This window comes from Ammospiza caudacuta, chromosome 2 (assembly GCF_027887145.1).
Source record: "Ammospiza caudacuta isolate bAmmCau1 chromosome 2, bAmmCau1.pri, whole genome shotgun sequence".
In the NCBI taxonomy this organism is placed as follows: domain Eukaryota; kingdom Metazoa; phylum Chordata; class Aves; order Passeriformes; family Passerellidae; genus Ammospiza; species Ammospiza caudacuta.
In genome coordinates this window covers 29,772,460-29,842,755 of record NC_080594.1, presented here as the reverse complement: position 1 = coordinate 29,842,755, position 70,296 = coordinate 29,772,460, and the positions used below count along the sequence as shown (strand labels likewise).

At 46.8% G+C, this 70,296-nt stretch overlaps 1 protein-coding gene across 1 annotated transcript; it reads right to left on the bottom strand.

Annotated features, from left to right (window-relative positions):
- Positions 1-35,857: 35,857 nt before the first annotated feature.
- ATP1A1 (ATPase Na+/K+ transporting subunit alpha 1) lies at positions 35,858-62,893 on the bottom strand. The gene is made up of 23 exons (XM_058799961.1): positions 62,638-62,893; positions 55,048-55,152; positions 53,794-53,853; positions 52,597-52,800; positions 52,130-52,243; positions 51,487-51,621; positions 51,214-51,331; positions 50,513-50,781; positions 49,315-49,513; positions 47,823-47,932; positions 46,307-46,441; positions 45,586-45,778; positions 44,930-45,105; positions 44,262-44,398; positions 42,808-42,958; positions 42,099-42,267; positions 41,361-41,515; positions 40,895-41,018; positions 39,981-40,126; positions 39,724-39,854; positions 39,053-39,154; positions 37,778-37,869; positions 35,858-37,333 (listed from the first exon to the last, which is right to left on the bottom strand). Exons 1-23 carry the CDS (start codon positions 62,647-62,649, stop codon positions 37,305-37,307), a joined length of 3,066 nt encoding a protein of 1,021 aa, XP_058655944.1. The 5' UTR covers positions 62,650-62,893; the 3' UTR covers positions 35,858-37,304.
- Between the last annotated feature and the right edge of the window lie 7,403 nt (positions 62,894-70,296).

The following is a 70,296-nucleotide window of genomic DNA, read 5'->3' as shown; positions in this document are numbered from 1 at the left end:
AGGGTCCTGGTAAAAGCTGCACTGGTTTCCAGAGGTGTGGACCTGGTTGGTTCCTGTGGCCAACCTAGCAGGCAAGAAGGTCATGGGAAACAATACTTAATTTGGGACACTATTAGATGATCTCCAAGTAAATAACTCCATGGAATGCAGTCAGACTGCAGTTCTCAAGCTCCATCATGGCTCTGAACCATGAGTTTTGCTGAACAGCACTGACTACAGATGAAGGTCCTCTGGTCAACTCTGGAGTATATTAACCAGAACCCATAATATGCTTTTTCTAATCACTACAGTGTCACAGTGGTAACATGCATATGTTGATTTGGAGCACTGTAATCATTAGTAATGTGCTCCACATTAATAATTATTTATCATCTGGTTGTTTTTCAGTTCTGTGTTTCTGAAGCCAAATAAATTAGGACAGAAGTTCATTGCAGCAGCAAAGTCAAACACAGAAAGACTAAAGATTGCTGAATTCAGTATTTTCTGCAGTCTTCCCTTACTCCCCCAGTTCTGAAAATAGACTTTTATTTTCAGCAGATTCCTGTTGTGGGTAGAAAAATTATCTGCTTCAACATTTATTTTGATTTTTTGCATTAACTTTGTGTAACCCACAGGCTTTTGGAGATGTACTTTTAAGTAATTCACTTTCTCTCAAATGTTTTTGAGTTATAATGTTCACATCATCGCATCTGACCATTTACCAAGCTGGAGTGAATGTGGGGAAAGGGTCCTGTCATCTTCTGAGACAGTAGGACAGCTCAAATTTGTGTAGTTGCCAGTTCAACACAGACATTTGGCCAGTGTTTACCTTAAATACATATTCAGCTGAATGTTTTGGTTTATGTACAGCATGGGGGAGCTCAAACAGATATAGGTATACATCCAGTTCTCCAGAAAGGCATTTAGCAGCCTTCTTGTTGTTTTTGTCTGCCTGCCCACCTCCCACCTATATCTGCCCTGCTCATGTTGAGGATGTAAAATGTCACACTGACAGTTCAAGTGCAGCAAAACAGCAAACAAATGTGAGTAATGAGAAATCTCTATCTGAGGCTGCCCCACCTGCCATCAGTGGGAAAACATGGTCCAAGAGAGAGTTTGCTGTACTGTCTCTGCCCCTGGAAAACCCATGAAGGTGGATGCAACCCTCTGCCATTACCAATCTTAGCCATTTTAAACTCCCGCCTTAGGAGTAGAGCTCTGTGCGTATGGAGAGGTGTGTGCCATTACCTGGAAGAGCTGTGGGCTTGGGGGGACATAATTCCAATCTTCTGATGGAACTCTATTTTCCCTCATAATATAAGTTCAGGAATCACAGGATACACTACCTGTTTTCTTTTGCTCATATCTAAATTGTCTCCGGATCCTCAGGCTGAGGATGAATTCCAGTTTAATACCTTGTTATACATATGTGACAGTGGCATAAGAGTGCTACATTATATCTCTGGACATAATTACTTTCTAATTTCAGCTTTTTTGTATTTTTCTATTTGTAAGCATGCAAGACACTACCTTTGTGGTCAGAGCTGTTTCACCCACAATATAATTTCTTTGACCAGCATGTCATAAGGACAGTAAAAGAACAGTGGCTTTGGCAGCTGTTTCACACAGCAAGTGGCATTGTTGCTGTTTTGAGCATGTTTCTGTAGGGCAAAGGTATGTAAAATGTCAGAATTTTCAAAAGGTCTAAGTGATGTGAAGTGCCTTATGTTCTCAGCACCCAACAGCAAACAGGTTAAGGATCTTGTTGAGGTGACACTGTTGAGAAGCTGAACTTTTACAGGGAATTGCATTATCAAGATAACATCAGTTATACAAAAATAATAAAGTCATCAATTATGTTGTGATTGGCTTGAAAATCATAAAACCTTAATTAGTAAAGACAAGAAACACTGTGGGGCTGGAGATCTGATAGAAGCAAATACCAGACTGATTCACAAAATTAGGACAGCTTGTTTGCAGCAGGTGCGAACTTGGGTGGCAGATTCTGGCAGAAGCACAGCAGAGCAGGACATGCACCTCTTCCCTAGAAATGTTTTCCTGAACTTGACTGCAGCTTTGTCCACTGTGGAAATATTTCCAAGTGCTTCTGATATGACTGGCCAGCAGGCACCGCTCTAAGATCAGCAATTGCTTGGCTGCTGAGGCATTTGACAAAGGGCTCGTCTCAATCCCTTCCTTTTATGGGGGAATGGTGTCCTTATGGCTCAAGGCACCAGTCTGGAGTGTATTCACCTGCTCCCTGACATAGGGAAGGGGTTGCCACAAGATTTACACTTGGTTACTGCAGGCAATTCTTGGACTTCTGAATTTCAGGATACAAAGAGATAGCCATGAAGCATTGCTGGCAGGTAATGGACGGGAGGGAGGTAATTTTAACAGATGATTACTTAATGCTCTGTGCTTGGAGGTTTCTGGAGGAGCTACCTGCAAAGAACTAGAAATACAGATTTCCTGGGGAAAGGCTTCTACTTCCTGAATTGGATTTTAGCCCCTGAAGTACTCAGTGACTTGCAACAAAATGCCCTTGTGCAAACAAACTTTGTCTGTGTACTCCTCAGCCACATCTAGACAGGACCTGTTCAACTGCACTTCTTTCAATACAGCTGCAACTCCCCCTGCCCCCCTACCCTTCCCTCCATCCTCTGGTCACACAGGTTTTGATCCCAGGCTATTAAAGCAGTGCAAAGGCTGAATTTTGCAGAGTAGCTCTAATTAAACCTCCCATCTGCAGGGGTAGTTTAAACAGGTACAGCTCAAATGGACTGAATGTTTTCTTTACTGCCTTCTGGGCTTAGACCAGAGCAGGCATCCTACTGCCTCCTTGGAACAGGTAGGGGAGGGACCTGTAGGGAGAGGGCAGAGAAGAGACAGCTTTGTCACCATCTGAGTGACCTTTCTGCTTTTTGGACTGAAGTGGGACCATTTCCTCTGTGTAATGACATTTGCTCCAGCCCTGTCCTTCTGTCGCTTTCTTCATCTCCACTTCACTTTGTAATTGCCTTTTGTTTTACTGGTTTACTCCACCCATCCCCATGCTCCTTCCCTTCAACTTCTCCTCTCCAGGGATTCCTCTGCATGAATCTCGCCAACACAGCAGGCAGAGAAAGGACATCCATTGATCTGCTTTTATTACCCAGTTCTCCTCCTTCCTGTATGTTGGGTCTGTCTTTGAGATCTCAGGCCACTTAAGGTCTCTGTTTGAGAAGGAAAAAAAGAGGTATGAGGATCTCTTTCTTTTTTTTCCTCTTCTTCTTGCTTTGCAGATCTCCAGGGGTACTCAGAGTTTGACCTCTGTGGATTCTCACACCCTGTCTGGAGCTGCAGGAAAATCAACTCTTGAATAGCACATAATTTCTTACTGATATTTTGTGCCTCATTTTGTTACTGTGTTTATGCAGTTGTTGCTTGCAAACAGCACGTTGTGAGTTTGGCTCCATCTCCTCTCCCCTCTCCTCTTATCCACCCCGTTCTTGCCCTCTTGTCTTTGTTTGGCCCCAGTTTTGTCATGATCTAGACAGACTGGAGACTTCTAGGCTCCAGAAGACCTGCATTGCTAATGTAAGAAAACAAGTGGAAAAACGCTTAATCTTTTTCCATTGGACTGAAATCCTACAGGCTCCTTAATCTATTGCAAAGTCACATTAAGGGCATAGGCAGCAATTTTTTCTTTGGCAGTCTTCTTTAAGGGGAGCTGGGGTGGAGCAGAGACAATTCAGTTGGTAAATCAAGAAACCAAGAGGTAGGATTCCTGATTTCTGCTCTTGGAAATCTTTTGCCACTTGTTGGCTGTCTCACTCAGAGCTTGTAATTAATTTTTTTTGTCAAAGTTTACCTAGCTGTTAAAGAATAGCTGTTGCACTTGCCTGCAGGAGGTGATTATGGAAAAGGTAACATTTCCCTTAATGGCTCAGCTGCGGTCAATTTAATTTGCAGTTTGTTATGAAATGGTAGGTATTGTTTTACCTCTCTTCATCCCCAGGCTGGGAGAACAGGCACAGAGAGTTCCAGAGATAAATGGTGAGCTAAATAATTACAGGCCTGGCTCCCAGGGATGGTTTGAGGATTAATGGTGTTTGTACAGCACTTCAAGATCCTTAGCTGAAATCTGCTTTGAACTCTGGGGCATTTCAGGCTGCAGGTGATGGGTACCCCCAGTCTCTGGCAGAGGCCAGTGCTCAGAGTCTATCACATCTTTTGAAGCAGACATGCAGCTCCAGGGATGTGGCTGGTCAGGCTCGTAAGGGACATTTATTGTAAATCTGAAGAGTGCTCCTATGTAGAATGGGAAGGTGACAGGGAGGACCTGTCCCTTCAGGCTCATTTCTTTTAAGGAGATGAGGCTGCTTGAAAGAGGGACTTGAGGACAAACACATCCAGTGAAGATTTCTCTAGCCATCTTTCTGGTTTTTCTGCTGATTAGCAGCGTCCCAGCTGGTAAGAAGAAGTCAGTGCTCAGCAGTCAGGGATATAAGAAGCAAACAGCTTGAGCTGCCTTCTGATGCCAGCCAGAGCTTCCTTGGTCTTTTCTCCTCAGGACCCCATGGGTTCGCATTAAGCCAGAACACTGCATTTCAAGTCTTTGGGGCTATACATATTCCATGAATAACCATAACTTCTCTAGGCTGGGACATTTTCTGTCATTATCACAAATGAGGAAACTTTTCTGTCAGATGTCTGCAAAGTGCCAGTCTAGCTTTTACAGCCCTAGAAGGAAGCGCTGAGAGCATTGCTTTCTAATCTTGCAGCAGAGGTTTTCAAAGGGGAGGCTGTACGGTGAGAAGCAGTGGAAGATTAAAATGGATCCAGCCAGTTTGCACTTGTTTGACTACAGAAGCAGCCATCAAGGGCCAGGCACTTGGGGAAAGTTATCCCTATTCTGTGGGAGGAGCACATGCATTTGGGAAGGTCCTTGAGTGCAGCAGCCACCGAAGGTGCTTTCCAATCTTTCCCTGCGTGTCAGGAGTCCCTCAGGGTGGTGCAGGCAGTTCAGTGCTGCCAGCACGGTCCTTAGCAGCAGCTGGTGGTGCTGTGTGACAGGGCTCTTGTGGCACTGAGGTACAGGGACTGCCCATGGGACTGACTGTGTCCCTGCAGTGACCATGGGGAAATGGGACAGGACATGTCACGGCTGGGGAGTCTGCACTGAACAGATGCAGTGAGTCCATCCCAAATCCTTTGCTACTTATCTCATAATGAGAAAGAGGGGAGAACAGCTCATCTTTTGCAGTCAGGGACCTCACCAGTGTTATTATTGTCCATCTAGTTGTGGAGAATATGGTGGGGAATAGATATGTCATCTGATCTTTGTCAACCCTTTTGTTTTTCTTCTCTTATAAAGTTTTGAGTCCTGGTTACAGGCAATGCAAATAAAAGTGTCAGTTCCCACCACCCTGCCTCCAGAGAGCAGCACACTGGAGAGGAATGAAGGGCCATGGGAATACTAAGCATTATTTTATTATGGAGACAGAGTGGGGACAGAGGAGGAACACAAAGAAAACACTGTGATAAGGCCACACACACGGTGCTTATGTTGGGGAGAACAAACCCAGAGAGACTTCAAGAGACAAACAGATAGGAGAAGAGGAAGAAACATGGAAACAGGATACTGAGCAAGACAGGCAAAGAATGACAGAGCCACCTTCTTCCAGTTTATCCAGAGAGTGGCAGGAGCAGACCTGGGGCTCTTCATCTGTGAAAAAAACAGTTTTCTGCACACCATTCTCCCATTTTCCTGAAATCTCTGCTTTTGCTCCTCCAGGCAACCATTAATCTAATATTAAGCCCCTTAACCTCTCTAATTGTTCCCTTTCAGTGTCAGCTGGTTTCCTATTAACCTTTCAATCTCTCAGTAATGCAGTTACTTCTGACTCCAGCCAGACCCAGCTCTAAAGCTTTACCTCCGGCAGTGAATTTTCCAAGCTTTCACTTTTTTTTTTTCCTCTTTCTTTTTGGTAATGATTATTACTGCTGTTAAGAAGCCAGTTTGAACCAGCCTCTAAGTGCACGAGGCTGAACCAGTTGGAGTCTATAAATAGCCCTTCACTAACCTTGTACCTTATTTCATTAGGTTGATTGGCTTCCCTCTCTCCACTTCATTGCACTTCTATCTCTCTCCCCTCTCCATTATTGATGCTGGCTCTTTTGTTACTGAGACACCTGCTTGCTGATAGCAGGGTGGATCAGCCCTAGGTTTTTCCCTCCTGAACAAAATATTGTTGTCACTGGAGAAGCATCTTTAGAGTTTTGTGGCAGAGGGAAGGCAGAGGGTGAGGCAGGTCTGAGACAGCAAGTCAGAAAGTGTCTGTGCTGTGCAATAGGAAAATTGTGTGCCTGAGCACCAAGGAGAGAGTTTGCCACCCACAGGCTGCTGGGTTTCTCCCGTGACACACAACGTGATTATACTTGAGTGCAGCCTCCTGTGTGAACCCCACTGCACTCTGTCAAGCCAAGGCATGTGCCCAAGGACAAATGGTGCTGCAGTTCAATCAAGCAGATGTACAGATCCCAGAACTGTCTGCTGTTCCTGAGACCAGTCCTTTGGCCATTTTGACATCATTAGTCAATTTACTACTGCTGCTTGACCCTGCAACCTGGCAGAGCATAGTTTGCTTCTTTGCTTCATGTCTCAGCTCAAAAGCATTTTCATGCTGTGCCTCCATAATTCACCTGCTTCTTCTAGTGCTAATAAAGTTCCTGGGCTCTGCTCAAACATGGTGCTTCTCCCTAAAAGCTGCTCTTTTCTGTTTTTTTTTTGGTTTTTTTTTTTTTTTTTTGTTTTTTTTTTTTTTTTTGGGTTTTTTTTTTTTTTTTTTTTTTTTTTTTTTTTTTGTAAAATACATTGAATGTTTGCACCAAAGATGAATTAAGCAATTGCATAAGCTGACCTGGAATGTCTGGGGCCAGTGTAAATCACAGCTCAACTTCACAAGTCTGTGTCTGAGTGGCACTTGCAAACTGCTCGTGTGCAGCAATGCAGTGGGGCAGAGCATCTGCCAATGCTTCACAAGTTCTGGGGGTGCTGCTGCAGTAGCATAACAGGTTTTGTTTGGTGGATTCAGCAACAGTCATGGTTTCTACAGGTGGGGAAGCACCATCCCAATGCAGAAGAGCTGGGATGGAGGATCCAGTCCATTTTGCTCCCTGAAGAAAGGCAAGTTCTTTCCCTGTGAAGCCTCCTTTTTCCCCAAAGAGAGAGACTAAGAGGAAACTTTTCCAATCTGTGCTTAGGCTGACGTTTGCAACCTTTTGCTTCAGCTCAGAAGAAGGATTTGTGCGTCTAAAAGCTCTTCTGTTTTTTCTAGCTGTATCATTTGTCTAACACCAGCTGTTACCTTTCCCTGAGAGTCCTGCCTCAAAGTCAACAGCAACTTACCAAAATAATGGGAGCCATTCTCTTCTGCTCTCTGTACAGCTCTGTGTGTTCCTACTTGCTCACTTACTGCTATTCCTTGTTGTTGGAAGGGCAGATTCTGGCAGCAACAAGCCTTTGTCTTATTTTCTGGCAAACAACCTCGGTCTGCAACAAGGCAGGAAAGGCAAACAGTGAAGAAATGAGAGCTGGTAAAACTAGGGTTAGAGGAGAAGGTTAACTTCTGGCAGCTTCATTTTTTAAGTTTGATGGGGGAAAGGTTTTGTAAAAGCACCACATGTATGGAAAACAAATGCCCTCCATCCCCTCCAGAGCAGCTGGCATTCACACCTGTTTAATAATACAGGTTCTCCAGGGTGGCTGTGTGCTCACTTTATTGCCCACAACCTCCTTGTCTTCATGTTTATCCTTCTAAACTCCTGTGTCTTGGTTTTGCTCCTGTGTTTTTTAGGTACCCAGGTTTCAGCAGGACAAAGGAGCCTCTCTGGGGCTGCAGCAGGGCCCTGAGGTGGTCACTGGGGCAGGGCCTCCCTCCCTCCTGTCTTTCAGCCCTCCCGGTGACAATTTTGGTTGCTGTGAGTTATGGGGGGAGCTTGGGAAACTCTTCTTGTCAGGGCTCTGAGTGCCTCATGGTGAGAGGGTTTATGGCTGAGTCAGACCCTGGCTGTGCTTATGGAGGCCTGGGCTCAGGCCAGGATGTTGCCCAGGACTGATGGCAGAAAGAGGGTCTCAGAGGCCTCTGTGGTCCCTGAGGGCAGTGAGCTCCCTCCTAACAGGCCCAGCACAACAAGGGGCACAACCTGGCCCTAGAGGAGAGCCAGGGGCTCAGTCGAGCTGGGTTCCACTCTGCCCCACATACTGCTCACCATACTGCCATGGTCTGGGGGCTGTCAGAGCCCCTTTGAGATGTCCTGGCCCACCTGCCCTTCATGGAGGGCCCCTTGCTGCCTTTGGGAAGCTCAGAGCCCATGGAAAGGCTGCTTGCTCTGCTGCTGGTGAGCACATAGCAGGCACTGGGCTGTGCCTGGCTGTGGGGAAAGGGGAGCACGAGTGACCTGAGCCAGCAGAGCCTGGCAGGATGGGACTGTGTGCTGCAGGGACATCTCTCTGTCCCACCTGCTGGAAAAGCTGCCTGTCAGTGAAGGTGATGCAGAGTCCTGTGGAGCAGAACATGTGTTCAAAGGAGAAGCTGATGGCAGAGGTAATGCCCGTGGCAGAGCTACCCCTGCTTTTTTATCTGTATTATGACAGGTGAATGGTATCAGACCCATCATTAGCTACAATCCAATTGCCCATTTTGCCTGGTCTCTATGGCCAGTCCCATCTATTCCCCTTCCCTTGGGAAGCTTCCTAAATATTTATCCCAGTGATCAATCATATGACCCCACTGTAGCAATGTGATACGGCTTTAGCTGTGCTAATCAGCTTAGCTTGGGCCCCTGACCCCTGTCATCTTATTTTAGGAAAAAACTTTACACAGTGCCTGGTAAGGGCTGTTCAGTCCAGAGGATTTAAATCCAAAGTGAGAAATAGCAACACAGACTTTTGCTTTTTTGTTTTGTAGCCAGAATTCTGTTTACGATTATTCTGATTTGTCATTTCTCTAGGAGGAGCTGAGCTTTGAATAATACAAAAAGACTGCAATTTCATGATAAAATACATGACTCTTGACTGTTAACAAAAAAGCTCCCCAAATAGTAAAGGTTGAGTGCTTTGGCTGAAGCATTTAAGAGATGTTCAGTCATCCAAATGGAGTAGGACACTGAATCCATTTCCTCCTTTCTCCTTCCAACTTTAAATGAGGCCCTTTAAAGCAAAATGGGCTCTAGAGAATAGTGTCTGGAGTAGGGGACTGAAAATATGTGCCCTGAACCTCAGGGGGTTTTGGGAGGAATACATCAGAGGACAGATGGACCCAAAGATAAATATATTCTTGAAGTGTTTTTTTTCTCCACAGAGATGTCTCAACTCCAAAAGCAGCAGCAGCCAGAGGTGAATTAGCAGCCAAAAGCAGCCAAGATCTCAGCTCATCAACTGTTCATACTGGTGGGAGAAAGGGTGCTGAAAGCCAAGCCTCTTTCCAATGCTCCAGGAGTGTAGCACAAGCCCTACAGACATTATATGAAAATATGAGCTACATCATATCTGTAGAAACTTGTTTTATTAGAGACATGACTACTAACAACGTTCTCTGCATAATCTCTGGAGGAAACAGACTGGCTTTGTAAGGGAGAGACAGATGAGAACAAACTATACTTGGATAAAAGAACAACTGTAAATATGTTGTGTAAGAGGAGGGTCTGGCAGAAACTGAGCACTTTCCAAAGCCTGAGAACTCCTACCAGTGGTAACTCCTGTCATTTCTGATGGCGAACATTCCATGGGCTGCCAGGGCAGGGAATGTCTCCAGACCCGCCTGAGGGCTTTCCCAGTCCAGCTGCTGCAGCAGCCTCCTCTCCCAGGCTTCTGAAACACCATCTGGATGCAACAAGAGGATCTTCAAACTCTTGTTTGCCACATCTTCAGCCCTTCCCCCACCCCATGAGGCATGTCTTTGAGTGAGTTCATCATCCTGCTTTCTCAGCAGGTGAAAATATCCTCCTTTTAGGCATCCCAAGGAAGACAAGGCAACTCCTGAGGTGTAATAGCAGACTTTGAACATCCTCAAGGCTTTTGAACCTGTATTGTCCTCTTGACACCCATGACTTGAACATATTCTGGAACTGATTAACTTGACTGCTTCAGTCTCTGGAAGGCAATGTTCTTTCTGCAGTTAAATATTTACTTATCATTGCACATGGACCAGGCATTACAGGAGCCTGAGCAACATTTGCATTTTCTCCCCATAAACTGAAAAAGCAGCATCCTCCATTATTTCAGTGCTGCCACTCCCATCCATCATGGTAGTCCAGTTATGTCCTGTTCAACCTAGCCACCTTCTTAGCTTCAGCAACATTCTTAAACCATGAGATTTGTAGCCCACACCATGGGGAGGCCACATTGCACATCCAAAATATTCCTTGGTTCCAAAATACATCCTCAGACAACAACATGAATCCTATTTCTGAAAATCATGTGTCTTTAGCACTTGCAAGCACCTTTGCATAACATTGCTTGGGGAGAAGTTCAGCTCTCCCCTACCCAGTCGTCCACTGGCAGAAGGACTTTTACAATAGAAATAATTTCTCTCTTAGGCAGCACCACAGTAAAGTGGTAAAAATGAAAAAATTTGAAGCATTGTTAGGGGCTTTTAGAAATACTGGGGTTGTTCCCATCTTCCTTCCAGTTCCTACTGCTGTAAATGCTGGGGTGGGTACCTCTGACATGCCAATATACCCAAGAGGAACATATCACCCCTCTCTGCTGCTCCATTCTGACCACAGCAGCCAGGGAGAGCTGTTTGCCAGCCCCAGGACTGGATCTGGCCCCCGGGACACCAGCAGGTTGGCACTTTGGTGCCAGGTTGGCTGGATCTTTGCAGGGAGTGAGGAGAAGCTGGGAGGTGTTTTGGCTCTGCTCAGGGCTGAGTAAACAGAAACAGAGCAGCTTTTGCCTGGGAATAGGTGCTGTCCCTGAGCACCCCGGTGATGCAATGACATCCCTGTTGCTCCTCCTGGCAGGGGGAGTCTCCTGTTTCCTCTGGTTCAGGCAGAGACTCCTTTTTTTTTTTTATTTTCCCACCCCCTTGGCACCTGACAGTTAGCTTACCATTTCAGTCACCAATGACAGCAACCAAAAAATAATACTACTGTACTCAGTTAATCCATAGGAAAATCCCACATCGGCACACAAAAGGTGGAGACAGCGCTCATGCATTTTCCCCTAAGGGCCTTAGGCAATGGAAATTTTCTCAAGCTCCATTCATTAACGGAATAGATGAACAGTTATGTAAGGTCACATGAGGGAAGTGGTTGGTCTTTGGTCAATGAAAGAGTTAGTCACACATCATTGAGCTGGATGACCCTGGGAGGAATTGTGGAGCCACCCTTTGCATGCTCAAGGACTGAAGAGGGAGAACTTTAGCTATAATTCTTCACTATGCCCTGAGCTTGGGCACCACCTTTACAGACCTGGCATTGCAGGAGGCATGTGGTGCTGCTGAGCAAAAAAGAAGGGATTTGAGGTGTCTTGAGATCCTCCACACTTTCCTCCTCCCAGATCACTCAATCATCCTCTGAAGGAATTAAGAAACTACCTGATGATCTGGGGGTGCCAGTGTGCAGTTGTGCATCCTCCCAGCCAGTCTGTTCTTGACTGGGTACTCAGAGGGTAAAGAACAGGATACAATTCAGCAGTCACAGGGCAGACAGAATCTGTATGAGGGCTCTCAGGAACCACTAGAACATTACCAGGACATTCAGCTGGGGCAGGATTTTCAGGATGTCCTCTGGAACTTGTCCATTACTGAAGTGGTCTGGACTTTCTCTCTCCCTCTTTGAACCAACGATGATGCCATCATACAGAATTTCCGTGGGACTGACTGTAGGAGAGAAGATAGGGCACTGACTGGCATCCAGATTTCAGTACTCAGTTAAACAGGGTCTGAAATAATATTCTTCCACTTCTCACCAGCTCTCATCCTTGTCCTAGGCAGCCCAGTCAAGAGTCCTTCAGACCTCTGAATTCGGGTCATCTTGGCCCTTGGCTCTTCTGCTTTGGGTCTTGCAGCTCTGACTTTTAGACAAGGATGTCTTGCAGACAAGTCAAACCAGCTTTGTTTGCTCATTTGCTCTAATCCCTGGATGTTGAGTGACCAGCTTCAACCTGCTAGTGTACTTTCACCTTGCAGCCAATCTCTTGAAGGTCATTTCAGACCATTGGAGAGGCAGAGGGACAAAGCTTGGCTGGCAGCCTCCACAGGACATGGAGCAGCAGTCACCTGGCACCAGCCATCAGCAGGACTCACAGCCTGATGAGTGCAGAGGGCGGAGGAAACTCGTGTCGGGCAGGTGGGGAGAATGTGGGTGCCAGGTTGTGCCTGTACCGTGATCCCATCCCTGAGGGCTGGTAACGAGCTGTAACTGTGTAAACCAAAGTGCCTCCCACATTTGCTGAGTGCTGAGGCTGTGAAGCCCTGCCAGGAGGACACCTTAACCCACCCGGGAGGGGCTGCGGCATAGATCCGGCCCTCAGGAGAAGCCCAGCTGTCTCCCTGAGCAGGTGGCTTCCAGGAAGAGCCACATTCCTGACTGTGAGGAGCTGAAAGGACCATGTATGGGATATGCCTTAAAATAGACAGAGACAGAGGAGCAGAATTCGGGTCCCAGGCAATGTGGACTCGATGGCATCTCAGGCACTTGGTCAGGAAGGGAAGTGCTGCTGAAACTGCACCTGCCTCAGCCTTGGCTGCAAGTGTGTCTGATAACCTTAGGGCTGCTTTCACTCAAGGAAAGGATTCTGGTTGAGATTTTTGGGGTTTTCCAGCCTAATTCCATCCTACTTTATTGTTTTCTGGTTTTCTAAAAGCCAAGCTGAGCTGAAACAGATTTCCCTTTTCCCAAATGTTTGAGATATTGTGGAAAGAGGTCTACCTTATATTTAGAGAAAAGGTTTAAATCTCTAACATTTAAAATAATTGCTATTTTTCTAGGGGAAAGGAAGCCCTTTTTGAAATATTTCATTTCAGTAACCTTAAAATGGTCTTTTTAGAAACATCTTACTATATCTAGCCTTCTGGCTTTTAACAAATATATATTATATTAACAACTAAGTATTGTACATCTGTAGTAATTTTCTTTTCTTAAAAAATATCTAAATGTTATAATACCTAGAAAAGGTATTCCCTCAGCAGTATTTCAAGCTGACACATTCTTTGAAAACATCTTTTCTCCAAAAGTTATCTGGTTCTGAGGAAACAGCAGTACATTGAGAAAAGTTTGGTGAAAAGTTTCCAGCAAATTCTCCTGAAGCATGTATCTTTTCACTGTAAAGCATTTCCTGGCCATTTGCAAGTCAAGCAGTGATGGCTTGAAAGACAGATCTTCTTAATGGCAGCTGGAAAGTGCAATGAGATGAATTTTGGCTTCCATTCACTCTTGCTGCATAGTTTGGCTTTACTCTTTCAAATAGCTGCTGTATGTTCCCCTTTGAAAAAATTCACCACAGTATCAGATGTTTTGGTAAAATTCTCTGAGCCTGCAGAGTTCTGAGAGCTGTTAGGACAGCACACTTCGGGTAACAGGACCCCAGAACTGCTCAGGGCACAACATCAGTGAGCAGGAGGAGAAATGGGTTTTTCCTTATTGCCCACCTGCTGCTTGGCTCTCTCCCTGGCACACCTTGCAGCGTCTGCTGGAACGTGTGGCACCCGGAGACCATGCGAGTTAATTATTAAACAAAATGGAATCATTATGCCCTGTGCCACTGCTCTTCCTCACATAAATCTGCTGCACAGTAGAAAAACGATCCCGTGCAATGAGAACAAAGAAACCTTTTCAGGATGAGCACATTTTCCTCTGCTGGAGAGCTGCTCTCCCTTCACCTCCCTGGAAGAGTGATGCATTTGGTCTCTATAAAGGTGGGGGATTTTGGAAAGACAGATGAAAGTGACACAGAGCCTCAGGGCACTGATTTCCATGAACAATCTCCCCAGCTGTTAGCCTAGGTCTGGAGCCATTTCCTTTCAGAAAATACATTTCTACTAGCAACATTTCAGGAAGGAAAGGAAGGAAATCTTTACGAGTTACCTTTGGCATTTCAAGGCTAGCACAATTTCCACCGAGCTTCCCTTGAACTTCTAGATAAAATATTGACTCCTGGACACAGTGCAGAGGCCCTGGCAGGCTGTCAACCAGGAACACAATTAAGAAGACAGTCTCTGGTGAGATAGCATCCAGTACTTTAAAAAGCATCTGTGAATAGTTTCATTTGACTGACATATAGGAAAAAATGAAGACTTACAGGTGAGATCCCCAGATGCCAGCCACCCAGGGAAGGGTCCCCTTAGCTGAAATAGCCAGTCATCTCAGCTCTGGGAGGGGACAGAAGAGAGCCAGTCTGACTTCTCTGCTGTGAATCCTTTCTGATGCTTTTTCTCTTAGAGGGGAAAGGGTCTCTCCTCTGTGGCTGCTCAGCATGGCAGACATGGGAGGCCCATGAAGGGCATGTGCTGTGGTAAATGGGTGAGGCCCCAGCAGATGGGGGTCCACCAGCTGCAGAAGTGCCCTACCTGAGGGGTAGAAGCTGAGATACTGACAGAGGGTGGGTCAGGCCACGGGTCTCAGGGTATCTTAAATATTTGGCTTGTGTCCATCATGTCCAGCTACCATGTGGAGACAGATGCCCAAGTCTCTGCCTTTCACCACTCAGCATAGTGGCCCTGTGGCTGGAAGTAAATAGATGGGCAACAGTGGCTGTTTCCCTGGGGATTTAATTCCTGAGGATCTGTGCTCCAAGCACTTCTGCAGGCAGCCTGAGTACTTGACACTGGTGTTTTGTTGCCCCTGACTTTGCTGGCCAGTGCCAAGCTGAGTTGGTTCTTTGCTGCCCTCTCAAAGGGGGCAAAGGTTTTGGAAGGAGTCCCTCTGCTTTGCCTCATGCTATAATAGCAGAGAAAGAGAACATAGAGGTCATGTGGCCTAGGCAAAGCCCAAAAGCAAAGGGACTGGCAAGGCTGGCCATGGCAGCCAGGACTCCTGCCTCCTGGGAGGCAGCCACTGGCTTGTAACACTACTTCTCTGAATGTTGTTTAACGGGACAACAGAGAGCACACGCCTGCTCCTGCTGGGCTCAGTCAGTTGTGTTTGTGGTGGCTTTTGCTTTTCTTCAAGAGTTTACCTTGGCTCTTTCCCTACTGCTTCACTGGCACCCTGTGAAAGGACTGCAGTGACCCTTGTCCCCTGGATGCAGAAGGGGTGCCTGGAATGGACGGAGGAGTCAAGAAATGTGCATGCTCCATGCTGGCTAGCTGTGTTTTGCAGGCCTGCTGATGCGCAGCCACAGCTGGATGTGAGATGTGTGACGAGTGTGTCTCACTCCCTGTCATGTACCACACACCACAGCAGTGCTGTGCTGTGGTCACCTCCTGTGGTGACCCCAGGGGCCTCACACAGCTGCCCAGCCTGCCCTGTAACCTCTTGGCTGTGATGTTGGGCTTCCCCCCTGTGTGGTGCTGGGTATCTCTGCATTCCTGATGTATCCCTTTGAGGAGGCACCTGCTAACACCTCCAGAGTCACGCAGCAAACACTGCCTTTGCTTCTGGAGTGCAGTGCTGTGTCAGAGGCCTGTGGTATCCTGCCAAGATTGAAGTTCAGCAGGCTGCTAAGGGAAAGGAAAGCTTGTGAGTAAAGGGCACCTGGCACTCCAGGGTCCATTTTATCACCAGCTCTCCTTCACTCTGCTCCCTGTCCCCTCCTCCAGACAGTATCACAGGGAAATGGTATGAAGGCACCCATTTCTGCAAAGACTGGGGAAAGCCTTGACAGGAATAAAAGGCACAGCTGAAAGCCTGACCTGCTTCATTCATTCCTTCCTGAAGCAAGCAAGGGCACATCCTTCCACAGGGAGTGGGGGCAAAGCCCACCTCCTTTCCTGTGCTCTGAGTTAGCTGGATGGGAAATAGGTGCAGTTCAGGGGAGACATAGGTGCAAAAGACCAGAGACTGATTTGAAACCTATCTCTTGGTATCTGTAGTCCACTTTAGTGGTTAGGTTCTTGGTATCTTTTCACTTCTGTATGTTTACTGCTGGCATGAGCCATACAGGAACTTTCTTCTCTTTTTCCTCTCTGCCTCTCTGAGCAGTTCAGAGGCTGTGTGTCATCAACTGGTTCTGGACAAGAGCTAACTGCAAAATGTGTTAAATGAATGTTAGTCCTCTATTTCCACAATTGGCTGACTCAGGGAGCTGCAATCACACTAGAGCAAAATCTTCTCTAGTGCCGTTCTCCATTGGGGTTTCATGAGAGCTCACATGGTTGAAGATATGAGGGCACTCTGGTCATCCCTCAGGTCATTCTGAACTAGTCCCCAGTGACCCCCCGAGCTGTGCCTCTCTCCTGCCTCCCTGCTTGTTAGAGTCTTGGTCTAATCTTGCAGAGGAACAGACATCCCTCTGTAACCAGACATCCTGTTTTACCTGCCTGGAACCAGGACCTTGCAGCTCAGTGCTTTGTGGACTCTCAGCATCTCCACTGCATCATGGCTAATAGACATGCAAGCAGCTTTCCAGAACTGCTCTGTGTAAAATATTCAGCATCCTAGCAGGAACAAGGTGTCTCTAGTACATGTCACATCACTTAGGTTCAGCTTAGCTCTAAGTCAGTGTTTACAGGTGGGTTTGTTTTAAGTAGAAATTTAAGTGCATCTAGTTCATGGATAGGTTCAAGTTATAAAGAAAATACACAATAGTCATGCAGAATTAGGATTATTCTGTGCAGAAAGAAGTTCCTTCAATGCTCAGTATCTTTGCTAACTCATGAGGTTGATTTGTCTGTGCCCTAAATCAGGACTAAAGTGCTGAGAAAAGTCCTAGAACTTAATCTTTCCTGTCTCTGGTGATAATGGCGACTGAGAAGATAGGATATGGAATCTGGGCAGTCAGCACCTTCTTTCTCCTAAAAGGGACTGGACCAGCCTTCTTCACTTGCCCTCTGTAAACCTTAGCCTCCTTAGCCATTGTGGTGGGAAAACACACAGAATTAAGTAATTTTGTCTTCCCTCCTTCCCAAAGAACCCTTATTTATTGTTTCTACTGCACACCTTGATTTCAGGATGTTATCTTGGATTCGGATGTTTAAGTGTTTTCCCATGCCTGCAGCCTCCCTGTAACCATACAAGCCAGAGATTAGGAGATAGATATCACAGCAGGGGATCTGGCACAGCATCCGTCTTTTTTCCTCTACTTGGAAAGAACAGGGACAAATATTACTTTGAGATGAAAGAGAATGTCTTCACTTTGTTAGGAGCAGGGCACTGATAATGGCTCTGCCTCACATGCTTGGCTAGCTTTGTGCCATACGCTGGGAGGCTGCCAGGCTCGAGTTCAGCTGATCCCTTGCTATCTGCAAGGGGAGGCAGAGCCAATGCCCGCTCAACAGGACTTTGTCCTCCCGATGGCAGGCGGCTTATGAAACGTCAGCCTTTGCCTGGCATGACAGCAGGGCTCTGGCCCTCACAATAGCAGTGTTCTCTGTGGGCTCAGCTGGAAGAGGCTCACACAGAGTTAAACCTGTGCTTAGAGCACTTTTCAGCAAGATCCCATCAGTTATTGGCAGAGCCTGAGGCAGTGGCTTTGGGCTGGATGCACTTTCCATAACAGGAGTATGTGAACAATGGTGTGTGTGTGGGTGTGTGTGTGCGTGCACATATATGAGTCTATATTGCATGTGTGCTCTGTACATGCAGGCTGAAACCCACAGGCTTTCAGAGCTGTTATTAATCATCCAGCGCATTTCATACATTCTGTGGATGGGGCACAGTGGCCTTGTCTGACCACTCCATCCAGACACTGTGCCTTAGGCTCCTTCTATCGCAGCACTCTGTGCTGCTGCCACAGACCTGTTTGCATGGAGCACCTCTTGGCCAATGTCATTAATTCTTTCCTGTTCAGAGATGTTTTCAAACATTGAGAAAATACTCTTCTGGCTTCTGTGGTCCTTTCAAAGGGTGAGTTAACTGTTCCGTTGATGCCTTCATGTTTGGATCTGCTGCTGGCAGGATTGGAAGCATCTTCTGAGCACAAGTTGGCCCTATGGCTATTTATAAGTTAAGGGTTAATAAGGAGGTGGGGCTCTGAAGAGTTTTGTCTCGTTCCTTACAAGGTCTGAGCTGGGACACCTTCTTCTGAGCGTCATTTGCACTAGCTGCTTGCAGAGGGAGCTCTGCCTTCAACCTGATTTGAGAGAGCCGGGCAGGGTGCTTGAGAGAACTCTCTCTGGCTTGTAGGAAACTAATTCATTGGCGTGACTGCGGTTTCCCAAGCAATCTGCTCTTTTGTTGGAAATCAAACTAGCTGACACAGGCAAGGGGAAATGTTTGTTCAGTTTGAGATCAGAGGCTCTTGTTTTGAAAGCTCAGTTTTATCCTCAGTCCCAACTTCTCTCCATACACCATTAATCACTTGCCTGGGAACAGAGAGTTTGAACTGTCTCCAGGGCTATACAAGCAGATTTGGTGGCTGTCAGTAGTACTCTGTAAATAAGTACCAGCAGGCAACTGTGTAAGTAAACAGCTTCTTTGGGAGCACCAGTGCCTTTCTCCACAGTTTACGTAGTGCAGCGGAAGGGCTCTGTCAGCTTTTGCAGGGACAGCACAAGCACCACACACCAGGCAGGGACAAGCTGCAGCTCCCAATTGACAGTTTTCCCACCCGCTTCGCTGCAGCTCAGAAAGAGCAGGATTTGTATGGGGAAGCTGGGAAACCAGCTGTGTCGCAGAAACAGCTGTGCCATGACATCATCTTTGTCCCTTGATGTGTATGTGTTTCAACATAGGCTTTAATTACACAAGTGTAAACTCACCTTACCTACTGGGCCAGCATTCTTACAAAATGGGTTGTGCCTGCCAGAAGAAAGGCATGGTTTTAGGATGGATGAGTGAGGGACAAATTCTATTATAGTAGAATGGATAGGCTTCTACAGAAAAGCATTCTGGTGCAACTGAGAGTAATACATATCCTGAGATCTTGACAACTCTTTTAAGTATTCCCCCCAGAAAATATTTTTATGACCATTTACATGGAATATTTCAGAATTTCTTTTGTACGTACGTGTGTGGTTGAAATGTAGAGAAAAGGAATGTATTTCCCCTTAAAAGTGTTCATTTACATTAAAAGGCCATTTTTCTGCTAAGTAATACCTGTTGTGTTGTGGTTTTTTTTCCAGCTGGACAATATTACCCAGCCCTCAGGGGCCTGATGCTATTGGGCAAGAATCAAATTATTGAACCACCAAGGATATAAATAAATGCTGCTAAATGGCTTAGCTCAATGGCCTTTGCCCTTCCTGGGGGATGGAGCTCATCTTCCATCAATATGATTAGCGGAGGAGATTGTGTATTGATTAATTGTCCAGACTCATTTCTCATTAGCTGGCAGTAGCCTGTGATGCTTGACCTTTTCCACCGAAGTCAAAGCAGCACATTTTACTCCCTAGTGTTTGGGTGCCCAAATCCCTCAGGTTCTCCAAGGTCCATGCTAACAGATTTGATAGCTCTCATTGAGGGTGAACAACCCCACATCCTCCTCCAGGAGGCCTTTGGGGCAGAGCTGAAGCTGCCTGGTGGGCAATGGGGTAGCACACTCTGCTGCTCCCTTGCCTCTCTAGGAAAAAGCATCCCTAACAAACAGAACTTAGTGAAAAAGAAACACAAAAAACATTCTGGAGTGCAGGTGTGCACCGAGGTGTGCACACTACTCACCCGTGGGACCATGATTGCTGAGCAGCCCTCATCACCCCAGCTGGGCACTGTCCATAAAATCAGCATTTTCCTGCCAGGGCTGGAGTGCAGGCAGCTGGGCGTTGCTGCTTTCCCAGGGAGGAACTCGCAGTCCCACGGGCGAGGGAGTGCTGGTGCAGCTGGATGGGGCCCCAGCGCTTCCAGCACAACGTGTCCCCAGGTCTCCAGCTTGCAGAGCTGGCACCTCTCACTGCCTATTGTGTGCACGGCGGGGGTTTCAGCACGAGTGTTAACCTGTTCCCGAGCTGCACAACAACACCCGGGCACCACCACCGCTGTGGAGCTTGGACGGATATTGCTTTTTCCCAGCTGAGCCTGGCTCTGGGTCAAGCAGGATAAGGAGTTAGAATTCACAAGCTCTATTCCTGTTGCTGCCATGCAGCATGACCTTGAGCAAGGCTGATGGGAGGTGAGGGGAGATGGGCTCGTGACAAGAATGTCCTTTGCTGTGCTGTGACAATTTGCTCCTCAGCCTATCATGTCACTCACCTTGGACAACACAACCCTATCTATCTGGGATGGAAACTTTGTGGAGGAAACACACATTTTTCACCTAAGGAATGCTATCCAATGGTGCTGTGCCAAACCGTGCTATACCCAAGCTGTGGGCAGGACTGTGGTGCTGATGGGAGGCTCAAACACTTGGATGACAGTGCTGAAGTTATGTCCATCATTTCTGCCTCCACCTGTGTTGTCTAAGGCAGCACAGTTAGGCTGAGATATCTGCAAAGGAGGCACATTGACTGCACTCCCCACCTTCCTGGCAGCTCTCACTTGGTGCCAAGGGGCAGACAACAGAGTTGTCTGGAGCTGGATTCTGACAACAGCAACATGCAGGTGTTTTAACCTCTGTCACCATGATGTAGTAGTAGTTGCCCACCTCCTGGAGAAGTGAGATTCTCCATTCAAACTTGTAATTGCTGCCTTGAAGCAAAGGCTGTTGTATGTTCTGGCCTTGTGCTGCTACAGCCTGCTTTTCTGCTTTAAATCAGCAGGCCACTTCAGAACTAGGGTCTGGGTAAATCTGAATTAGGTTTGTAACTTCTGTGCTGCCAAAATCTGAGATCTCTTTTCGAGATCTCAGGTTTTCAGTGTAGACAGGAATGCACTCAGGTCATCTCTACAATACCTTCTGAGCAAACAGAGCAGAGTTTATCAGGCACATGCAAGTTCTTCCCTGCAGCTTCTTCATTTGGAGTTCAAGAAAAGGCTTTTGGAATAGCAACAAGAAGGAGAGAAAAACTGAACCTAGAAGAAAATGAAAAGAAGAGATAGGGATGGCTTGATGTCAGATGCCAGGGGAGCATGAGTCCATAAACCTGGAAAGAAGAGGCTGCAGGAAGCACTGCAAAGGGCAAGGGGAAGAGACAAAACAAAACTACAGAGAACAGGAGGAGCACCAGGAAAAACAGGTCTATGTGAGTGGGAACATTTTAAGACAAATCCTGTAACAAAGGGGATCTGGAATTGAAAAGGGGCTTGTCAGGAAAAAGAATATGTGATTCCTTTCATGTTGAGACAAATGAGGGAGCTAGATTCCCACTGAAATGGAAGAAGGATGACTGCAGATCCTGCTCAAGGCACTTTACATACCTCGGTAAACCATGTCCTAAGAGAAGAAGGGCAAATCCATGGCCCAGACATCACAGATTCTTTGGGAACTCCTGCCAGTTTGTTTTCTCTTTGAAGTCACCCAGAGAAAGAGGACCCTCCTTGGCAGCTCGAGTGTGCATATGGAAGAGCACAGCCTGGCGGGAACGAGACACCCGAGACAGGCTTTGGACTAACACATAAGGAGGAGGGCTTGGGATTTTGTCTGGGATTTTTAGGTGAGACTTGTGTGGTTTCCATCCTAGCTTTTCATGTTTAGTTGAAGGAAGAGCATAGATATTAAGATACAGTGATGACTAAAGGAACATATGAGAGCAGGAGTGTAATACTAATTTGAGCAGGAAACCAATACTCAATCCAAGATTATATAACCAATGTATATGGTAAACCAAGAGAAACAATGGAAGTACCTGACTGCTGAGACAAGGACCTCATGAGCAATATGCAGACTGTGTATGCCAGGACTTTCAGAGGCTGGATAGACAATTGACATGGCTGCACCTCTGAGACTGAAAGATTTGTGCTGCTCAGAGGAGCAAAGACCCGTGGAACGTGTGGTAGTATTGCCTATGTATGATATTGTTGAGTGTGAAGGCAAAAGCAGGAACAGAGGTGATAAAACAGATTTTGTTTGGGTTCAAATCACCTTGAGGAAAGACAGCTGTAGTTCTGCTGCTGTTATCCAAGGTTGTGTCTGGATATTGATGATGGTCCCTTATGTTTTGAGGATGATATGCAGAACCAGGGATTGCCATTACTACAAGTTTTAACTTTATACATGGAGAAAATTTGCCACTAACACTGGCTGGGCCTTGAATTTCTAGGATGCACTGCCTAACATTCCTTCACTAAAGAGGCAGCAAACAAACCACAGCTGCTGTTGTGTTTGACCTGGTCTTGACAGCCAGTGAGACATTGCAGAACAATGTGCAGAAGATAACTTTTAACCTTGACTGTGCACAGGCTGATTCGGTTTCAATTAAATGGAAGAGTAAATATCGTGGGGCCACAGCTAAGGTTTTTCAGCCTCCAAACATTAATGGTCAGACAACTTATAAGACTGAAGTGATGAAGGAATTTGAGTTAAAATTCTTAAGTATTTTTATGTGGAAGGCATTCAGGCTTACGATGGCAGTAGCTAACTTACTTTCCCAAACAAAGACCAGGAGGAGACTGTATAGAAAATGTGGCTGACTGGCGAAAAAAAATTCCTCAGTGAAAAATGGGAGTGGTCAGCAAAGAAATCTATGTTGCAGAGGTCACAAAGTTCAGAGAAAGAGACACGTCAGTCAGCAGAAATCCAGGTGAGATATAGCTGGCAGAGTTGCTGAATTAAGTTCTTTGTAGAGGTAAAAAGAGCAGGGAAGGCATCAGAGCTCTGTGCAGCGCAGATAAGATCAAGGCATGTTTCAGAAGCCAGAAGATTTGCTTCATTTTGCTGGAAAGATGGTGCAGAAGAAGGGGATTCCAAGTTGATGGTTAAAAGTTTCTGGACACACAAAAATCTAATCAGAGGTCAAGGCAAAATGTGCAAGGTTTGTTCAGATCAGAGGTTCCTGGAGACAGATCAAGTGGTAAATCCAATAGCACTGATGTACAATCAGCCTGTGCAGATGGAGGTTGGATGGGGACCAGACTGTTGCCCTAGTATCAACAATTTTACCTGAATTTAATTAAGGAACCAAAAAAGGGAGGTAGTTACTTACAGACCCAAGAGCTTAGAACAGCTTTTCTTTTTCTCCTAGAACAAAATAGGAATAATTAAAGATATGGCAGTGCACAGACAATCAGACAAAAATTGATGTGGTTGTATGAAAGGTAGAGTATTTTTTATTATTTTTATATTTGAATAGGAGAATAAATAATTTTAAAGCACTGGTTATGTGGTATATGAAAGATATCTGGGTTTCACAGAGGGGGGCTGGAAAGTTGTGAAGGCAGGGGAGTGCAGGGATTCACACTTTAACTCAAAAGAGAGTAACAAATTGCTTAATGAAGAGATCCTGAAACATGAAATTGTGGGCTCATGAAATTCCTTAGGGACTGGTTTTGGCATGAGCTAATTTCATATCTTCACTGATGACCTTGGAGAAGAAATGTAAATATTAGCTGAAGAGACAAAACAAAGAAGTATCGCTGATACAGAGAAAGGGAAAATGCCTTCCAAAAAAGTTGGAAAGGGACAGAGAAATTTCTGACAAGTGGAAAGAATGGCACTAGAGTGTTCTGGACAAAAAGAGAGGTGATGGTAGGAGTCTAAACAGTCTTTGCTTTTTTTAGCCTAGCAAAAGGAATGTTAAGAGGGCATATGATTTCTGCCTATTAATACATCAGATGGGTAAATCCCAATGAAGGGGAGCTGCTATTTCAGCTAAAAGGCTGAAGAGTACTGGCATGAGAACACACACGCATCACCTGCTTAAAATAGAGGCTAGATACTAGGAGGTCATTTGAGCCACAATAACAAAGAGGCTTCCTTCTAGCCACATGTAAACTTTTTTCATACGTATGCCATTAAAAACAGCTCTGGAGACAAGCTCTCTCTCCCCCTCAAAAAATCTCAAACAAGTTCAAGCCCTTCCCTTTGCTCTGTTGTGGGAAATGTTAGCTAAGCCAAGCTGTAGGCACCTCATAATTCCTGCTGCAGGTCAATCCCCACCTCCTCTTTAAACATTACAGATTCAAGGTCACAGTTTTTTGCCCAGCTTTACATGAGCTATGCATTACAATTCCTGGTGTCATTGCTCCTGGGATTTGAATGCTTAGGTGGCTCCTGTTAGCATACAGAAGAAGCTTCTGTGCTGGCCTTCCCAAAAATGTGCATATTTGGCACAGCTTTCAGAACTGAGCAGTCCCTGACACAAGTGGGGATGTTACCACAGCTCCTCCAGACAGTGTTACACGGGGTAAGGGAAATAAACACATATGGGCTAAGCAGGATGTCTTGCACCCCTAAACAACTTTTATCTTGCCTTTCATTTTTCTTCTGAACTTACACTACTTATATACAGAGTCACCTGGCTTATCCCTGCTGTCAAAAATCAGCACTCCATGATCCAAACCCCAGAGGAGAGTCTGAGCTGTGTTTCTGGGCTGCCTGTGGAGGCCTCGTGACAGAGTCGTGTTGGTTGGCATCAGACAAAGCCCTAAGGGGAAAAATAATCTAACAGGAAGCATAAGGATAGAGGAGAACATTGGTCACAAACCCCTGGAACCCGTGACTGATGTGGTCAACTCCACCTGTTCAGCTGCCACTCAGAAATGTTCTTCTTTTGTTCAAGGAACTGCTCCTTGTGGTTGTGCTAGCTTGTACAAACATGACCTGGAAACACAACTTTCAAAAAAAGATTTGGAATCACTTGACTGCAGGCATCTCCCAGTGGTGGGACCTGTATGCAGGCACAGTGGCCAGCATGTGGTGTTCCTGCTGAGGCCTTTTCTTGCACCAGAACTCCTGCTGAAGCAGAGGCTCCTCTGTTGACTTGTCCATAGGCTTCTGTTTGATGCTCTCAGAAGTTTAAAATTATTTCCCTGTTTTCTGAAAGGGAGACACTGAAATATCAGCTTCTAAACTAATGTACTATACCACCTTTTCTGGGTTCCCTTAGGGGACAATGACCCTTCTGATTTCTTGTAGAGCACTAGAAGATGTCTGCCTGTGTCATGATCTTCCTGTACTATTCTGCATGTCCATGCAAGATCACAGAATCACTTTGCAAGTGGGTGTCTGAGTATCAGCCTCTAAATATGTCTTTTTGCATGTCAGGACCTGTGTGCATCAGGGCATGGGTCCTATTTTGTATCTTGTATCTCTGTGTGTCTCTGTGCAGGTTCGACCCTCTGTACCAAGGACCTGAGAAAGGTAATGAGGGCAAAATCCTTATGCTGTCAAGTTAAAGAGCACTGGAAATGTGACTAATAATAATAATAATAACAATAATAATAATAATAGTAATAATAATCCTGCTGTTCTAATAGCCCAGACTAGAGCTGCTCAGAGTGCACAGATGAGGAATGCAGAGATCACATCAAATGGTCTTGCAAGTGCAGTATCACATCTCAGGTCTTCAGGTACTGCAGCACTGTGCATGCTCTCCCTTTGCAACAGGGAGATGCTGGGAGGGGAGACCTTCACACCCTGGCAGTGAGGTGACAGAGAGCCCACCAGTCAGAGGGTGGCTGAGTGTGGGAAGTGTGTTTTCCAGCCGAGTTCCTTGTCGGGAGAGCTCTGCCACCCAGCACAATGCCTTGCATCCTCCCTTTCTGCCAGATGTTGGGCACGGTCACTTGCCAAAAAATCAATGGCTGAGAGGCTACCTCTTCTAGAAAAAGGAGGCACCACAGGCTGGGGTTACCCTAACAGCCAGAATTTATCCCTTTTCAGGCACTGGCCAAACCTTCTAAAGTCTCTTCTTCCAGGGGGAGGGAGAAGGAGGTCACCCTGATGAACATCAGCTAAGACTCACCAACACCAGCTCCCTTTCCCCAGTGCTCATCTGCCAAGAAAAATGGGGGAGCAGAGCGCCCAAGGGACAAGTCTGGGAGTGCTGAGGTTAACCAGAGAGGACAGCAAAGAAATGATAGTAGCACTGTGTGTGCTCCTGGTATCCTGTGGACCTGCTGGCTCAGGGCTTGTGGTCATGTTTAGTACCAACAGACTGTTGGGAACACACAGCTCCACCAGGTGATAAGGAAATCACCTTTGGCTGCACCCTCCATGGAGGGCTCCGGTGCACGAGAGGGACAGGGGTGGCCAAGGTCCTGATGGGAGCTGGCCAAGGCATGTCAGCCATAGCTGATACACTTTAAAGCATGCCCTGTTCCAACATGCCCATGAACAACTTGCGGGAGGTGAAGGAAAGAAGGGAGCCCTTTGTCACCGCCCAGAACAAAGGCTGTTCTGTGAGCCCCAGGGCAATGCTGACCCAACCAGCATCAGCTGCCGCTGTTTCTTCCGTCACACTGACAATGCACAGTTGCAGGGTTTCTCTCCCTGTCAGGAGAATGGGATTTAGTGATACCATAAGTTAGTCAAACAGCAGCCAAGATACCAATTCAAGTCCCGTTCAATGGATGCAACGTTTGCTTTGTGCTGTTTTTCTTCCACTTCCTGTATTTTGCACTAAGCCTCATTTCCTCTCCCTTTTTCTCTGTAAGCACAAGCACCACAAATGCACACACACACACTTTCACTCCTCTCCCTTCTGTTTAGCTCCTATTTTGGAGGAAACAGCTGCGTATTTATCTTGCTAGAGAGATCAAATGTTTTTCCGACACAGCTCTCGGAGAAACAAACAATGTTAACCACTGAAACCACCACTGGTGTGCATCAGCTGTGTCGCGTCCGCCCAAATGAGTGGGACAGCGCACCTCGCTCCTTCAGGCTGCCAGGATCTTGGCTAGACACTGGATCAGGGTCTTCCAGTAAGTTTCCTCTGGGATTGGGAGTGAGGCCACAGCCAGTCCCTGCTGGGGGCTGGCCTTGGCAGGGAGCACAAGCAAGGAAGCCAGGCTGTGGAGTGACGCTTGGTTGCTGGCTGGTGACCTTGTGTTGCCATTAGATATCCCCTGGAACAAGAGCCAGCCAGGAGCTCCATGTGCAGGAGCTAGCTGAGGTGAGCTGCCCCTGCCCTTGCCACCCCATCCATGCTGGACAAAAGGGTACTTTCCCCTGCCTGCTGAAAAATGCAGTCCTGATTCTGTGGCTCCCACTCGCAGGGCCCCAGGCAGCTGGTGGAGGGAGGGGGGGAGAGGGGACAGGTGACAGGGTCAGGGGACTGCCAGTGTCCTTGTGGCACCTGTAGCAGTGCACACTTGGTGCACAGAAGCCAGTGCTGAGCTACAGCTTCCCTTTTCTCTTGAACAGCTATCCAGGTGTGAAGATCACTCTCTGAAGTTTCCTCTCCATCACAGATGTGCCTGCTGTCTGCACGCTCCAGAGGAAGGCATGCTGTTGGCCTAGATTTTGTCTGTACACCACTTGCTTAACTCCTTCCCATTGGTGACTATTCCTGTAAAATCAGGGCAGTTCTGGCTGACTCTCTGGAGTTCTAGGGATTGGCCACAGATAGAGAGATGAGCTGAGATGTGTACAGCTTGAGCTGGGAAACCTCTCAAGGATGTCTCTTGTTCGTGAGTTCAAGAGTAAACCAGCATCCGGACTGAAGACAGGGGAAAAAATCTTTGTTCTGGTCGGGTAGGGAAGAATTGTGCGAATGTGACTTGGTTGCCCAGGTTTTCATCTGGCAGATATAGTCCTGCTATTGCAAGGAGCTGGGAACTGGCACTCCTGTGCTTACAGGCTTTTGTTTGGAAAAGTTCCCATCAGTTAGAGGTGCTGGGAAGGATTTCTTGGGACAGAGAATGGGCAGAGTTTGCATGTAATAAACACAAAGGTGCCTCCTTATTGACCACAGGCAAGCCTCTGTCCTGCAAATTAATAACTGAATTATTGAGTAATCTTTGATGGTCACACAGTGCCAGACATACCAAGAAAACATCAGAGCAGAAGGCTGGAGGTCTTAAAGCTCCAGAGGAGTTCTGGGGCTATGGGAAACAGCAGAGGAAGGTCAAGGACTGCTTTAGTCAGTGCCTGCACGAAATGTGAGCAAATAAAAAGATCTCCAGAAATAGTCCTATTTCTTACACTAGCTGGCTCTGATGTGCTTGTTAGTTTGGTAGTTTTAGGGGAGGAGAAAGGAAAAGAGGAGCATAGCCAGCTCCCTTAGAAGAGACCAGCCCATGGCTGGAACTGAAAACAAGGACTGCTGGAGAGCCAGAACTAACCCTGGCTGTGCCAAGCAACACAGTGCATCCCCCCTAAAAACATGACTGTGCCTGGGTGAATCGTGTCCTGAAACTGTTTGCAGAGCTGGGAATCCACAGCACTGCAAGAAAGGGAGCTAGGACCTGCAGAGCAGAGTGTGTGGACAAAGGATAACTGCACACCGACCTGTGGGCCCTGCCCAAGCCATGCAAGCCACAAAAATCTGGACGTGGCTGGATACAGCTGCTGCCATAAGATGATGGTGCATGAGACTGGCTCCAGTTCAGTGGGGCTCTGGTAGAGCACGCAGCATAGAAGAGATTCAGTTTGATGGCTGCTGATGCCTATAATTGCCAGTAAAATGAAGGAATGGACAAAATGGGAAATTATCCTGCTTATTCTGAAAAAGACCCCAAAAAACTGGCTCAGAAACTTGCTACACAGCTCATGTCCCAGAAACCGTGCTATCACAGTGTCACAAAGCTTTCCAGTGCAGGGCAACTATGATGCAACAGAGTAATGTCATGTGTGTAAATACAGACACATTACAGAGATATATGTATGTCTGTACAAATGTGTATGTTTGCATGTGTGTATGGCACACAGAAATCTCTTTCAAAGAGCTTTGGGCTCTGAACAGCCCCAGAATCACTGGCAGCCCCCGTGAGGTGTGCTCTGTGCCCTGGCAGTGAGGGCACTGCAAAAGGGGAGCCCCTGGGGCGCATAGCCAAGGGCAGAGCAGCCCAGGGTAAGCTGAAGCCAGCACTTCCTGGCCAAAATTAACATACTCCTTGTTGCCTAATCTGTAGGACTCATCCCAGGATTGCATCCTCAGCTCCCCTGGCTTTGGCACACATAACTGAGCTCCCCAAATATTGCTCTAGCAGAGAGTTGGACACAGAGCAGAACAAGCTCGGTGTCTCTTGCACGGTGCGGTGACACCGAGCTCAGCTTCACGAAGTTCAGCATAAAGGAAGAATAGCAGCAAAAGCATCCTTGAGCCTTGGCCAAAATCCACCCCAGAGGGAACTTCAGGTGCCACTGCTGCTGGGAGGTCAGGCCAGCCTGCTCAAGGTCAGATTCCTGTCAGAGGCGGCTCTGCTGCCTGCAAGATGATCTCCACACTGAGTCTGAAATGCTGGCTACTTCCACCAGCACTGCCAAGAGTGTGAAATTTTTTCTCATGGAAACTATCAAGCTGGGAGCACCTTTGAGCATGGAGATAGCTTTCCTCACTAGAGAGGGTGGATGGAGGCGTTCTTTCGCTGTGGAGAGTTGGGGAGTCAGGAGGAAAACATGGCCTCTCCTGTGGCCATGCTGGTCACTGATGGCAGCCTTCTCTGGCTGTGCCCTTCTGCCCCAGCTCCAAGTCTGCATGCTGGCTGTGCTGTCCCTGCAATTTAAGGTTTGTTTGACCAGCAGGGAACCACCAAAGAGTGTGTTCAAAATAAAGACAGGACTGTGTTGTTTGTGGGAGAGGAGATCAGGCTGGATCCAAGGAGTGGAGGAAAGATCTCGTCTGAAGTTCATTACCGTCATGTAACTCAGGGTGTGGGTCAGAGCCTTGAATGTGCAGGGCAGGAAAGAGATTAAGTGAGAAGAGTGGAAAAGGTAAAGCCACAAATATTTGAAGGCCAGGAAGGGAACATTCTGCTCAGATGCCTGGACAGAGGTTTATGATTATTTTCTATGCAGCTCAGTTGTATTATCCACTATGAAAAATCATTGGCCGTGGAGATATCTGATAAGAGCTGGGCTGGCATCAGCTGGGAGAACAAAATGTCAAGAATGCATCGCACTGCGCCCCCACTTTTACCAGCAGGCAGGACATTGGTCTGGGAACAGTGTGTTGCTCACCCTTATCTCTAATTGCCCTGCTTGCCTAGCTTCTTTACTGCCTCCTAATGAATGCAAATATGATGTTCTGAGATTTGATCTTCTTCTAAGAACCCCTTCCCCTCCTGCCTCTCACCTCCTGACCTGTGTTCCCTAATGCATGGCCTTGGCTGGTGATGGGAGGTTGGGGAGCTGGGAATGATGTGGGTACAGAGGAATACCTCTAATTTGGCTAGCTCTGTACTCCTGTGCCAAGCTTTCCCCACAGAGCAGAAAAAAGTTGCCATTTACAGCAAAATCTGTCTGCTCCCAAATGCTTCACAGTGAAGCAAAGCAAAAATCCCCTTCCTCACTTATTTTGGCAAGAAAGAGGATATGAGCAGTGGGTTGCTGATCAGCCTCAGCCTACACCATGACTGTCCAGGGTACACAGGAGAGGCAGAAGAGGCACCAGGGAGAGCAACAATTTCAAGGAGAACCAATGGACTGAGGTGAGACACACTGCACAGGAGCTCAAGGGCTTTTCTTCTCCTGCCGTGCTACATCTCCTTCCATCAAACCTACCCCTCAGCCCTGCAGGACTGGAGAGCTGTGTCACCAGCACACCCAGTGGGTGCAGAAGCTCATCCCACAGATGTGTGAAGAGCTGTTTTTCTAACAGTAGCACACACATCTGAAGAAACTTTTGTTCCTTGGTAAGGTGGGACAGGCCTTGTTAGGGTGGAATCACTGTTAGCCTGAAATTCAAAGAGGGATTGACCTCCCTTTTCGCGCCTAAGATTGGATAGGCATGAAGCTGTGAAAGAAAAGGCTTTTATTTACTCCTTCCTTTCTCAAGCTTGACTGTAGCAGGGTGTCTTCCTCAAGACTGGCTTGGGAAGCTTTGCTTCTCCACCCTTTGTGATCCATCACATACAACGAGGCATGTCCTAAACTGCTGCTCAGATCTGCTGGCAATTCAGTCAATTTCCGTGGAACCCTGAGTAGAATACATCTCTCCCTGTGTTGTTGGACATACAATGCCATTCCTGTCCCTGGGGACTGCTGCACCCCTCCCAGACTGCTGCTGGAGGGTATCCAGAGCCAGCTCCCTGCTCCCCTTAGGGCACAGCTGGGATGCTGAGCTGATGGGGCTCAAGCCCCAGTGACACCCTGGGAGCAATAGCATTGCTGAGCTCTCCCTAGACAGCAGGACAAGGCTATTCAAGCCTGAAAGGTGGTCAGGCAAAAGAGTATTTGTGTAGCTGTATTTATACAGCTGTAGCTGTAAGACACCTGTGGACATGTATTTAAACAGCTAGATCTTGCCTGAGTGTTCAGGTGTTAATATTCCACTGATATGAGTGGACAGGACAGTCCTTCAGGACAACATGAACAGAAAAGTCCTGACATGGTTGTTACACACCATGTGTGTGTTCTGGGGAGGAGGGCTCATGGATGTTGGCTGAGAATCCAGCAACCACGTGCATGCAGCACTGGGTGGAGAGCTTCATGTGGGAGGTATCTCGTGGATAAAGCACCAAGGGCAGGAAGAGGTTCTGGGTGCTTCTTCTAAATTTGGTTGTAATTTGGGGATCTCACCCGTGGCATGACCCTGCTGACACCCGTGCAAGTTCCTTGATTCCAGTAATGATGCATGGATGAGTTCAGGCAGCTGGTTACAAAAAGCACACTGAAATCCAGATTGAAAAAGAGGAAGGCTCAGCAAGCTGTAGCTATGTGACTGCTTCCAGAGGAGGTAATGAGGACTCTGCCCTGACTGCTCTGCCTGTGACCAAAATAGACCTTCCCCAGCAGATCCTGAGGGTGGTCATCTCAGTATTAAGTTTTCTTTCCTATCATACCTTCATTATTTCCAGGTGATCACACTGTTCCCAGCAGCTTGCTCCAACTGCCAGCAGTGCAGCTGAGCTGTTCCTGACCCCTGGCCTATGGTAATTAGAAGGCTTTGCAGGAAGCCTTCAAGTGGTATCTGTTGCTTTGGAAGTGATTTGTCCAAGATGGTCAATTTTCACTGTGGAGGAGAAGGAAGGTCACTCAGAAATGTTTGCTCCAAGGAAAAACTCCCTTCATTTCTATTTTAATCTCTCTGGGGATTAATTTCCTCCTAAAAAAAAACCTGGAAGAGCAGAGAAGACCATGCAGGCAAGCATGTGTGATAAGGATAGGCTGGGGACAGCCATGTTTCAGACTGGCTTTTGTACAGACTTGCTTTTAGAAAGTATTTTGAAAAAGGGAAAAAAACATTAAAAAGGAACAGAAAAATGTTCCTGCATGATTAGCTGTAGATATAACTTTTAAAAATAGCAGAAAATTAACTGAAAAGAAAGAGTCCAGCTGCATGCTGAGCACTCCCTTTCCCTTCTCCTCGGCCCGTGGGCCCAGCTTTGTCTGCTGGGGCAGCACGGAGCTGTGAGAAGACCATTCTCAGCCATTTCAGCTTGTAGCTTGATGATGTGGTAAACCTCCTGCCATCAGATCAAACACACCCCAGCCAGGCCATACACAGGGCAGATAAGTATGAACTTGTTGGTTCAAAATACTTCCTGAGTTTTTGAGACAATAGTTCTTGCACAGCCAAGCTTCATGCCTGTGCTGCTCTATTTTTTCACTGGGTCAGGTGCTGCTCATTTTCCCACACATGGGATGAAGCTGTGAGAGCACCACACAATGTTTACTCAACAGAAAGGAGCCCTGTCACCATGCCTCAGCCAGACCAGATTTATAGGGATGGGTAATGCAGGGCATTGGCTGGATGAAAACTATCAGATTGTCACTACAGAATACCTGTCACCAAAGATATGTGTGGATAGCCTGGCAGGTGTTGTATGAATGAAGCGTTTCAGGAGGTTGTGTGAGAGCCAAGTCACCAAGGGGAGTCACAGCTGACCTGGGTCACTTTGTCTGGGCAAGGGTCACCACCAGAACTCCTTTGGCCATGTTGCTATGTTGCTGAGTTGTGTGGAGCTGCATCCTCCACAACAGTGCTCCTGTTGGCTTCTTGGCTGTCTCCCCATCAGCCCTGCTCTGTTTAGTTGTGAAACCTGACCCTCATATCCCATGTCCAGCAGGTATGAAGCCCAAAGTAAATAAACCTCAATAGAATCCACACTTGTTAAGGACAGAACGCGTGTTAGGTTTCATAATTCACCTTGGGACTCATTTGCCAAAGGCTGCTCTGAGCCCATTAGCACTGATGTCTATTTCTAGCCCTGATTCCTGTCAGCTGTGGGTCCCAGTCCATGAACGTGACACACTGTCAAGAATCTCTTTTTTTACCCTTTAACATTTCAAAAACAGCTATGGGGTTTTCTGCTGGCTGTTCAGCGTCCTCTGCCACAGTAAAGGGAAAAGCTGAGCTGCTGTGCCTGTGGAGAGGTTTCCCATTCCTCATGGGTGACAATTTTCTTGCCATCCCTGATTTTCTGGCTTATTCCAGCACATCAGGGATGCAGTTAAATGAGCATATAGGACATGGGGGTGCTGGCTAGGCAAACCTCTGGGAGGTGACACCAACCTTCCCAGGCATGCCTAGGAAGAACAGCTGTTTTCCAGCTATAGTTGGAAAGTTCTGGTGGCATTTCACTGGAGGGTTTTCAGTATCTCCTTCCTGATCAGATCTCCCCGCTGTGCTGTTTGAACTGGCTCCTTGCCAGACAGCAGCATAAGCCTCCCAGAGGCAGAGGGAAAGTTTTGTGTACCATGCAGGACAGTGTGGGGCCTCCTAAAGTGAAAGGAAGCACATAAATGCAAGATTGTGCAGCTGCTGTTATCAGAGCTGGGCAAATCAGCCATATTTTCTTTCCAGCCTTCTGAAGAGTCAGAGAGCTTAAAGGTTCATGCAAGTGAAGAAGTTACTGCACTTGGAAAGCCAAATGGAAGAAGCAGGGAGATAGATGATCTCATGGGAGCAAAGATGAGAGTGATGAGAGAGATTTCTATCCTTCCATATAGGGAGTAAAAACTTTCCACAGACACAGACTTTCTGCCATACTTTTCATCAGCAAAGCCCACGAGACCAGAGGCCCTTGGGATGGCACATGGAGTGATGGGGAAAGAGAAGAAGGGCTGCAGAGACTGGAGGAGAGGAGAGATAGAGGAACAAAGCGACATGTGAAGCAAGTGCAGGCAGGATCTGGGCAAGCCTGCAGCAGTGAGCTGTGGGAGAGCACAGAAGGGGCTCTAAGCATTGGTACAATTTAGGAGGTGATGGAGTAAGAAGCTGTGAGTGTAAGCTATGGAAGGTCCCTGGGATGCATGTTCAAAGCCAGACTCCTGGGAAGCCCATCCACACAGCTTTACTGAATATAATTGTTTATACATTTTCACCTAATTGGGGTTAATCTGCTTTCTACTTTGGCTAATCAGCTGATTCAGAGGTCTAATAGGTTGGAGGGGGATGTTTTGCTCTCCTCCTGTTTTCAAGGCCATGGAGTCAGGGGCAAGCGAGCACCGTGGAGGGGCTCAGAGCTGTCAAGTCTGGTAGAAAAGTGGTTTATCCCTTGAGGAACAGTGCTGGGGAGCAGGTCCCCAGGAGAGACTAGTGCCTTTCTTCTTGCTAATTGGCAGATCTTGTGAAAACGAAGGATTACTAAGGAAAAAAACTCCTGTGCAAGAGCCCAGCACTGAGCAAGGTAACTGCTCAGCTGAGGTCTGCTGAGGCTCCCACATCCTGGGGGGTGCCATTCCCAGCTGGCCCCATGCCCTGCCCTCACCCTTCTGCCTCAGACCCCCAGCTCAGCAAAGGATATGCATGATTCTGGCACAGACATCTGGGGTCCATCCACACAGGCACTGATGCTATTTCAGGTTCCTTTGCTGGGTGGTGAGTCATGGGCATCGCCTGCAATACCTTCCATGTCACTTCAGGCTAAAGGAGATGGTGTTGCCATCATAGGCACATCCTGCCCTTTGAGGGTGGGAAAAAAGTCAGGGTGAGCTCAGCCATGTGATGGGAGCTCACTGTGCTAAAGGGAAGCTGCTGTAAATGCTGTCTCTAATTGCTGCTCATTACTTAGCTTGTGAATGTTGACCAGCACCTAGAGCCAGTACAGAACATCCTCCATTGCCTTCTCTACCACACCCTGGTCCTGGTTACCTGCTCCCTTCCCCAGGCATTGGAGCCCCATCCACCCCAGCTCCCTCAGCCCCTTACCCAGGAAAGGATGTCAGGGCACAGTGGGGTGAAGCTTTCCTCTAACATGAGTCACTGCTTGTCCAGACTCGGCTTCAGAGTAGTTTTCTTTTGGAAGATGGCAACTAAACTGGTGAGTCACAGCATGAAGTGCAAGAAATGCTCCTGGACTAGTGTGAGATGTCCAGGTGAGCTGGAACCCCTGAGCAGCAACTGTAGCCAAAAAAGCGTTCCTGCAAGATGTGGTTGGATGTGTCTGGAAAGGAGCCTCAACTACAGTGCAGCACGAGGACAGCCCAACAAGGAGCCCTGGGGCCACTGGGGAGGGGGTCAGCTCTGGCCAGGATGCCCTGAGCAGCAGCTGGACCTTCAGGGGTCCCTCCTCACCCACACCTTTGAGTCTTAGTGAGAAGCCCAGTGCTAAGGCTGTTTAAAGCTGAAACGTCAGGGAGAGTAACAGGACTTTTTTTTCTTCTTTTTTTTGCCAGCATCTGAAAACCAACACTGATTTTGCAACTTCACTGCAGCGGGCCTCAGGCACGGACCATAACGTTTAAGGAAGTGTAATGCCCGAGTCAAGGAAGTGTGACGCCTGGGTGGACTGAGTGTCATTTCTGCATCGCCCCTCAGTCATCATCACACCCAGTAACACACATCCCACCTTTTTTGGTTCCTCCCTTAGTACAACGCACCATCTCCCCTTCCCAGCTGGGATCACCGCACGCTCAGTTGCATCAATTCAACTGTTAGCATGGGCAGACTCCAACAATTGGAAGACTTTATTATTATTTTTAATCATCTCCAACTGGGGGTTCCACAGTAGAGTGTCCAAGACAAAGTGAAACAGTTGCCACCCTCAACTTCTCATTTTTTCCCTCCCTAGTGCTTTCTGAGTTTATATTGCTCAGTACATGAGGTAAGCAACCCAGCTTTAAAACACCACCTTAAAAAAACAAAAATTTATGAGGAAAGAGGGATGACAACATGGAGTTTTAATTGCAGAGCCTTTCAGTGCTGTGGTTTAGTGATCCTTTGCAGAGATAGACACATATCTAAGAGGGGCACAGGCCAGTAGTTCAGGAACAGGGCTTGAAGCATCTCCAGCTTCCTTTAGCATAACAGCACAAGGAGCAATGAATAGTTAGGACTTCATGGTGACTGCCCACATGCAAAAGGCCAGCTCTCTGACAGAGTTCTCACAAAAGAGAGCCATACAGGCATTAACAGTAAATCAAAGCATACAGGAAAAAGGTTAGATACTCAGAGGGAAGCAGCATGACTCACTTCAGCTCACAGAGGCAGCTCAGACCCCAGACAACAGCAATGCCTTCCTCAAAAGTGGAGGATGCAGAATCCATGATCAGCCCCTGCCCTCATTCCACAGGAGGCACGAGCCAGTATGAGGACAGGGCATGTGCCATGCACACAGGTCACCAGGAAACACTATCCCTTGCTTGGCTAAGCAAGCAAGAAAATCAGTGTTGATTTTGAGAACAAGGCTGCTTGGATCCAAGTGCCAGTCAGTGGAAGCCTGCTCTCAGTCAGAGCCCAGCAAAGAGCCCCTTAAGGCAGGCCAGCTCTTCTCTCCACTCAATGCTGCATTTGCTCAAAGAAGCCAAGATGCACAGCCAAGGAAGCTTCCTGAGCTGTGAGATCCAAGTGCTGGCAGCAGTTTGTCACATTAAGCACTGAGCATGGGTAAGGTGCACCAGGGCTTTTACACATGCTGTTGTCTGTGGGTCAAGCAGCTCTGCTTCCCTATTACAAAAACAGGAAGCCAGGGACTAACCCTTGCACTCACCACCACACCCTAAGCCAGGGTGGAGAGGCTGCCCTGAACCAGTTTTTGCCTCGAGAAAAACATCCACCTAAGACCATGTGGGGGCATCCTCTTATAATCCATCTTTATTTGTAAAAATCCACATATAAAATCTTCGGTTTCCTTTTACAAAAACATAAAGGCACATAAAACTACTCAAACTCTCATCCCCCTGGACTGATGGTCGGACACTTCCCCCCCACCCCAACCTCCCCCTTGCTTTCTCCTCCAGTCCATGTTTCTTCATGTTTCCTTTAGTTTTCAGCTCACTCCTGCTCAGACACAGTAATGCTCTTGCAAAGATGAAGTATGCACACAGGGGAGATGGTGGAGAGGTGGCATGGGCTGTGCGTGGAATGTTTTACAGGTACTTTTTAGTAGTAGGTCTCTCTTTCCACCCAGCCTGAAGGAAAAGGAGGGAGAAAGCAGAGTTAGTCTCAAGGCAAACCAAGTATGAGGCTCATGAGAGCTCCTTCTAGGTTCTTGAAAACTTGCACTGTAGCACCTGAGCTAATAAGTGACCTGCCACAATGGGGAAATCTTGCCAAATTTATATTCTCCAGCTTTCAGGAACTCTTCCAGCTTTCTAGAGCTATCCAAGCATTAATCAGTCTTTTCCATCTACTTCGGTGCATCTATACTTTTATATAATGGGAAAGAATGTAGGGATAGCAAGAAGGCCTTAATTTGAACTAACTGCACAATTAATGTTGAGGAAGGGGAAAACACAGCAAAATACAGCCCCAAATAGTGCTCAGGGGTCCCCAAGCTTTGCTGGGGTTTCTGGAGAACTCAGCAGCATGAAGAGGTGGGGAAGGGAACACAGAGATGAGCAGCAGATTCTTACCGCCAGGGTTGCGCCTGATAATGAGCTTTCTGACTTCATCATACACGAAGATGAGGAGGGAGTATGGGAAAGCACAGAACCACCAGGTCGGCCTGTTTGGGAGAGGAGACAGTGAGAACACGGGCTATGGAGATGCTCTTGGCCTGGCACAGCTCTGACTGGATGGCACACTCGAGGGCAAGAAGGCTGGCATGACCCAGCTTGCCAGTTCAGTCAAGAATCCTCCAAGCCAAGAATTACTACCAGGTTTTCTGCTGCAATAGATTAATTCACTTTTGGATAATAATTTCAACACAAGGTGTGTCATGGCACCTTTGCTCATCTCTGTACCAGCACCTCCCCACTACCAATCAAGCAATACTTCCCCTAAGTACACAACCTTTGTGCCCAGAGCCTTGCTGGCTGGAACTGTACTGCTTCCCCTCATGATTTACACACACTAACATCCAGCTGCTGCAGGCACTGGGCAGAGGCCAGCTTTCCTGTTAGGAAACACTCACACCTCAGCACCCAACTCTTGGAATGCAAGATCACAGAATCACAGAATCACAGAAGTTCAAGACTGGAAGAGACCTGTAAGATCATCAAGTCCAGTCGATGTTCTAACTGTTCAACTAGATCATGGCAGCGAGTGATGTACCAGGATTTATTTTTTTTCCATGAAGATTTCATGACACTTAAACTTTGAACAGTCCTCTGGCTTAAGACTAAACTCTGCCATGAAGTGTCGCAATGCTGTTGAGCAACACTTGAAATATTGGCACCTTCCCAACCATTAGGAAAGTTAGTGTGCATCAACTGGTCATCTGCATCTACGCAGCAGCTTTTAAAAGACTTTACTACTTGTTCTCTTCCCAAGGGATGTAGGAAAAAAGCACAAGACGTCATCAGCAGTTTTTCAGTACCCAGAAGTCATCTGGCCTATGAATCACACAATGCCACTGGCTTTCTTTGGAGGTGCAGTACCCTTCCCATAAAAATACTCCAGGAAATAAGTGCAAGAGGCAGCTGCACTAGAGCACACTGGTACTGAAGTTCTATCACTGATTTTTAGTGAGGCACTGAACAGGAGGCTCCTCATAAACATTCCACACACAGTGAAAAAAAACCCAGTGTGCCACAGGACAGTAAAGGATCACAGACACCCTCTAACCTGAACTCTTTAAGACTAGGTTTGATGCTCCACTGGTTCACAACTACTTTTATCCATCTCCCCACACAAGCACTATTGTTCTGTGGTACAATCTGTTACACAAAAAGCATGATGCAACTTACTTCAGAGGATACATCCTTAGAGCAACATCCATCCCAGGGCAGTAGGACAGGAAGGCAGCCAGAGCAGTCTCCTCAAAGAGACCAAATATTAAGATCTTGTTCCTAGAAGAGACAGGAAAGAAGTCAAGAACAAAGTACTTTCAGAGATTACCTTCTAAAAAACAACCTAGCTGCCACATGGGAGTGAATGGAAACAGACATTCCAGTCCAGCCCAGAAGGTTATCAGGTGGGGACCACCAGGCCATCCATCCAAGCCAACTGCAGAGTTACCATGATGGTATTTTAAGTCTTTTCAGAGACAGCTCATTATCAAATCAACCAGCAATTACTTTCATCACAAATTCAGGAGGCAGCTGGAGTTTATGCCATGAGATCTCTTGATGTACAAGATCAGGAGACCAAGGCTGTGTGCTAGTGAGGTGGGCTAGCTTCCACAGACAATGCCAACAGACAATGCCAACAGCAGCCACCATTTCTTTGTCTCAGTGTCTCAGCCTGACAACAAAGTGCCATAAGAGAGCACCCAGTCTTTTACCCACTACCAAGGCAGTCTTGGTCAAGACTTCTGCCAAAACACCCAGACACTGCTGGGATGAAGAACTAGAGTGCTGTGTGCTGGAGAACACACAGAGTTCAATTCTAAATCTTCTCCATGGACAGGCTGACTTACTTCATCCCCTGCTGGAAGACAGAGTTTCTCCGGGTCTTGCAAATGATCAAGTCTGCCCACTGCACGACCACGATGCTGACAAAGAAGGCTGTGTGGCAAGTGAACTCCACTATTTTCCTCTGCTCATAGGTCTAGGAAGAAGACAAAGCAGAGAACATTTGTTCAGACACGCTGCCTTTGCTCTCTGGTGCTCACATCAGGTTCAGCAGGTGTTAATATTTTGGCTGGCAGCCTCTAGGCTGTGCCTCAAAACTCACCCATTGCTGCCCATAGCTGTCTTCCACATCGTTAATCCACCTGTCATCCCACTGAACTCTGAGCCCTAGCAAGCCAGAAGGCCAGAACCCATTCTCTGCCATGATTACAAAATAGGTGAAGAAACCTCCAAGGGCCTGGATCATACCTAAACAGGTAAGAAAGGATGATAAAACTGATGAGGCTACTGTGCAGAACAATTATAACAGAACAACAGTTTGTAGGCAACCCTAACCACCTTAAAAATTACTCCTTGCAGTGCTCTATGTCCCAAGCAGCAGCTGTAGAAATAGTTCACACTAACATCAAACTCAGCTGTAATCTTTTTGCTGAGCAGCTTCTGCCCCCAACTTTGTACAGAGTTACTTCTGTTCTGGCACCATACTCAAGGACACAAGATAAAACTCCCTTTGTATTCTTATTATGCCTTGCCCACCCCCAACCCTTGCAAAATACAGTCAAGAAGGTTCCCAAGGTCTGCTGCAATTAAGCCTGAGCTCCCATCCTGTGAACTGGGCACATCTCTGTAGCTGCCTTTAATCAAAGCTCTAATGCTGTGTGTTTAGGGATATGCTGGAGAGAATCCTTTACTTCTAATTAAACTAACAATGGGATCTATGTTCTTGCTGAACAAGTCTGAACCAGAGGAGAGCTGGTTGCCAGCCAGTTCCTTTACAGCGCTGTGCAATTAAACAAAATTACTGTGAAAGCGATTCAATGGATCAAGCTGCACAAGCCACCGCTATAAGCCATGGGGGAAGAATCATTGGAAGTTCTTTACAGCCTGAGGTTCTGGTTTACACACCCCAAACCTCAACCCTACCAAAATAAGCAGAGCAGTCACTGACTCAAGAGTGTGTACAACCCCTGCTACCACCAAGTTCAAACTGGTGCCAGAGAAAACAGAGCAGCTTACCAATCTGCCCATAGGCCATGCTGATCAGCCGTTCATTCACCAGCTTGTCTGTTTTGGGATTTCTGGGCTGCCTCTTCATGATGTCACTCTCTGCTTGCTCGTATGCCAGGGAGATAGCAGGGACCTGAGGGTGGCAGACTGCTCTTAGAAGAGTTTCAACTCTCCACTGTATTGAGTCTTCCCTGTCCCATGTACTCAGTGCCAGAAACAGCACTCCCCAACAAAAGGGATATTCCAAAAGGACCTTACCCCCTTCCCTTTCCCCAGTTTGTCCTTACAAGGAGCTGAAAGATCCTCAGACTCAAGAGCCATGAGATGAATGTGAATAAAAGGAGTATCAGATGGTCCCTTACTTTAAATCAGAACACTAGAGGAAATTATTTAAGCATTTTCCTTCCACCTGTCCTTTCTTTAGGGTACCTAAGAACATGCACATTTTTTCTTGAGACAAAAAAACCACATTCACCATGTCAGTGCCCAAGTCAATGCAGAGGATGGTGACTGTTCCCAGAGGAAGGGGTATGTTTGCAATGATGAAGATCAGGAACGGCGTGATTTCAGGAATGTTACTGGTCAAGGTGTAGGCAATAGACTTCTTCAGGTTATCAAAGATCAGACGACCTGGGGCAAGGAAGAGAGAGCAGGGTAACTCTCACTTGTCAGCAGAAGGCAGCCAAGCAGCTCACAGGCAGCCTCAGTGCTAACACCAAATGGCAAAATACTACTGCAGCAAATTAAAGGGTTCTCGTATGTAAGGGTGAGACTGCTCCACGCACCACAACACCTGTGGACAGTGACACTTTGGTGACAGCACTCAGGGCTCACTGCATACAGCCTTGGTTTCTGGACATCATCAAGAGCCCCTGGAGGGACCCTCTGTTCTGCTCCTGTTTGAGAGCTACTTCTCCATCAGGGAGGAAAACGTCACACTCAGCTGGCAGAGATGACTGTAAGGTCACGTGTTAGGCAACAGCACAAAGTGCTTTTGTTACTCAGCTGCTTCCTACTCTTACCCATCCCCAAAGGGTCATGCAGAACACCCATGGAAAGAAATAAAACTTTGAAGGGAGAAGGAAAAGTGCTCCTCTCCTTGAAAACTCTTGTCATGGAAGCAAGCTCAAAGACCCCCCCCAGGTGCCTCTATTTCAGAGGGGATGCTGAAGCATGTTACTTTACCAGCACTGCACAGAAGTTATAGACTCACCTTCTTCAACCCCAGTGACAATGGAGGCAAAGTTGTCATCCAGGAGAATCATGTCAGCTGCCTGCTTGGAGACATCTGAGCCAGCAATACCCATAGCAACACCAATGTCAGCCTTCTTCAGGGCTGGGGAATCATTCACACCATCACCTGTGACTGCTACAATGGCACCCTAGTCACAAAGAGAGGAACAGCAAGACTGAAATCATCATGTAAGACATGATTTTGGCAGAAAAGTGTTCTCCTACCTTACAGATGAAGCACAAAAAACTATTTCACCTTGCTGTAAAGAGACCTCAGTTCCTCCTTGCCCTCCCCTCACTCTTTCCCTGTTCTGATCAGGCTCATCAAGGGAACCATGCTGCTCTCTTGAAAGGAGATACTGGACAACACATGAGCATGTTGGATCCTCCTCTCCCAAGCACATCCAGAGAATTTAGGAATTAAGTTTACTAATGAACATCCTAGGATCAGAAGAAAGCCTCAGTACAAACTGAAGATGTTTTCCTGTCAGACCCTTATATTTATGTATTGTAGAGCAGCCTGACATCAGCAGCTGAAGGCTGCTGACAGACAGATTTAATCTGGCTCTTTACATGAGGGCACTGAGGAGACTTAGCCCTAGCACTTCAACAGCAGAACAGCCTGGTAGTTTACATATAAATGTCTGGGCACTTCTCTACTATGACATCCTTACTCTCCCTCTCTTTACCTGTCGCTGGCAGCCTTCCACAATGATAAGTTTCTGCTGAGGAGATGTCCTGGCAAAGACAATTTCTGTGTGGTGAAGCAGGATGTCATCCAATTGCTCGCTAGTCATGTCCTTCAAATCTGAGCCATGAACCACACAAGCTTTGGCATCCCTGAAAACAAGATAAGGCATGTTTTACTTTGCAGTAAGTTTCTCATTAGCTGAACTTGCCCCATAAAAATAAGGTTCTTCAGTGCTCTGAGAAAGACCAACTTCTGCTATGACTAAATACTAATCCAGGCAGCATCTGCACAGAGGTCGGATGCTCAAAATTTTGAGAGGCAGATGAGGAACACCAAGAAAAAGACAATAAAACAGAACCAAGCAACAGACAAAAACCCTCATGAGCAAATTAATTCTTTCCATAGCTTTCTAAAAGGCATCAAAGCAAAGACTAGTTGTTCCCACAAATCTCAGCCTCTCTGAAAAAAAGGAACTCCTGGCTCAGGTAGTTAGCTTCCAAGGTTTCAAGAGATGCTGCTGTCTTCAGCAGGCAATCTTTTTTGCAATAGACTGATGACCATGTGACTGGTGACACATGGTACCTCACAGAGTGTTTACATCATGCAAGTTCCAACTAATTTACACCCTTTGGCCACAAAAGCATGCAATGTTATATTTAGACTGGTTTGGTACCCTACATGCTGCAGCAAAATACCATCTCTCTCCAGCCCAGCATACCATCCCTTATAGGTCTAGGAGACTTGTCCACACAGCTCTTGACATCACCCAGTTTAGACAGGGAAATTCTTTCCCCACCCTTAGAGCCAGCTGCTGACCTGCTCAGTCACAGAGCCCGGCCAACCCCAGCCTGCACTGCTGGGTTTTGAAGTTACCCTCAAAATCTAAAAAGAAAAAGAACCAACAAAAAAAAAAAAAAAAAAAAACCCAAGCAATTTCATTTCACAGGGTGTCTCTATTCACAGTTCATAAGCTACATGGCTGTCCTCCAGCCCAAACACAGGCTGGGTCAAGCTAAGCAATGCAGACAGCCCAGCCATTCTGCAAACAGCCTACTTATGCCAAAGCACATTTTCTGAGGATGCCTCAGTCCCAGCTAGGCTATGAAGGCAAGCATTAACCCTTAAGAGGAAGGAGTTCCCTTCTTACATTTATTCTGCTTGTAGCTACACACTAGTGTCAACTCCTCTACCTGGCATAAATCCTGCTCCCTTTGCTCTCCTACAGTCTTACTCTTAAGTATTTCCCACACACAAGACACGGACATTTAATGCAATCTTTTGTGCATTCTTCACATAACTCATGATACACATTGCAGAGCAACAATATGCTGAGCTAAGCAAACGCCAATCTTTTCGTGTACAGAGGGGAGATGCTGAGGGATTATCCAAGGCAAGGAGAGAGGCAAATGCAGAATTCTTTGAACAGGTCTGGCCTTTCCCAGCAGACATTACCTAGGGTTGACCTGGCTGACAGGAATGTTGAGTCGAGCAGCAATATCTTCTACTGTTTCATTGCCCTCGGAGATGATGCCAACACCCTTGGCAATGGCTTTGGCTGTGATTGGGTGGTCTCCAGTAACCATGATAACCTGAAATGCAAACAAACTGCCATGGAAGCCTTGCCTGCCCTGCAGAGCAGCACTGCCCAAAAGGCAGGGTCCCTTGCACTGGAAAGGCCACACGTCTTTTGTTCTACTTGCGAGCCCTAGTGCAGAGCAAGTCTGAGGTGCAGCCTGTAACCTGCTACCACTATGCAAGGGATTGAGGTGGATAGAAGACGAGAAACTGTCCATGTTGAGCTAATGGAGCTAGTTCTGTCTCCAGCCTGTGCTTCCTTCTCATTTCAGTCAGTACTGTGGCACTCTAAGCCAAATCATGTGCTTTGGGACACCATGCTCTCAGCACCTGCCAGCGCCCTAGCAGCTTGGAGTTTCACTCATTTTTCAGTTCATGAACACACAACCATTTGTATTTACCTTGGAAATTAAGCCTGAAGTAGCAGTGGTTAAATCCTGATCAATTCCTTCATCCACTCACATTACAGTAATACAAGAGGTCAAGGAAGCCCTTTATTTCCCCAGGTATGAAGTGAGGTGATTTTCAACCCAGGAATAAATTACCTTGATCCCAGCACTTCTGCATTTGCCAACAGCATCCGGCACAGCAGCACGAGGTGGGTCAATCATAGACATCAGTCCTACAAAGCAGAGTTTCTCTACAGGGAAGTTCAGGTCGTCCGTATCAAACTGGAAGCCTTCAGGGAACTGATCATCAGGCAGAGCCAAGTGGCAGAATCCTGTAACACATCAAACCCACATTTACTCTGTTCCTACACATCAGGAGGCAGAGAGTGAACACTTACTGCTTCTGCAAACAGCTGTGCAAGAATAACAGGGCAGCTTAGGCAGAGGTTTAGCCAGGGCTGTTGAGACAGGAGTCACGCTCCTATCCTGATAGCTACCAGCTGTGGCTAGGTGCCCAGACACAGCCTGGTTCCTGTGCAGTGGAATAAACCCAACACTGTGTCGTCCCATGGAAGGTCCCAAATGCTTTGCTGCATTTTGATCTACCTGACTTCGCTGCTGACTTTGCAGACCAGACCCTGCAGGCTGACTTTTAGATTAAAGGCAAGACTGTCCCTACATGGATTGCTGAAGTGACCTTAATTCTATGGTTACACTGCAGGAACAGAGTGACCCTTCACTTAATCTGTGAGGACTGCACAGGAACATGAAGGACAAATCTTTTCCAAGGTAATCAGGCTGTTTTTCCTTACCTAACACTCTCTCCCCGAGGCCTCCCAACTCAAGGTAGGCATTCTGAAAAGCATCTTTCATTTCCTCATCCAGTGGTTGCTCTTTGCCATGGATAAGAATAGTGCTGCAGCGATCCAAGATCCTCTCTGGAGCTCCCTTCATCACCAGCAAGTAACGGGATTCTGATGGATTAGCGTTTTTGTGGATAGACAGCTATGGGTGGAAGAAATGAATCTGTTCTATAAACATGTACTGTGAAGGACACAGTAACCAACATCAGTGTTCTGCAACTATGGCAGCTCAGGGCCATTCGTGATACTCTGCTCTAGTTTTCACTTACCCACACTTTAAAGAGGTTCACAAACTAAGGAATCTGAGCATTCTTTGGCATTAATGTGTAACTGCAGGTGTTGTAATGACCTGTTCTGCATTCAAGTGTCACCTGTTAAGGTCACTTCCCAGCAGTTCACTCCTATTCCCAGATTTGAGTTACTCCATGCTCTGTGCACTACTGCTACACAGGTTGAGAGCATGTCTGATCCTTTGTTAGCAGCTAACACCTTAGTGTCAGTGCAGCTCCCACACGTTCAAATATGGTAAACTTAGATTTATAGAACAGTCTTCAAGCAAGTAATGGCTAGACAAGATTTGAGTGCCAGAACAAGTTTTCAGGCAAACTGTGTACAAATTCGCACAAGTACTTCACACAGCAGCTCTCCTTTCAAGAGCACACCTGCTTACCTGGTACTTGTTGGTAGAGTTAAATGGTATTTCCACCACTTTGGGATACCTTTCTCTCATCTGCTTGACAGAACCACAGCACAATTCAATGCATTTCAGAAGTGCAGACTCAGAGGCATCTCCTGCCACAGCTCGCTGAGGAAAAAAGACAACTATCAAAACATACAACCACAGAAGACTGGATATTTAAAACAGATTTTAAGCGTAAATTCACCACAGTCCAGTCCCAGCTTCTACATAAGATTATATGAAAGCAAAGAATAAATAATTCTATTATCTAGTACCAACAAGTACCGCATTTCAGAAAGCCAGGCCTCCTATCTTAAGAGAGCAGCAGTCTTCTTGTGACAAAGTCAAGAAGCCCTTTAAAAGGGTTAGAGAAAGTCACATAACCAGGTACAGTCAGTCCAAGTGAGGCCAAATCTGAGAACTACTGTAAGCTGCTTGCCATGAAGAACAGCTAATGTGAGATGAAGACTGACTACATACACACAGAAACTTCCATGTGCCCCCCCACTCCAGGATAACATCAGCTTATCAAGGCACTGGGAGAAATTTGATCTGTCCCTTCCCCATAAAGGTTAGCACTGGTAGGGATGGGGGTTCCCAGCCCAGGAGATCTGTATGTGCTCAATGTCCTGGTGGAGCTTTCTTTGCTGCAATTGAAACCAAGTGTTTCTTGCCCTTCTGGACTCTCTATCTGTGAGCTATTTTTTTTTCCCCATTTCTTTACTATTTTTTGGTATCTAAAGACTTCTCAAAACTTCTCTGTCCCAAGCCTTCCTTAAACAGGAAGAACTCCAGCTCTTTAACTTCAGGTCACATTTTGTAGATTTAAGATACGGTCAGAGGAGTGCTGGGGAAAAATAGTTTGTTCCATCATCTCTACTACCACTGCATCAGAACACCCCTGGGAATAAGTTTACTAAGCAACATGACTAATACTTGACAGATTATAAGCACTGTACGGTTAATTTCAGCCTTGGCTGGGTCACAGTTCAGAAGGAGGAATGTGAACTGGTGCTATGCCAGCATTTGCACCAGCACTGAAGCAGTGAAAGCTCAAGGAGACTTGCCAGTGAGAGCAGACTGTCTCTAGCCAGTCTCCCACAAGCACTGCTCCCCCTGCTCTGATGTTTACTTCTCCCAGCACCAGGTGTTTGTGGCTTTGAAGTGTACAAATGCCAGAGATAGCAATTCCTGGAACAACCAGATACTGGGAAATGCCTAGGAAAGCCTTCTGTTGTTTTCCAGCCCTATGTGAAATATCTGGCCTCCCAAACTGAGTGTAGATGGCAGTGGATGGCAGGGATTCTGCTGTGGGAAAAATGCCTTTTCAATCCCATCTCCCCTGCCCACAGCACACCTCCTCTAAGAGTGCTAGACTGCAGAAAAGGTTAAGAGTGGCAGCTACCTCCACTTTGCAGGTTCATGTGACCCACAGGATGTAATCTCACCACCACTATGAGAGGATGGTGGTGAGGAACAAGACCCACATTTTTTTGGGGGAACTCACCTTGAGAATTGGTACATTTTCCTGGCCAGCTTGAAACACAGCACGGTTACAGAGACCTGCAATTCTGGACAAAGCAGTCCAAGTGGCTGAGCTCTTGTCAAAGGAAGCACCTGGAAGCAGAGGAAGAGTGTAAAAAAGCCACCCCTCAAGAAAGTCACATAAGCTGACAAATCCCACAGGTTTAAGACCAAGAAACCTTTATCTCAAACAGGAAACACTCAGAGCATCACTGCATCTCTTTCATTCCTTCTCCCTTCCCAGATGCTTGATGAAGAACTGATTATTTTAAGATAGCATCAGTGTAAGAGAACACCTCTGCTTTCAAGATTCCAGTAATGGCCATATCCAGCAGCAACAGAGGGACACACTGACAAAGCCAAGGAATTCTGGACAGATAACACTCATTCAGAGGGCTTGAGAAAAGGATGCTGGGTTCTACCTCCAGCTTGTCTCACTTTATCTATCAACCCAGGAACTGGATGAAATAGCTCCCAAAGAAACAATGCTTAAATAAAGAAACTCTCTCATTCTGGCTATTAAGCTGGCTTTAAATGAGATGAAGAGACAGTTAACCGATAACCTAACATACTTTCCATGAAGTGAAATCTTCTAGGTTTACTTTCACCGCAGCCAAGCCAACCACTGCCAGGCATAGGGCTTCCAAAAGATCTATTTATAGCTCATTACTTTGCATTAGTGTTAAATAATGTGGCTTTTTAAAGCAGTGCAGACAAGCACAACATTTTGGACTGGTTCAGGGCAGGGTGCAGCAGCACCACTGGAAAATATTTATGCTAATAATGTGTTGCAAACACAGCATTTCACAAGGTAGACAACAGCTAGGAAACTCCTGAGTTTGGTTGTACTGAACAGTTTGGAGAGATAAGCATTTCACTCAGTTGTACAGCGCACAGATTTCAGATTCTTATCAACTAGGAGAAACTTCCTGCTAAAGTCTTACGTGCATAGCTGGCACTATGTAAACACAACCTGGATGTTCTGGGAAAACCCCTGTCCAAAGACAACCAGCTAGCTCCACATGGGAACTTGCCATCTATGTCCAGCCTCAAGTCATTATCAGGGCCAACACTTCTGCTGTCCATACTTTCAACAGACTTAAGATTGAGCAATTTCATCAAGATATATTTTAGCAAAGATAATCAGGTACTTTGTGAATATTTCTATGTACAGGACAAACATATGGTGCTGAATATTCAAGAGGCTCAAATTCCAGTGGAGTAATTCTGCACAAAAGGCAGGCTAAACAGAGTTTAAGGATTAAACAGAATCATGGTCCAGTGCCAAAGCTTTCTATGTGTCATTTCAATTTTTTTATGCTCATTCTAGACTGTACATTAGAAATCCATGTATTGTGAACATCACTTGGACTGAAGAGCTACAAACACAGGTTCTTAGAAGTACCAGTGTCCAGGCAGGCACAGAAACAGCCATTTTTTAATGAAATGCCTCAAGCACAGCAAGGCTGTCTTACCACTCTGGTTCTCTGTAGTGTCAGCCTCATGGATCTGATTGTCAAACCACATGTGGGCAACTGTCATACGATTCTGTGTCAGAGTGCCTGTTTTGTCAGAACAGATGGTGGACGTGGAACCCAGGGTCTCCACGGCCTCAAGGTTCTTCACCAAGCAGTTCTTACGAGCCATACGCTTGGCTGTTAGTGTCAGACATACCTGGGGACAACAAAGAAGATGTCAGGCTAGATGCACTAGTGCAGTAGTAACACTGCTATCCAACTCAATGTGCACATGGAATAACTACCAGCTCCCAGGCCCTGCAGTGATTGCCTAACTCCTTGCTCACCCTGACAGTGCAAAATAAACAGCAACACTTCAGCTCAGGTGTTAGGTTTAAATGACATTTTCCTCATTACAAAACCTCCAGAACAGGCTTCAGCCTCCTACTCCTCAGTGTATTAGGAAGGAAACATGCCTCAGACTAACATTTCAGTCAAAGCTGCCACCTCCTAACGATAAGAGTTCTCAAAAATAGGTGAAGGCAAGCCACATATGAGCAGGCCTAAATTAGCTGTGGTGATAAGGCTTGCAAGTTGCTAGGGTAGAAAGTGAGCAGCTCCAGCTAACTTTCTTGCTGGAGGCTGTTATCTGGTTCCAGTTCCCAACTGTTCACTTCCTGGTTTGGTTGCTACTCTGCCTCCTAAGCAGCAGGGAAGCATTTTCTTCTGTCTACCACCACTCTCCATACACCTAGAACACCTAGATACTCTCACGACCTCTCTTAGGGACACCAAACCTCCAGAAACCTGTGACAGATCCCAGGCCAAAAGCTGGGGCTGGAGTGAAGCCTGCTGGATCCTCTGGCAGCCCTTAAGGACTGGAAGGGTTGATGTGCATGAGGGTTTCTGTTGGATGTAGCAGGAAAACCCCATATTGCCACTGAAAAAGGCAGGACTTAGAACTAGTCTTGCTCACTTCAGCTGTATGGTGCCAAGCTTCTGGGCAGGTATAACTTAGGGACCCCATCCTTATGAGAAATTGCTGCAGAACTTGATGTTGATTCATGAAATTAGTTAAAATACACTGAACTTATAAAGCCCAACCCTACACGCTCACCTTCCATTACTTCAGTGTTCACCTCTCTGAATGCACACTGAGATAAAGCACTCCACTTCCTTAAGGACCAAATTCAATCTTTTTTCCAACTTCACTCACCGTAACCGTTGCAAGCAGCCCTTCAGGGACATTGGCAACAATGATCCCAATGAGGAAGATAACGGCCTCCAGCCATGTATACTCAAGGATGAGGGACAGGATGAAGAAGGAGACACCCAGGAACACAGCCACTCCAGTGATGAGATGGATAAAGTGCTCGATCTCCATGGCAATTGGAGTTTTCCCCCCTTCCAGTCCAGAAGCCAAACTGGCAATTCGGCCCATCACAGTGCGATCCCCAGTGCTAATGACAATGCCACGGGCAGTGCCTGGAGGAGGGATGGGTTTGAGAAAACAAAAACAACACAGCTTAATATCCTGTAGGTGTGGAAGAGATGTCCTGGGTGGGCTTCAGCACAAAGACCCCCATATTCAGAGGTGCAGCAGAAGTCCTGCCAGACACGTCTGACATTCCTGCTTCTTGCAGCTGCAGTACTTCATACAGATCTACCTCATGGTTCATGCTACGTTATCTGCACTTCAACATTTTTTACTTGTAATAAAACAGGCTGGAAGACACACCACACAGCTGCTCCTCTGAAAGAAGCAAGAACAAAACACCCAGCAGTGCTGTGGAGTCTTTACCCACTCTAGAGTAGTGCAGTTGGAAGGGGCAAGGACTTTGATGGAACTTCCACCCTGCTTATCTGTACAGCTCAGTATCATTGCTCATACCTCAGGGCAGTAGGAGACACACATACCTTCCACACAGTTGGTGGAAAAGAAGGCAATGTTCCTGGTCTCCAGTGGGTTCTCATGGGAGAAGTCTGGAGACCTGGTTTGAGGCTCTGATTCACCAGTAAGTGAGGAGTTATCCACCTACATACAAAGAAAGTACTTTGTCATACATGAGCAGAGAGATGCCTACTAAGTACTTTCCCCATCCTTCTCCACTCCAGCCCCAATTCACAGCATAGAAGACTAATTCATCCTCCTTCAGAATGAAGTTTCCCAACAGCCTGTCACTACTGTACCTTGCAACCATGTGCAGATATGATCCGAAGGTCAGCTGGAATTCTGTCTCCTCCTTTTACCTCCACTAGATCTCCAACTACAACACCTTCAGCATTTATGCTCATCTTCTCACCATTTCTGACTACAAGGGCTTGCTGAAAGGCAGTGAAGAAACAATCTGTGTCAAAAGCAATTCTTAGGAAAAGGCTCCAAAGATCTGAGAATCTTTTATGCTGTCCTTCTACAAGGTTTCTACTAAGGTGTTTATATCTGATATATATGCTATTTAAGAAAAATAAGTTGTTTTTTTTTTCTTGATATTAAAGCTCCTTGTTACCAACATGACAGTGTGATAGTTATGATCCAGATTGTCCATGAAGGAATTCAAACTTTAGTGCTTATCACACCAGTTATAGAACTCCCCAGACTACAGAGAAAGTGTCCTATGATAGTTAACAAGCTGGTGGAACCCAGAGGTTTTCAGGAACTACCTTGGCCTATTAGCATAGCTACTTGGAGCAGTCTCTCAGATCCCTCAAAATTAAGAGCTAGTAACCCACATTAACAGCCAGGCCCTTGCAATTGGAGATGATGTTTAAAACAATTCATACTTTTAAACAAGCTATGGCTTGCCAGACAACAAGGAAATTATTTATTCCATACCTGAGGCACCAAGTTCTTGAAGGACTCCATGATCTTGGAACTTTTTGCTTCTTGGTAATAAGAGAAACAGCCAGTAATGATAACCACAGCTGCCAACACAATACCCAGGTACAGCTGCAAAGAGCAGAGAAAGTGAGTCAGAGGACAATCTGCCTGAAAGGCTTCCAGTTTGTCCAAATTAATTACCTGGCATTTGAGTGCCCCATCACAAACATGAAGGTACCTGCAGTCTCTGAACATTTTGAACACAAAGGCTGTCCATAAGATAGTGTTGTTAACACAACACAAAGGAAGTTGCCTGTTCATTTCATTATGTGGAAGCACTCCAAAGCACGTTAAGCTCACACATTGAATTTCCCATGCTTATGGGAAAAGCTTCTGGACTGAATGCTTAAAGGAAGTTAATCTGCCTTGAGCCCAAAAGGCTGCTCAGCTTGCCTTGGAGGTAAACAGACATTTTTACTTACGTTGTCGTTGTTGGGCTCCTCCTCCATCAAGCTCTGTATGCCGTAAGCCAGAAAACACAGAATAGCACCAATCCAGAGCAGGAGCGAGAATCCTCCGAAGAGCTGCTTACAGAACTTGACCCATTCAGGAGTGGTGGGCGGGGGGGTGAGGGCATTTGGGCCATCACGAGCCAGGATCTCCTCTGCACGTGCAGTAGTCAAACCCTACAAGAGAGGTTTCTTTTTAGGCATTGTGCAAAGACCAACTGCACAAGGTAGGTCTGAATTTGCTCAAGTTCTACCACAGCAACAAGGAGCTGCAAACAGAAAACAGAGATGTCCAAAGCTGCCAGGGTTCCACAACACAAGTGCAGGATGTGAGAGCTGCATGCCAGAACAGGAGCTAGAGGATGCTGAATGCTACTTGAGGAGCCTGCAGGCCATGGGCCTACAAGCACAGAAGAAGGGCAGGACAAGAAGGTTACAGCCACAGACTTTGGAACAGCACAGCGCCTTCCACCCTCATCAAATTATGGAACAAGTGAAAGCTGGAGGCCATAAAAGTGATGACATGTTGGAACAACTTTCCAGGAAGTTCAGCTTTCAGAAGCCAAGATTTTGGACACAAAAATGCAAGTTGCTGTACTGTTTTAAAGAGCAGACTTGATGCTAAATGCAATCATGCACAAGAAATGCATTAAGCAAAGCAAACAACAGCAGAAATGTAAAACCACTGCAGTGCTTCTGCACTGGACTCTAACGTAGCCTAGGACATTTGCACACCTCTTAGTGCAGAAAGGCAGAATTTTAACTGGTACTAGCCATCATTAAGTCTCTGGGCATATGCTAGCTCTCTAGACTATATTTGCAACATAAACACTTGTCCTCATTACATGCTCCTCCGGAAAAAAATAACACCAAGAATCAACTTGACCTTGAACGACTCAGAGGCAGATAAGAGTGACTTTGTTAGAAGCAAAGTTGCTAAAGTATTGCAGTCAAGTTGTTCAGTGGGAGGATAAAGAGAAGTATTTGTGAATTCAACAGTTCTCCCAAAGCCCGAGAAACTTAACTGGAGGAGGGGAGATTAAACACAGAAAGAAAAAAAACACCATACCAAAATCTGACCACCCAGATCTCCCTTTGTGAAATGCTCTGAGCTGTGGCTGTTTCTTTTCAGATCAGGGCAAAGAAGGAAGGAATACAATGTTTACCTACCCGATTCAAATCTGTTCCATATTTACGATGAAGTTCATCAAGGCTCAGCTTGTGGTCATCCTGAAAGACAAATGGTTGGAAGAGAAAAGAATGTGAGAAAAGAGCTCAGCAATTCCACCTCCCACCCCAGGTTTCCTATCTGTAATGGTGTGATAGCAGGACTCTAGCTCATCCTTTCTGTGAAGAGAAATCTCAAACTCATTTTGGAATTCAGCATAGTCTAATCTTTAGCATTCTTGTGACTATTTGGACACTTGAAAACTTATTTGAAAAAGTATGACTTTCAGTGTAGTCCTTACACCCTCAGCAGATTCTGTTAAACCTCAGTGGGTGGATTTTTTGGGAGGTTGAGAGAGGAATGGGAAAAAAAGGAGTTGGGAAGGTAGGAATGCACTGAAGATTAAACCTGTAATTTCACACATTTTTAAGTAGCGCTGCCATATTAAGCACTACTTTGGGGGAAGTGTTTCTTTCCCTAAAGAGGCTTCTTTTCACAGCCTGGCAATTTTTCAGTTGGATTGAGTTGGTTCAGAGCAGTGCCTCACTTAAAAACTTGCACTGGAGGAGCAGATGCTTAAAGTACACATGTCTACTGAACATGGAATGTAATCTTTGAGCAATATTTAGAATCCCCTCTTCCTAACAGAGGGGTCAAAAATGTTAAAGCACAGTCTCAAACCCATGGAGCAGAACCAAAATCTGCATCACCTTTAAGGACAGCAAATCTAAGCCAGATGATGCTCACAGACAGATACAGCATCATCCAGCTTTCACAGATGGAGATGGGAGAGACTCCCCACAGCCTCAAACATGATTAGAAGGAGTAACACTGAGGTCAGTCTGAGCAGAGGCCAGCAGTAAATGGAGCTGTACAGCCTCCACTCCTCAGCTGGAGTGAAAACAGCAGTCCCACTCACATGACAGCACAATAAAGCCTGTAATGCTGCTATGCAGAGCTGAGGAAATACATCCATACTGTGCTATGGGTAATGCAGGCAAACACAGACTTAGGTTCTGTGTCAAGTGCCTTTTGAGAATTGATGTTGCCAGGGTCTACTGTGTGCTCATCTTGATGCCGAAACACTCACAGCACATCTGACTTGGGGACAGAGGGGAGGAGAAGGGAGATCAGCACCTTCAGTCACACCATACTGTCAGCACACCAGCTCATTTCTCTTTTAGTCAGATTAGGGACAGGGCTTTGGGCATTGCAAACATCCTTAGAGCTGCTCTTTCTGTGCCCTGCACTCTTACCATCACAACTTCCTTTTTAAGTTCGTCCATGTCCCTCTCCTTCTTCCCCTTCTTCTTTCCGCCATGCTCTGATGTAGCAGTGGGCTCATACTTGTCTCTTCCAGCCTGCAAGGGAAGATTCAGCATTATTAGAAACATCTTACAGTCAAATTCCACAGCAGCAGACATGAACTATACACACACAAGACTGCCAGGCAGACAAAATTATTACAGTTTATTAAAGCTGTCTACCTAAACTTCAGCAAAGCCTTTGACACTGTTTCCTACAGCATTCTCTTGGAGAAACAGGCTGCTTGGACAAGCCTGTGGCTTGGACAGGTGCACTGAGTGCTGGGTAAAAAACAGCTAGAGGGTTGAAACAAGAAAGTGGTGGTGAACAGAGTTACATCCAGCTGGCATCTGGCCACGAGTGGTGTTCTCCAGGCCTCAGTACTGAGGCCAGTGCTGTTCAATATCTTTATCAGTAATCCAGACAAGCAGATCGAGCGCATCCTTAGTCAGTTTGCAGATAATACTAAGTGGGGCAGGAGGGTTGATCTGCTGGAGGGCAGGAAGGCTCTGCACAGGGATCTGGACAGGCTGGACTGATGGGCTGAGACAAACAACACAAGATTTAACACAAGGTTAAATAAGGCAATGTGCTGAGTCCTGCCTTGGCATCGCAACAACCCCAGGCAGAGCTACAGGTGGGGACAAGAGCAGCTGGAAAGCTGCCCAGTGGAAAAGAACCTGGAGGTCAACAGTGGCCCCATATGAGCCAGCATGTGCCTAAGGAGGCCAATGGCATCCTGGCCTGTGTCAGCAACAGCGTGGCCAGCAGGACCAGGGCAGTGACAGTCCCTCTGTGCCTGGCACTGGTGATGCTGCACCTTGAGCGCTCTGCCCAGTTCTGGGCCCCTGACTGCAAGGAGGACATTGAGGTGCTGGGGAGTGCCCACAGAAGGGCAACAGAGCTGGGGAAGGGTCTGGAGCACAGGTCTGATGAGGAGCTAAGGTTGTTGAGCCTGAAGAAAAGGAGGCTCAGGGGAGACCTTACTGCTCTCTGCAACTCCCTGAAAGGAGGCCGTAGCCAAGTGGGTGCTGGTTTACTCTCCCAAGAAACAACAGGCCAAGAGCAAATTACCTCCAGTTGTGCCAGGAGAGGTTTAGATTGGCTATTTGGAAAAATTTCTCCACAGAAAAGGCTGTCAAGCCCTGAACAGGATACCCAGGAAACTGGTTGAGTCACCAGCAGTATTTAAAAGATGTGTAGATGTGGCACTTGGAGAGATGATGTAGTGGTGGACTTGGCAATGCTGGGTTAGCGGTTGGACTGAATTACTCTAATGGTCTTTTCCAACCTACATGATTCTACAACAGTCATGCCACTACATTAAACGAGCTAGTGAACAGAGAAGTCTGCTTGGCATCATGCCCAATACACGGACTAGACTCAGACATTGTACAAGCCTAGCAAGGAGGTAAGCAAGCTGTACACTGCTCAGGCAGTCTTGACGTGTGAGCCCTGGCTCAAGCTGGAAAAGTGACGAAGAGCAGAAGAAACCAATTCCTGAGAGCAAACGTATGTTTCCTTCAGCACATTAACTCCTCCTCCTCCTCCCTCCCAGCCTTCCACATCCTCTGGTGAGGAGGAGCAGCCTAACAACTGTAGATAAATAAGAGGTGGTACCTCTGCTGGTCTATTCTGGGGGCTAAGTTCCAACACTTTGATTCTCAGTTTGGCAAACTAGCTGGCCAGTTTACACAACAGGAATCTGCTTTCAATTTATGGCAGTTTGAGCAGCAAGAATGGTATACAAAGCAGCAGTACACTTCTGCAGATTCAATCTGTGCTTAGTCCTGCTTACACTTCACAGAGCAGATGATTTGCTTAAAGCCTCTTTATTCAGTAGGATTTTTATTCACTTTTATTATGGTGAATTCTACATGAAATCATGCAAAGATTTAGATCTAGTCATAATGGGGTAAACAAGCATCTAAGGACAAACAAATGATGACTTAGTGCACATAAACATCATTTAATCTTCTGTTCCCTTCTGTGTGGGACCAATTACATCCCCACACTCTGCCAAGTTTTATGTGATGAGATTTTCACCTAATAAGATCTCTGAGAAGAACTTTAAGATGAAACAGCACTTAGTGGCACCAGAGTCAAATCTTTAATGAGATTAAGAAAAGGTTTCAAAGGCACTGCCTCGCTTGTTCTTTGCATGAACACCTCAAACCACAAACTGGATGCCTGAGAGCTGGATTCCTGAGTGACCTGGACACAGGAACTACTGTTTGCATCCAAGACCTGTCCTGATAAGCAGCTAGCACAGGAAATTATTATCTGTTTTGAGAGAAGTACAAACCAAAACCAAAAGTGAAACTGCACCAAAAAAAGAAGGATGACCATTACTTTTCTGAAAGAACCCGTCAGTCACATCTAGACAAGGGTTTTTTTTACTGTTCTGAGAAAGCTCTGTGTGCAACATTCTGCAGCCACAGTCACACACATAGCCATAGTCACATGCACAGAAGTCTCCCCTTGCCCTGCTCAGTAAAGGCAAGCTTTGCATGCCACTGCGGAGCTGTGCAATGGAAACAGTTTTTAGTAAGTACAGCAGAGCAAAGCTATTTGCCTCCACTGATCCAGGAAAAGGACACGGAACTCCAGACTGTCAGCATTCCTGACATTCTCTTCCCTGCACCTAAACTCTCATTTCCCTTCTTTAAAAAAGTGAAAGCCACGGTACTTAAACCAGCAAGGTCCTCGCATTCCTGCATCACAGGAATTTGCCACAGGGCAATTCACAAAAAGCCACCATCAAACATCTCTCTCCTTCAGTCTCTGAAGGAAACAACTTTGACTTCTGCTGGAACTATGGCAGACAAGTCCAAACACGGCCCTGCACAAAATACATGCCTCTTGATTGCTGCTTGAGATGAGAAATGATTCCTAATGAAGGTGAAGGAGCTAGTGCCTTGTCTGACCACTCCAACACCTCCAGCTTCACCCCTTCTCCCCAAGAAAAGCTAGGCAACTGCTTGCAAGTGATCTAAAAACCTCCTGGTTTTTTGAAACTACTGTGAGAAACCCACTTTCTCATTGGGGGAAGTGAATAACCCAGGAATATAGGAGAGCTTAAGCTTTTTCAGCTGCAGCCGAATCAATCTACAAGTGGGCAAACATGAAAAGGCTCATTGCCCTTGTTCAAGCATGATTTGCTTTAAAAAAAAAACAGCAACCAAAAACAACAAACCCAAAAACCCCAGTGATCAGCTCCAGTCAGAACAAAGAGTGGATAGAGTTACTTGTTGCTTTAAGCACCCAAGTATTTGGGTCTTAGTGGAGTCTATGGAGTCTATCTTACAGAGGAGCTCAGCAATTCCCCAGCTTGGGAAAAAAAAAAAAAAAAGCACAATACTTTCAGTACTTTCCCTCTGTTGCTTTATTACTACATCCCACCCTTACTGAAAAGGTAAGTAGGTAAGTCAGGAGAATCAGCTTCGGCTCCTGTTACAGGATCATTTAATGCAGAATCTGAACTTCCTGCTCAATCATTCAAATCTGAACTTGACACACGCTTCAGAGTCCAAGTCCTGCCCCTGTTCTGTGCCTCCGGGGCCATTGCCTCCCTTCCTGCAAGATGAGCCCAATCAGTTCAACAAAGGCTTGTGCTGGCTGGGCTGCCAGGGGAAGAGGTTTTCATCCCACCTCGGCGCTGTAGGATTTCCCTGCTCTCCCCTTCTTTTCCTGTTATACAAAGAGAAGAAGGCCTGTGGTACTCCACATCCACATCTTATCACGATTTAATCACATGGCCCGAACACAAAGGAAGGTCTGTCTCATCAGAAATGTCACCCCTGTTCCTTGACTTAGCCCAAGAACTGACTCATCAAAACTGCCTCAGAAAAAAAACAATGCAGCTTCTTTTTTTTCCCTGCAAGATTAATTTTTTTTTCCACTGGCTTAAGCACAACATTTGTACACACCAGTGTAAGAAGTTTTATACATCCCCCAGAAAATCCTATTGTCTTTCAGCTACAGCTGATGATTTTCCGCTCTGGACTAATTGAGCCATTCAAGGCTGATGTTCTCAATACAAGCCATGATTGACCAGGAAACAGGAGGGGTACAAATCAGCAGACAAGCTCAGAAGTACCCTGTTCTAAGATCACCTAATCCAACAAGAAATGTCAAGTAAGAGCCAAAACAAATTATGCAGTCTCTGGAGGCCTGGTCTGTTTTAGTGCTTATGTCATTATAATCAATTGTGCAGAGAAAACAGAAAAGTTACTGTCCTGCTGCCTTATGAGACAGTAAATATATTAACCAGATGAGTCATAAAACTAACTCTGCCTATTGGACTGGAAACTCTGTTCCATGACCCTATGTAATCCTAGCAAGAAATGGAACAGCTTCTTTGGATCCTTCTTACTCCCTTCCAAGAGCTGTCTTCAATCTCCTATCTCGAATCAGAAATTTAAACTGCATGAATTGATCAGACTCTCAGCATCCAGGACAGTACAAGGCAGTTTTTACTCAACAGCTAGTAATTGCTAATTGTGCACTGTCTGCTGCTTCCCAAATTATGAAAGGACAAGCTCCTCTCCCATGAGAAGAGATGTAAACCTAATCAAGTTTTTAATAATCTGGATGAAACAAGGACCACCCACACACCTTAAACCCTGTCTGGGTATTAGGACAAACAACTCTACTGCTCTGGAGTTGTGTGAAGACCCAAGAGCAGAGAGGGCTTTCCAAATGTCATCACTGCACAGCTGAGTAGCCCAGCCTAGGTTTTTTGGTGCTGTGCCAACTACAAAGAGTCACCTTCCTCACTTTTTTGCCCGTAATAAATGGTCACCACAACTCCAGACATCTCTAGTAGCTGAAAACACATCAAGAGGAATGGACTGGATGCAGGTTTCCCCTAGACAAGCTGGTGAAGGCTGCCCCTTGGACAGGCCTGGGTGAAGGATGAGCTGCAGCTCTCAGCAGGTGAGGACTGGAGAGGGTTGTACAGCTCACATCACTTGGCAGAGGGCCCTGCCCGTGTTCCCGTTTTTCCAGAAACATGCGCTGACTAAGCCCAGGGTTTTCTTTGGAAAATGGACTATCTCTAGCTACAGTAATAAAAAGTGAACTGTCATAAAATAGCCATAGTAATAAAGGAATGAATAAGATTGGGGAAGGGGAAGGTAATATGTAAGATTTTCTTTAATTGCACCAGATAAGGATTGCTTTGATTTGCATTATTTCCCTTCAACTGGTTCCATTATGCAATAAACCTTCCTAGTTTCTGACAGGGGGAAAAGGCCCTTAACTGGGGTTCAAGGAAATCTGAGCTACCTAAGAGGTGTTTCTGCTCCACACAAGTGTGCTTGATCACAGCATCCAGCTTCAAAAAGTCTTCACTACTGTTCCCAACAGGCTTCAGGCACACTTTGCTTTAGTTAGAATAATCGATCTAAATGAAGGACATCTCCTCCTCATGGCCTTTAAGGCAAAGCTGACCTCCAGAAACGTCCCCAACCACACACCACCAACTCCACGCAATGCCTGTGCAGTGAGGGAGATGGAGCAAAACACACTGCTGTCTACCACCAGCTTCCAGTCGGCTCTGAACAGGAATGAAATCCAGAGTGCTTTCCTCCGCTCCACACCCCCCCCCCCCCCGTTGGATAATCTGCTTTCTGGGCTGCGGAGTAGCAGCTGGCCCTCCCCTTGCCCCATTACCATTTAAAGTAAAACAGACTCAGCTTCTCCTCACAGCCACAGAGAGAAGAAGCTTGTTTTCTCACACTTAGGCTCTTTTTTCCTCTTCCATCCCATCACGCACCCATGGGGAAGAAGTTTCCCTTTTGGGCACCCTAACTCAGGGCAGGCACATGCTGCTCAGTGTTGCATCCACACTCCGCCTTTTCCACTGCCTCGCTCTCCCACACGCCCGTTTTCCAGGGGGTCCCCAGTCAAACACATTCTCAGCGCCGAAGGAGCAAATCTTGTGACTTGCTACCAGAAAGCATGAGGCAGCCGTATTATCCCCGCTGAATTATCCCTTGCGGCGGCGCTTCAGTTTCAGGGTAATTGCTTTATTATCCATGCAACCTCCGAAATCTGAAGTGGAGCGAGACAGCTTTCTACATTGGAAGTCGTTTGTACCTTTCCTTAGTCCCACCAAGGCAGGCGAAGCCCCTGAAGCGTTTTGTGCTGCAGTCCTGCATAGACACACAACTCAAAGGCTGCTCTGATCATTTAAAAAAGATTCAGAATACTGCCCACACTGCCAGATCTCTCCTCAATGTTTAATCTCCTAGATGAATTTTACTGTCCATACACCCTGTTGCCTACTGGACTTAAATACAACAGGCTGGGCTGCCAAGCAACAGAAGAACTTCCTTAGGAAAAGGAACCCCATACACAGAACAAGCGCTGAAATCCCACCCCACACAGCCCGTTTTCCAAGCAACCCTCCATTCAGCCACGGTCTTGCAGCTCTCCCTACTACTCACGCAGTTATGTCAACACTGCTGCTGCTGTACTGCACCGATGAGGACAATACAAAGTCAAGTCAATGTTTGAACAGCGCTCGGGAAGCACAGAACACCTGTTGGCAGGGAGCAGGCTAACACCGCTGCCATGGCCCTGCACGGCCAGCCTCTCCTCAGGAAGCAGAGAAATCAGGGAATTTTACAGGAATGCGGCTAAACCAAAAGTAAACACGAACCTACACACCTCCAACTACGCAAGACATACCGGGAAAGATTCGAAGTTTTTGGAAAAAATATCCAAGCAACAAACCCCAGAAACTAGTCTCTAGTTTTCTGACATAAAATGAAATCAGAACAAGCCAAGAGCTGTTTCTGCTCCACACACGAGTGCTGGAGCACAACATCCCCCAACAGCCTTCACATGCACTTTTCTTTAGTTAGAAGATACGGTCTGAACTAAAGACTTCTCCGCCCTATATGAGAAGAAACAATGCTGATCCAGGGGTAAAAACCGCTGCAGGAACCGCACAGCCTTCTGCACCAAGTTATCGCCCCAGAGAACAGGAGACCTCAGCCGGGTCCGCCTCTCTTCTGCCACCATCTCCCATCACACCCTCACTGCTACCAACAGGCAAATTAGCCCTAACAACGCTGAGGGCTCCCCTTCTCCCGTCCCCCCCATGCCGGGCCTCGTGTCTCAAGGAAAGTCTAAAGTACTCTCAGGAGCCCCGGGAGCAGCCACGCTCCCTCCCCAGCTCCGCAAGGCCACCAGATAACACCAGCCCCGGAGGCTGCGGGCGAACGAGAGGCCCCTCGTCGGGGAGACACGGCCTCCAGGAGGAGCCGGGGGCTTTGGGACGCCGGCTCCTCGCCCCGGGCTCCGCCACGCCCTCGGCCGGCTCTTCCTTCCCGCGGGCGGCGGCCCTCGCACGTTGCTGGGGCCGGCGGCACCGGCGCCGCTCGCCAACGGCCGCGGCCGCCCTCGCACCCGGCCCGACGTGGCCGCCCCGGCCCGGCACACACAAAGCGCAGCCTCGCCGAAGGGGTACCGGCCACCGTCCGGTTCCTCGAACTTCCCACTTCCCGCCCCGGCCCGGCCCCGCCGCTCACCCCCTTGCCCATGGTGCCGGGCGACTGCGTGCGGGTCAAGTGACGGGGGTCGAGGAGCGGGGCTCAGCGGCGCCACGTGTCCCGGCCGGCGCAGGTGCGGAACAATAGGAGCACTCCGGCTGGCGCGCTCCTTCCTCTTCTTTCTCCTCCTCCTCCTCCTCGGCTCCTCGCCTTCGCCGCGCCCCCCTCTGCCCCCGCCCGGGTCGTTCCTCTCCGACGCCGCAACCGCGCTCAGCTCCGGCCGCCGCCGGGTTCCCGCCGCATAAAGAGCCTCGCTCGTCCGCCACGCCCAGCCCGTTGTGGCACCACCCCCGTGCGCTGAAAGGGCGTGAACGGGGCGGCGCTGGGGGAGGGGACAGCGCCCGCGGCTGGCGAGGCGCAGCGCCCGCGGGCCTTTCCGCCCTCCCGGGTGCATCTCGGGACGGGGCGCTCACCTTTAGGCTCGCCCGGGTAGCCCCGGCCGCGCCTCGCCGGAGTGAGCGCCCGTTCCGCGGCGGCGCCGCCAGGCCGGGGCTCCCCGGGCCCCTTTCCCGCCGGCCCTGCGGGGGCTCGGCCCTGCGGCCGCCCGGAGCCCCCAAGCGCTGGTGCCCCGCGGGTGTTGCCGCCGCTCGCTGAGAGGCTCAGGCGCCCCGGTGCTCCCCGTCCACCCACGCTCCTCGTGCTGGGCATGGTCCCTGCCGGGCTGCCAGCCTGCCCGAGCCGCAGCGCGCTCCGCTCCCGTCCCGCGGGAGATGCCCTTGCCTGAAACCTCTTCTGTGGTTCAGGACTCAGTGAAGAGTTTGGGGGCAGCCTTCTGTGCCCTCTGCTGCTCAGCAAGCCCGGCTAGGGGACCAAGTTTGGCTATGGTCATCCTTCCCTTACCTTTCAAATTCTGGGAGAGACAGATGCAGAAATTAGGACTTTGTGTCTGTTCACTTTGTTTGGTTTCGGGGTTTTCTTGCAGAAGTTTGTCGACTTTGCTTTTACTTCTGTCTAGATTTTCTGGCAAAGAAAATGAGCTGATGCTCTTTTTTACTCTTGATGGCTTAGTAGAAGCCCTGGAACCCTGTATAAACTTGGAAATGAGAAAGAGTTTCAGGAGGCTTCACCTGCTGAGGGTCCCAAAAATAGCTGTGAACTTTCTTGGGAAAGAGGAACATAGTTAGAGCACTTCCCTGCTCAGCATGGCTAGAAACCCTTCCACAGGAGAAGAGAACTGAATTCAAGCCTTAAACATCCTGCACAAAGAGCTTGCTCATCAAACTGACCATGGAACCATGGACTCTTAGGGGAATATCTGCCACTGCAATCATCATGTTTATTTAAACAATCGTGTGTTTATTTAAACACTGGTGGTGGGCTTGGCCCTGTCACTACTCCCCAGACCAGCTTTTAGCGCTTCTGATGGATCTGCTGTTTGCAGATGTGGGACATGCTCCATCATTGTGACTCCAGCTGGACATGGAAGCATCTTGATCGCTCAGTTCTGAGGTGCCTCTGCAACAGAACACACTGAACATGAAAGCAAAAACCAGCAGTGAGATCAGATGCAATTCTAGACAGCAGGCCAACATTTCAGAGACACTTTTTAGTTGTCTGCATAAGCTCCATATTGGAGCCTCTCATGGTCATTATTAGATCTGGCACTGTGTTGACAGCCTCCTCAATTGGGAAGCTGAAGCTTTTGGTTTATTCACCTAGAAAACATCTGGACAGCTGTCTCCCTACCAAATTGCACCAACCCAACCCTGAGGCAAAGATAGCTTTCATTACTTACCCTTGATATTTTCTTCTGAAATTTCCCAGGAAGGGCTTGGCTCTTGCCTGTGGGTGGGGAGAAGGGGATAAGCATTAGGAAGTGGGTCAATATTCCAGTGCCTGAAATCACCTATTAGTTTCGTTTTCACTCCTTAACAGCATTTTACTCCTGAACAGCAATGCACCATACCAAACTTGGCCTTCTTTCTATGTGGCAGTGAAGAAGCATCATCAATAGGATGCTCAAAGAAGACCTCCAGACCACTTCTGCACTACATTGCCCCTTGAAGTGCCACCTAACCAGTGTAGCTGATTTGGCACACTATCGATTTGACCCATCTTTTCCTTGGGATAGTTGATGCATTATCATTTCTGCATCATATGAAACTGTAGCATGCAGCTGTGGTGCTGGAAACCTGGATTAATGTCTCAGTGTCACTGTCAGTGTTTTAAACAGAGAACAAATCCATACAGATCAAAAGAAATTTTATTACATCAAACCAGGCAGGGATTGTAATGTTCTGTATTGGAAATGCTTGCGTTCTCTTTCCGTAATAGGTATCAGTGAGATTAGCTTAAGAAAAATCAGGAGAGCTCTGTTTTCAGTATCTACAGGCAATTACAAACCCTCTGAGACCTTGGCAGGGTGACTGAGAAGCAGAGATAACATACAGGGACCTTCACTCCTGCCAGCAGGTGAAATCCTGGGCAGGCTTTGATACCTTAAAATTCCTGCTCTTTGGCTTTCGTGTTCCACTCCAGGTCATCCCAGGACTAATCTAGAGTTGTTACTTTGCAGATCTGCAGCCATACGTTGTTTTCCCCTCAGACAGCAGCTGTGGTGTGGCTGTGGGCTGCTGCACAGCAGTCAAATTCCAAGGGTAGGTAGCATGGGATGCATTGAAAGGAGAGGGATGAGCCTTAGCTGAGCAGTGCAGGGCATTGCCTGCTGCTGTGGACATCCCAAGGCCCTCCTGCCACATTTTCTACTTTGAGAAGCAGGGATTGATTTACAGCAGGGAGTTTTATTATGGCCATTTTCAGAACAGGAGAACAGTCACAGTGAGGGAAGGCCAGCATGCAGGAAAGCTTTAGCAGCTTCCAGTTAAGAGTCCAAGGGTCTGAAAGCCCTTTGCTCCTGCTGCTAGATATGAAGCTTGCTCTCAAACACATTCCTTCTTCCAGTAATGGACTCTGTGTAGCTTGACACAGAGAAGCAACTCCTCTTTACCCCTTCACACCTGCCGCAGCCTAGGGCTGCATTTGCTGGGAAAACTAGGATCCCACCAGTGGATAGTCCCCAGAATAGGAAAAACTGCTATCTCTCATTTGTTTTTTCTTTGTGTGACATCTCCACCATGAGTTCAGGGTGGTTCAGAGAAGTGGTCAAAAGGGGTTCATGCTTTTTTGAAGACCACCTCCCCTTAGAGGGGAAACAGAGATGAGAAGGTTTATGAAGTGGTATTTCTATCGACCTTCCATCTGTAATTACAGGCCTCCTACCCTCTGCTGTCTTGTCCCCTGCTTTAATGAGATCATTTTAAGAGATAAGGCAGTGATTCCATTAAAGGGGGGGCAGGGGGAACAATATCTAACTATTGGGTGAGCAAAGATCAAGATCCACTATACCCTGTCAGGCTTGGCTAAGCTTCCGGCATGTTATTTCCCTCCCCCTGGCTGAGGGATACAAACATTTTGCATTTATGACAGTATTTCCTATTTTTCTGAAGCCTTCCAAGCCATTCAAAAATTGTTTTGTCACAAAAACATGCCAAAGGCTCCTCAAAGGCCCGGAGAAAATGAGGGCTCCAGCCTCTAGCACTGCATATAAATAGATTCACCTTGCTGGTGTCAGGACTGCAGAGGCAAAGGGCACAAATACACAGCATTCCCGTCATTGCAAGTGCCTCAGTGCTGTGCCTGCACAGATTCCTGGGCACTTGGCACTTCCGTAAGCGGGAACTCTGGCTGCTCAGCCTTTCTCTGGACTAAGCTCAAAGTCCCGCAGCCCGAGGACTTTAAGACTGTGGATCTTTTGTGCTTTCCCAGAGAGGAGGTGGATGGAGGCTTACAAGAGTCATGCAGTGAATCAGATCCATGTGTGGGATTTAGGGGAATGTGGTTCCTGTCTGACTGCTAGGAGATGGGGTTTTACTTCTGGTTCACAGATCCCCAAAGACTACTTGGAGGGGGGTGATGCTTGAGAGCACAGGGAAAAAAGCCATTGCCAGTAGATTGAAATACACAATTCAAGGATTTGTGCTTCTCCAAGAAAAATGCTTAGGAATCCACAAATCCAAAAAAGAAAATAAAGGATTAATATCTTGCTCCGAGCAAATCTGTAACATGCATTTAACTGACACTTCTTTTTTAAAGCCCATACTCATAATCTATTATTCCAGTTTTAGTCACCAACACTGTTATTAATTCACCCTTCTTTGCCAGTGAGTTATCTGGGAGATAAAGCACCTTTGAAATCCCTAGACTCCCTGGAACCACAGTATATATCTGGTTGTGCACTTTGCCATTCCAGAGCAGATAAACTGAGTGCCATGTAACTTATGCCTGCTCTGGAAATCATTTGAGCACTAGTAGCTGTATGGGAATAAATCAAAGAGAGCATAAGGTTTAGCCAAAAATGTCTGCATGTACTCTTTTTAAATTTTTTTTTTCTCATTTTCTTCCCATTTGCATCTCCCTGTATTCCATGACAGGGAGGTGGTTGCATCTAAGTATAGACAAGCTGGTGAAAAATGCCAGATTTTCTTTTCAATCCATACTTTGACTGTTTTCTGCCTAACTGTGAGGACAAGTGGGTGTGCTGATAAGTAAAAGGGAGTTGAAGATTCTTGCTGTAGGGTGGACAAGGAGAAGAAAATAAAGTATGTGTTGCCATACTAGAAACAGCTCTCTTTGGCATTTCACTATCTATGGAAATATTTTCAAATATACAAAAGACATAGATAATGTTCTACTGAAAATTTTCATTAGAAAAAGATGATGTTTCTAAGGAGAAACACCCTGAAGCCAGGATGTGCCCAAGTCCAAGCTCTTCTCTCTCCACCTGCCTGTGGTGCAGCCTTCAGCCACAATATGCTGCTGCATCCAGCATTTCAGGTGAAACACTGCTCAGCAAAAGCTTTCACAGGCTGAGGTTTGTGTTCACCTGCCATAATGCTTCATTTTCCAAGGCTGGTGCTCTCTGGGTTGGGGAGACCCTTTCAGCAGGAGAGCCCGAGGTGTTGGAGTGAGGAGAGCAGCCTGACAGAGACCCTTGCTGGCTGCAGCCTCAGAGGTCAGCACGGAGCTCGCTGCCTTGTCTGGGGACTGATGGCCAAGTAAGGGTGATGGCACAATAACTAAGACCCTTCTAATACCTGATCTGGCCTACTGGAGGCTGTGCCTTGCTTGCCCACACCTTATGCAGCCAATAAGGGTACTAAAGCCTGGTGTTCCTGGTAGGAAAAGAGGATGCTGGCTGGAACTTGTTGATCTGAAATAGCCTGAATGTGACAAGTTTCTAAGCAAGCTACATAAGCCATCAAATTGACAGGGTGCTGGGGGAGAACTGAGAATATTCTTCCCAGCATGACAGGGATGGATTTTCTGGAGGTGGCTGCTTCTTTTCCCGTACAAATGATTACTTTAAGATAATAAAAAATGAACAATATGAGTTTGGGCACCTAAGGCCTTAAATAGCCATGTCTTTAATTTTCATTTAAGTCTGCATCCATGAATAAAATATTTGATATTGTTCACTAGACAACCGAGTTCTGCACAAGATGTTCAGTTTGGCCCCAGTTCATCAAAACACTTAAGTGCTTTGCTGAATCAGGGACCTGCCTCTCATTAGAGCAGGCACTTTTTATTCAAGGAAGGAGAGAGAGCATGGTGCAACCTTACCTCACTATGTGGGCTCTCTGGACAAGTGTTGCACACAGTAATTTGTTATGGATTAGGACCCTGTTTTTAAGGCCCAGACTCCCACTCTGGATCTTCCACCAGACACATTTTTCAGCTGGTTATCAAACTGTCATGGCAGTGCTTGAGCTTTGGGAAGGCACTGATTGTTGAACACTGATTTGTTGCAGGTTTTCTTTCCCTGAACCAGGGAAATTCTTCTGTACAGCCTCAGGATAAGAGAGAAAAGTTTGATAGTATTGGGCTCTGAAATGGAGTCACTTGTTATGCAGGTTCACTTGTACAAGAATCCAGCCCCCATTAAGATTTTTGCAGGAGTAACAAAGTCAAGTGTTGTGATTAGGCATATACTGCAGAGCAGATATTTCAGTAGAAGTGTAATTGTCTACAAAGCACCATGTGGTAAGAAGAAACCGAAGTGCTAAAAAGTGTATCTCCCAGGTACATGCCTCGATAAGAAAGAGGGAAGGTAATCTCATCATTCAGGAGTCTGAAACTGCATGGATATCCCCAAAACATCCATCAGCATTCTCAGGGCAAAATCTTTGTCTCACTACCACAATCCCCTGGCTTTTCCTCTTGCTGCTTTGGCACTTCCCATCTCTCCCAGCAGCTAAGTGGGCTCAAGTGCTATGGACAAACACTGAAACAGGTTGGAGAACCGGTCCCACTTGAAACAAACACGCAGAAACCATCCCCCCCATTTTTTTTTTTCCATGGAGTCTTTTATTTGGAGCTCTGCTCTTACACCAGACCCACACAAACAGCACAAGGCAGCATTGTCACAGACTGGTCTTGCCACCACAGTGAGGGATGCAGGAGCCCCCAGGTTTGCTGGTGATCAGCTGTAGTTCCTATAGCTTATAATGGCCAAGTCTTTCACTACTAGAAAAAGCATCCTGCCCACCTGGAGTTACTAAGGAAACGCTCTTGTCTTCCTGAGGAACAGAGGCAGGGCCTCAAGTAGGATCCCCCTGGGGTCCTGCAGAAGTGACAGAGTTGGGGAAGGGGCTGTGAAACACACAATTCTCACCCCACATTGGGTTTGAGACATTCTGGGTATGGTCCTAATCCCTGACACTCAGAAGTACCCCTTACTCCTGGAATTTATGTGCAGATAAATTGGTTGTCATCTTAGCTGAGATGCACTAGAATCCAGGAAAGAGCAAGAATGTCACCTACACCAGGCAGAGCCAGCCAGGCTGGTGGTTAGAGGGTGCAGGCTCACAGTAGTTCTCCTACACTGAGCTTGCAGAGGGAGTTTAGTACCCTGGGAAACTCGAAACCCATTTGCATGATTGATGTTTAAATATACAGGGCTACTTCAGGACAATGTAACTTGGGGAAAAGGATGCTTTAAAAAAGGCTTTGAAATGGACAAGATAGCTCCATAAAATCTTCCACAGCATGAGATGGAAAGCCAGCAAAAATAAACTTCACCAACAAATTCCAGCTCTTGTGGTGGGAAAGTAAAACAAGAGAACTGCCAGAACAGTAGGTTGCAGTCCATGGCATGAGTGCATTGGTATCATTATAGTCTTGACATGAGCAGTTATCCTTATTAAGAAGTGCATATTCAGCAGCAAAATTGTTCTGTCAAGATGGGCTGTAGCCCAAGGATGTGTTACATTCCCAGTACTTACTGCTCAGAGCAACTCAAATAGCATGAGCAAGCAAAACACTGACCAGCTATAGATTTTTTGCTTCAAGTCTTCTTTAGAATTTCAATTCTGTAACAATTTAATTATGTAATAAGTCCTGTTTGCAGAAAATCTTTCTCCTCAAGGTTTTTTAAATCTCCCTGTTTGCACTCATCACTGTTCTGGGGCAAAAGAAAAGAGCTGCTTATCAACACAATGTAATATTACCCCATGGAAAAAAGTAAGAAAATTAATTAGAAGAAGAGAATTGCTGAGTGAGAGAACTCAGATGACAGGCACAGTTGACAAGGTCACTGGCTTTTACAATGGCGTCATTTTAAAAAATTTGTGCCTACATGTT

Coding starts and splice junctions, on each gene's coding strand:
- ATP1A1 (XM_058799961.1), bottom strand. Junction 45,106..45,585: donor CCTCGGGGAGAGAGTGTTAG/GTAAGGAAAAAC, acceptor GATGTGTTACAG/GATTCTGCCACTTGGCTCTG. Junction 42,268..42,807: donor TGGAAGGCTGCCAGCGACAG/GTAAAGAGAGGG, acceptor CTTTGTGACTAG/GGTGCCATTGTAGCAGTCAC.